Source organism: Lathamus discolor, chromosome 3 (assembly GCF_037157495.1).
Source record: "Lathamus discolor isolate bLatDis1 chromosome 3, bLatDis1.hap1, whole genome shotgun sequence".
NCBI lineage: Eukaryota > Metazoa > Chordata > Aves > Psittaciformes > Psittacidae > Lathamus > Lathamus discolor.
In genome coordinates, this window is record NC_088886.1 from 117,145,510 (window position 1) to 117,211,674 (window position 66,165).

The window sequence follows — 66,165 nt, forward strand, 5'->3', positions numbered from 1 at the left end:
ATCTTCCGGTCACACTAGGTTTACAGCTTTGTCTCCCTATGAACAGAAGGATGATGTCTCCTATTCAGTCCAGCAGCATCAAATGAGATGATATTGACGATACCAGAAGATGCAATTTTAGACTCCTGTAACCATTGTAGACGAATTGCTTCCAGACTAGAACAGGGGAATCTTAGTCTGTTCCAGATCTCCCACAGGTACTGTAACATTTACTACTGCATTTCAATTTTCATGCAGTTATCCCCTGAACTGGATGGCAGAGTAAAATTGGACGCCAACACAGAACAAACTGCAGTGTGACATTATATAGAAAATGTTAATAGGTCATTCATAAATTATTGCTGCTGTCCTTATATAAGTCAGCTGGTATACCATTTTTAGACAGCTTGCCCTTATTGAGACAGGTTTTTCAGAGCAAAGTTAAATAGCACTGATGGGAATATATGGCAAACTCAATCGTAAACCCCCGGCTGTGCCCTGGACTTCTGGTCCAACAGTTTCTCCCAGTGAGGCCTCTTTTTCCACACATTTGTCTGAATTTCAAGCACCTGGTTTCCAGAGGTCACAGGTATTTTCAAACAAAACCCCACAAATGAAAAACAAAATGCAACAAAATAAACTAAATAAACTACCTTATTTCAGTGAGATTCCTTAGGCCCTCTGACTTATTCTAATGCTGAACAAACTGAGCAACTTTGCAGCAGGCTTTGCCAGTTCTCTTAAAATAACTGTGCTGGAAATCAAAGTCTGCCTTTCTTTCTCTTTTTATGCATATAGAGAAGTTGTTTCTCCAGAGCATCAAAACATAACTTCATCCAAAGTGCTTCCGTGGTTCTGGTCTGGATCCTAAACAAAAATAAGAGGTTTGGGTCTATTTTCCCTGCTTCTGAACTGCCCTTCTCAAAGTAATTCACTCCTCTGAATGAGCAGGCTGATGCTGCTTGCTCCAGGGGCTATAGTGCTTGAAAAAGAAGCAGATATTTGAAACACAGGAAAGGAACTATAGGAAAAATTAAAAAAAGAGGGATGCTGTTTTCAGTGCTGAAAAAAGGTGGTGTACACAATTACCTTCAGAGTGAAAAAAAAAATGTGAATTTAGATGTTTAGGATGTTAAATGGAGGGGGTTTTACCTTATTTAAGTCACAAAATTTTATACTGAATGTCAAAGGAAACTTTTATGAAGCAGGATGAAGATACATGTAGAAGTTTGAACTCACTGGGGAATGAGTAACTACAGGCTGCAATGGTCTACACCACCTATATCACACTTAACAACAGCAGGGCTCACATTACAGGCTGCAATTCTTTTATCTTGTAACTGTGGCAGGTAGTACAGGAAATCAGTGGAAGGAATTGTGCTTACTCTCCACCTCAGCTGTCTAATGACAAGCTTATAGAAGAGGGAAACACAAACTCTTTCCAAGTAGCATGACACAAGGAAAGCTTGAAAAATTCCCTGTTTCCCTCAGATATAAAAATGTTTTGTGAATATTTGCTTTGGCATTGTAGAAGATGATAAAGGAAACAAAGGATGCGTGTTAATTTTCAAAACCAACTGATTTGTGTACTTAGCCAAAGAGCTTGCATTATTTGTCAATCTGCTAGAATTGTTCTGATAATGTAATGCATGTTCTGGCTGGTTTATGAAGATCTTTATCTCATGAGGTACCAAAGGCCACTGGGACATGTGCTACAGTCTAGCTTGGTTAGATTCAGAATGAAAAGATAAAAAAAAAAAAAAAAAAGAAAAAGAGTAATACAATCTGACAATTGCTGATAATGGGAAAACAGACGCAGAGCGTCCCCACCCCTGCCTAAGTGTGGAACGTTATAAATAAAGATATACCCATTTGGCCAATTTGGTCAGAAAAATGATCTTTTTAAAAAACACATGGGACCTCTTTAAGGAAGACAAAGATACGTTTATCTCCATTTTTTAAAAAGTTCACTTGGGCATGTTATCTCTTTAAGCTATTTATATCCCTGACTTGCCAAAACTCTAAAAAACATGAAAAGTATTATTTTTGTGTTCTCATTTAGAACTAGGCATAATTCACCTTGATACTTAGTAATTGTGAATGTTCTATATAGATATTTTCTTATCACTCCTCATGCAAAAGTTGACAGTAAAAAAATTGCATCTTTTTATATAAGAGATTATGACTTAGAAATGAAAGTGAAGTGGATTTGGAAGCGCTCACTGAACATTTTTTCCCCCAATACTAAATGAATGCAGTAACAAATTCTAATCTCTCCAGTCACAGTCATCATTTTAGCACAACTGTGACTTTTTTTTTTTTGTTCATAATATTACACTGGAATTTTTTTTAGCAGAATTACACAGCAAGTATTTTTTTCATAATGCAGATTTGCTTCTTTTGTTTCCTGGATCAAACATTATCCACAAGTACAGGTGTGCTGATATGGTTTATTCATATTCTAGGGGGAAAACAGGAAAAAAATTAAAATCCCTCAAAAAAATCTTCAAATAGAAAACAATTATAGAACTTAGAACCTTAGAGCTAAAGTAAGCAGAGTAGCCAACACATACATGAATCTCACACAAGGGTCCATTCTAAATGATCAACTATTCCTTTGCAAGAAATTAACCGATAAAATACTATATCCATCTATGAGGAAGAAAATGTACTAAAAATTCTGAAAGTGAGAAAAAAGAACACCTGAGAGTATTAATTCAGGGACATTCTGCCCTTAAATGCTATGATTGCTCTATGTAAATATTTAGTATTGCAATAACGCTAGCTAGTATGACTTGTAAACCAAATTTTGTTTCATAGCTCTTGTTACTCAGTTACAGATAACTCATTCTTCTTCAAAGCAGAATTTTCCTCATTACTTTTTTTCATTGTATCTTCCAAAATCTTTTCCATGTTCTTGTTTTGACATGTTTAGCCATAGTTTTTAAATTTTGGAAGTTTAACTATTCTACTAAATCATAATACATCTAGATTTTAAAATAAAAAACACTAAGAATTTAAGCAAGTTTAACTTTCTACCAAGTGTAAAGCACTGCCATAAATCAGAATTAATCTATGCCTAGAGTATCCCCAACACTTTGACATAGAAGCATGTAAAAATATTGTGAGGAATACAGCATATTAAGTAGGCAATTTGCTTCATCTGACGCCGTTACTCATATGGCTCCAGTTCAAGAAAATTTCTCTGCTGAAGATGTTTATAGATGACTAAAGTCAATGAAGTTGGGCAGATGCAGAAACGCTTTCCTGAAAAGGACTTCAATGCAGGCTGCAGCACTTCCCTGAATGGGAACTACTCATCATCAAAAAAACCCCATTTGATTCACAAAACAAAATAAATAAATAATTGCATCATTAAAATAAAGCAAAAACACACCACACAACATACATTACTTGTGACTATTACAGCTGGAATTATGCAAATTTTTCCTCCCATGATAAAATATTATTATTAATGGGAATAGATGCAATCATAAGAAAACCTCAAAAATAAACACTACTGGAATGTTAAGTTTGGTCTAGTCTTTGTAAAAGCAGGCACATCGGACACCAAATGACTTTCTAGGTTCTGTTGTATCAGTTTCTTCAGTATTTTGCCTGGCATTAGACTTTGATAATTGCTGATTCACCAATGTCAATTTTTATTTATTAATTCATACTCATAAAAATATTTAAAATGTATTGGTTACCACGACTGCACACCTCTCAGTTGTAATTAGTGACCTGCTCTCAACAATCCTCTTCCAGGGTCACCAGCATGTCTACTAAAAATTTTGCTTTATCAAAAGGTTGTATTTGTCCATAGAATTAGATCTGGATGTCCCTTTGTATCTACTCACAGATCTGGTACACTGTTATACTTTACTTGCTTGGATTTTTAAACTTCTGAATATATTTGAATTCTAGGAACTCAAAAGGAGCTAGTAAGTACTGGTGACTAATCTCTCTTTCAAATAGGTTTCAGGATCAAAAATCAAATTAAAGGTGGCATAGTTTAGTGTGAGGTGTCCCTGCCCATGGCAGGGGTTTGGAACTAGGTGATCTTAAGGTCCTTTCCAACCCTAACTATTCTATGATTCTGTAATACAGCAGTCCCTCATGGACTTCTAAAACCAAGGTTTAAATCTAAATTTGTAACAAACTTCTTTAAGGATCTGAACTGAAGTTTGTCAGTGCTACAGCACAGATTCACTACCTCAGTTAAAGCAGGAGTAGTAAAAAGCAATAGCAGACTATTATTCTCTGTTTGGAGAACACTACACTACAGAGAAACCCAGAATACTAGCTGCACTGAGGAAAAGACTGTGTGTAACTCTAATTAACTGATTTGATAGAAAATTCCAGTGGGAAGGCAATCTCCGTTTGAGCCAGAAAATGGGATAAATTTGTTTGGTTTTTGTTTGGGCTCGTTTTGGTGTGTTTATTTAATACAGAAAGGTACAGATTATTTCCAGGATAATGAATATTTCATTACCTGCCTTTGATTGGGTTGCTAATTTTCTAGGCAAATAAATAGAGTCATCTAGCAGGCCTTCAATCAAAACATGACTGGATGTCATGTGGGAAAAAATTAGATAGGCTGAAGAAGGTGATTAGGAAAAGGCTGTGAAGAGGGTAATGTATGGTTTAACAGGTTGCACTCAGGGTCTGGAAGGAAATAACTAATACAATTCACCAAAGACTGATCTTGGGACCACTACTATTAAATAAATTAATTCGCAATTCCAGCATAGATTTAGGACCTTGCTACTGAAATGTGCTGCTGACACACACACAATAGGCAGTCAGTAGTGTGAAGGATCTGGATAACATGTTGGAACAACCAGAACAATAAAGAGAAAATATAATTGTTACATATTCTTGAAAAGGGAAATACAGTAACACCATGTTTCAGAGAACATATTTCCAACAGAGATAGGTATTCATGATGTTCCACAAGACTACTAACATCTAAATTTGAACATGTACCCACATTCAAAATAGATTAATTCTAATGGGAAGAGATAAAATAGAAGCTTTACTAGACTAACACAGGAAATGCAGAGCTATTGCCTGAGAGAGACTGCCTCCTGGGGGAGGGGGATCTGTACCTTCTAAATTTTTGGGGCTACACATTGTCAGAAGGAGGAAGAAGAGCTCACCAAGATAAAGCAGTGACTATAAAAGAACAAGAGTGTATAAAACCACGTATCAAATACAGTAAATCTGGAAACTAGAAGTTAGAAGGTTTTCAAATGCCAGGAGTGAATTTTTGGAACGGCTTCCTTATGCAGCGTGGGATTCCCCCCACTCCTGACTAGCTAATTTAAAGACAGATCCTGACGAGTTTCCAAAAAGAACCAACACTTCACTGCCTGCACTCTAGAGAGACAGACTGAGTGACACCAGCTGCTCTTCCCAGTCCACCATTTCTAATATTTGGAAAGAGAGTGAAGAGTCCTGGGACTAAGAAAAGCAGAAGTTGATGTCAGTGTTTTAAGTTAACTCAGAGGAATGAGATTTGAGAATTAAATTGAGGTTGACTGACAGATGGGTTTGATTCTAGCTACAGGTTTTACTTGCCTGTGCTTCTAAATTCCTTGATAAAGGAATAAAAATTACTATTAACTTTATGCACAAGCATCAGAGATCATTATTAATCAGATATTTTTCTTTGTCTTGTAGCAGCAGAGATGGTTTAGTAGGACCCCGAGTTCCTAGTTTTTCCACAGCTGGCTCATGAATCCATTGCTAGAGAGATAAGTATTACTTCCTGCCATATACAACTGTTATTTCCTGAAATGAACCAACTATTTGCTACTGTGCCCTAAAATTAGACCAGAAAAATTTTCTTTCCCCATTTAAATGACATCTGAAGATCATGCTAACGTGCCAAAGCGGGGAAACACAAAGCTCAGGCCTTACATTCTGATCTTAACCAACCCTACCATCACTTTTCTGGGAAGTAATACAAATAACAATAATCACTTATTGTGCACAGTGCTTTTCATCTTCAAAGTGCTTAACAAATATTTCCTGATAGTTAATCTGGAAAAAGTATGGTTTAAGGCCAGCTTCTGATAGCTTGTGTGACAAAGTTAATGTCATTTAAATGGAGTCTGTTGGTATTTAATAGGATAGTACAGTATTTTAGTTTAAACACCATTGTTCCAATAAAAGCCAGTTATAGAAATTCGACCTTCCCTAAATTTATAGAGCACAGCTTTCCATTTGAAGAAAGATTTATCTAAGTACTTCATCCGAATTTAGTCTTCCTAATTCTAACTAATTGCATAACAGTCTTTTCACCCAGCTGTATAATGCAATTCGTCATGAGGAAATAAAATCTTCACTCTGCACTTGCAGGCAGTACCACCTGTGAGCAGTAGATAGCACTCAAGATGTTTCCATTTACTATGAGGATCCGAGACCCGACCACTATTGCCGTACGAGCCTGGCACAAGGTAAACTCATACCTACATGGCTCATCCCTGCACAGCGTGCTCAATATAACAGCTTTGGTCAGCTCAATAGAGTGCTTTCTTACAGTTAGACCAATAACTGGGTCACACATGCAAATACATAATTTCTGTACCATAGAAAATATATATATTTATTTATTTATTTTTTACACTAAGCATATGCTTGGTAGCATTTAACTATTTTCCATCCAGGATGTGAAGACATCTTTTAGATTTAAATTCTATGAGGAAAATCCTAATACATCTTATGATGATCATACTAAAAAAAAAAATCAAATGGTAGCATAACGGGTTGATGAACACTAAAATAAACACTTTTAAAAAAACTTTTTATGAACTTCTGACTCAGTGATTAACAGTTTCTGCTTTCCTCTGAATCTCTGAATCTGCTGCAAATGAGCCCATTTTAGAGTTGTTGAGTTTATATGTGTTTTCCTTTGCTATAGATCAAACATCTTTTCTGAACCCAAATGAGAGAACACAGTTTGTGGCTCAATCACATCCACACGATGTGTTTTTCAGGACACCTAGCAGCAGAGCTAGGACAGGAACCAGTGGGGTGTAACAGCTAAATAACCACAGTCACTATCTGGTAAAATCATGGCTGCTCACCAGCGCAGTGAAAGGTCTTACAAAGCTGTCTCCCCTGGCAAGGATTCTAGTGGTTGAAAATACAAAGGTAGCCAAAATGTAACCTGAACACAGACCTAGTAAAATGAGACAGAGAAACCAAGAATTAAGAGGAAACTAATCTGCAAATGAGATGCAGGGTTTGGAAACTGATGCCACTAAGTTCACTTGAGTGGCAGAGAGCTTGTGTATCACTTTCCATGCGCATTACCGACCAACAACCACCACCACTGCCAGACTAGATATAGGTATATCTGTTGCGGTGCTACCGCTCTGGCTCTAGGCATGTGTGCTTAACATGGCTGCTTTCCGTCAGGTCCTGGCCTCCTGCTCTCAGAACTCTATCTCCCCTTTCAAGGCTACTGCATTACAAAGTGGTCTCTCCTGCAGCATGACAGCACAGGAATGAAATCTTCAGGCTGCTTATGCCCATCTCAAAAGCAGGTCCACAATATGTTCACTAATTTATGTTATTAAATGGATATAACCCCAGAGCGACTTCTTTGAAGCCAGATCCTGAAGCCTTAGGGCTCCCAGCGCACTTGGATGCCATTTACCAGGTGCAGCATGCCCCTTGTCTCCAGCAGCCCTGCTCCAACCCACTGCCCTGCACAGCTCAAGCCCCGCACAAGGAGCCCACCTGAACTTGACACTGAACCTGGGACCTCTCAAGGGCACAGACATGTGGTGCCCCCGGGCAGGCCGAGGGGCGCATCCGGACCCCGCGCCCCCGTCCCACTAAGCCTCCTCCCTCACAGCTGGGGAGAAGAAACCCATTGAGTTTCCCTGTAAGGACCACAGCGTGCGGGTGCCGGGGGTGGGAGAGCAGACCGACCCTTGGGGAACAGAACGGCGACAGCAGTTTCCCTATAAAAGCACAACTGGGAAAGGGACACGTTAAGTCATATTCTTCACCTGTCTCTCCTTTCGTACCAGAGCATGAGACCGGCGGCAGGGCCGGGCAGCGACGGCTCCCTGAGGAGAGGGCAGCACCGGGAGCGCTTCACTGCCGTTAAAGCCGGGCTCTAACCCCGCAGGCCGCCATTGCCCTCTGGGCCGGCCGGCGGCTGCGGGCGGAGGAGGGGCCGCCACGCCTTTAAACTTTCCGTGAGGGGCGCCCCACCCGGGGCAAGAGGGTTTCCTCGGCGCCCGGCGGGGGTATTGCTTTCGCTCTGTATCCCCCGCTGTGGTTCGCCTCAGCTTCAGTTTGGCCGGGTGGCTACTTCCTCCCGGCAGCACCACGGCAGGCAGCAGGGCGGCGGGCTCGCGCCGCTGGCAGTCCGTCGCGCCGCCGATCCGCGCTGGGCTGTGAGGGGTTTCCCCTCCGCCCCGCAGGGGGTGCCGAGCAGCCCGGCTGGGCCGCGTCGCCGCCGCCGCCCCCCGCCTCCTTTTTGCCGCCTCCTGCCCGCTATGGCCGGCCGCGGAGCTGAGCGGCGCCGCGCGGAGCGGCGTAGCAGTGCCGGGGTCTCGCCGCTGCCTGCCAGCGCCCCGTGAGGGGGGACACGCGGGGCGGCGTGTCCCTGCGCTCAGCCCGGCCCCCCCGCTCCCCGCAGCGGAGATGTGCGAGACCCGTGCGGAGGGAGTCGCCTCTTAGACAGGCAGCCAGGATGGTGCACCTGCGGCCCCTGCCCCTCGTCGTGGTCCAGGGCGTCCTCCAGCTCGTAAGTGTCCTTCCCCGCGGTCTCTCTCCGGTGCCCGCCGCAGGACTTAGGGGGAAATGGCTCCTTTCCCGCTGGTGTGAGCGGCAGACGCGGTCTACTCTGAAGGCAAAGACAGAGCTGGCTCCGGGCAGCGCGCACCGCGCCAGCGGGCAGCCTCCCACAGCACGACACCTATTCTTATGGCTTTCTTTTAATATGGGTGTATATATACATACACGTATTAAGTGTTTGTCTCTCGGCGGGCTTGTTTGGGGTGGTGGGGCACGCAGGTAAAGAGCGGCTCCGGCAGGCGGGATGCGCCGGGCGCCAGCGCGAGGCTGGGCACGGCAGGCGGGCGGGTGCCGAGTACCGCCCGGAGCTGCTTGCTCCGGAAAAGTTTTCTGCTGGGCTCAGGTGTCTCTGCTCGTGGGGATGACAAAACGGGCTGCGGAGGTCGAGTCACCCGCGCTTCGGAAGCTGCCCTGTTAGCTTCGGCTTGCGGCGGCGCGGGCAGGGGGGGCTGCTAATTTTTACCCTGGACTGTAGCACACGCCTGTATTGCGCTACATGTTCCGTGCGGCGGGGCATTTGGGACTGACGCGGGGGTGAAATGTAAAGTTGGGACCCCGGCGCTGTGTAGGGGAGGGAAGGACAGCGAGGTGCGCGGCTGGAGTCGGGAACGCGGAGGCCAGCTTCTCCCTGAGCCAGAAACTGCTGGGTTGTGGAGTGTCAGTGGTAGAAAAATGGTCCTAGTGCTCGTGGTAGCGCGCTGGGAGAGGTTTAGAAAGACGAGAACCTGTGTTTGCAAACAGGTTCGGCAATCTTCACTTTAAGGAGTGTTTTTAAAATGTTACCTCTAAGTTACCTAAGGGCGGAGGGAAGCTTTGTTTTCTGTCCCCTCCGCTTCGTGCTGCGAAAGTTGTGCCTCTCTTTCCCGTCTGAAAGTATCTGAAAGTTTGTCACTGTAGTCAGTAGGGAGTGTGTAATAAACCTTGACGGGATTAAACAGCCTCCTTAAGAACTGGAGTCTAATATTACAGTGTGAGTTGATTGATTAGTTTTTGAGGAAGCTTATGTCAAATTCTAATCCGGTTTCGGATTGTGCTTGTCGTGTAATGTTTTTTGCTTCAGCGCTTTATCACAGCAATGAAGTAGCGAGCTGCAGTCCTGCGATAAGGCACCCATTGCTTTCACACTCCTATCCTTTTGGACAATAAAAGGCTGTTTACACTCTCCACATTCTTGCAGCCCAGTTTCCAGCTAAGCAACGCGGAGGGGTGAGAGATGGGAAAGGAAAGCAGCAAATGGATTACGAAGTTGTTGAGCAAAAGGAACTAAATAAACCCTCTTTTCCTCGCACCTACAACCTCTCTCACACTCCCCTTTTTACTTACTTTAAACAGATATCAAAGGGATTGATTGAATCCGTCAACAGGAATCGGGTTTGTTACATGATGTTTTATTGATGATGTTGGGAAGTTGCTTGCTGTGGTTTTACACACCTTGAGTGAAGGCAGACCAAAGAAGCAAAGTTGCTGTCTTGAATTAAAATAATCATGCATAGTCAGTCCAGTTTTTCAGGTGGATGTGGCACTCAGCTCACTCGGGTATTCCTATTTTCTGTGTTCCTTGTATACAAACTGGTAAAGTTTTAGAGTCAAGTAGTTTTATGGCTTATATAAATTAGTTGAAATTATAAATTAAAGCAATGTGAGAATGGATGGAATGTTGGAAGCATTTTAGATATACCTTTTAGTAATAGATTAGTATTAAAAACTTGAGTAAATGCATTTTGGCATACTGTTATCAGGATACCTGGTTAACATCCGGTTAAAGTTACAGCTTATTAGAAATTGAGTTGAGAAATACTTGATGCTGGTGGTAACACATTGAATACAAGTCTGTGCTAGTCTTTGTTCTCTGGCCAGTATTTGGAAGGACTGGTGACTTCCTGGAATCTCATTAGCAGTTTTAGCAGGCAGGCATTGGTGGTACTAAATCTCAATTAATTTTTTGTTTTGGCTTGTTTTGCTTGCTTAGTTGTTTTGCCTTTTTTTTTTTTTTTTTGTTTAACTGAAGATTGAAGTTGTTAAAATTAAGGCAACACTAAAGGCTCAGCGTTTCAGCCTAGAAAGAAAACAAGCATGGGTCTCAGTGTTGCAGTGCAGAAATCAAACCCTTCCTGATGGTGTAATCTTAAGTTTTTATGAAACTGGAGATTTTGGAATGCAAAATGCTTTGGCACTGTATTTTAGTGAAGGTGGAAGTCCTTGCATTTTGGTTTTTGTGTGTGAGGTTTTTCTGTTTGGTTTTTTTTTTTTTTTGTACTAGATTTAACTTCAAACGTGTGCTTGGCTTTCAAATACCAGTGTGCTATCTGCTTTCCTGTTTCTTAAAGATGCATAAATACAGGATAAAACCCATCTGAAACTTAACAAATTTGAGGAGATGCTGAGGGTTATGTCAGACAGTCTTACTAAATTTCAGAATGCAGTGTTAGTTAGATGATTGTTTATGTGCTGTATCTAATACTGACCAATCAGAAGTTCATGTTTAGTACTTAAACAGTGTGGATGTATTTCTGTAGCATGTTCCTGGATTATTATTTTGATTAGCAGGTGGTGTACTGGTATACATGCAGCATAAGCGCATACACATTTCTTACACTACTCCGCATATTTGCGTATATTAAACAGCAAAAAAACTTGCTGTTGAGTCAGGTTAAGGTGCTAACTTGCTTCTGTAAAAAATGCATTAATATTCAAAGTCATGGTTACATTATATTGTCCATATAGATGGAAACAATAATTTACAATGTATAGGCAGTACTTGTCTGGGCTGTTAGCGATAAGAAGTCCAAAAATTGTTGTATTGTGTCATCGTTAGTAAGTACTCGTGCTTTACTATTACTTTTTGGTAAGCTTTTTCAGTTGTCACATAATTGCTGAATATCCTGTTACTTAGCTCTTTATAAATAATGGAGTTCAACATGTTGGGAATTGAAAAGACTGAAGTATTAGAATTATATGGTTTATAATATGCCTGCTAGTGTTTAGGTTAGCTTTATGTGCCTTAAAGGGAGGGGGGCTTCTGCTACTTCCATGGGAATGTTACTTGCCCTTTTAAAGAAATCTTGGTTTAAAAAAAAAAAAAAAACAAACCCCAAAAAACAAAATGCCCAAACAAAACAAAACCAACCAAAACCCATAACAGAAAAAGGCCTCCGCTATCAGTATCCATTATTTTCTTTTCGTGCTATTAATTTGCACCTTTTAAAATGTCATATTTCATAACATTGTTTAAAATAGTTCATATGGGATCTTCAAAATGTGTGGAATTTCTCCCTCGAAGAAAGAAGGGGGCTGGGGGGGAAAGATCTATTTATAGGTTTTCAGTCAAGAAGCAGAATTCGCTTTTGCTAGAGACAGCTGCTATAGCCGCTACTTTCCCTTTGTCTTTGCAAGGTATAGTTACAAAGCTGACAGGCGGGACCTGTGGTTCTGTAGGATAACCAGGCATCTTAACTGTTAGTTTATTCTTGCACCTCAATTTCAGATTGCAAAGATGCATTTTCTTGCACCTACAGTTGTATCAGCATTCCCACCAAGAAACTCTTTTCAAATGTTATCGATTGGGCAGAGCTGTCACCATGTTAGAAAACCAGGAATCAGTTGTTTTACAAACCCTTAAAAACAGTTATGTTCTTCCCCAGTATTGTTTCTATAGATGACAAATAATTCGGGAGGGTGGGGGGACTAAAACCCAAACAAACCATGTTATATTAAGATTTTTCTCCACCAAGACTGAAGTATAGCATTTGACATGAGTGAAATTCAATGACAGATTTGTTTGTTGTGGGTTTTTCAAGAGCTGAAATTTTTAACACAAAACAATTTGTCACACAAGCCAAAATTTTTAAGAGGGTTTTTGTTTTGGTTGGGTTTTTTAACAGAATTTGAGGTTCTTAACAACTTGAGCTGAAAAGAATATTCATAACTTGCTAAAGTATATGACATTGCTTCATAAGCAGAAATGGCTTGAAAACTGAGATAAAGCTGCATTTCCATATAAAACATGTATACCATGCGAGGCATAGAAACGCAGAGGTATATTCCTCCTGGCTACTTTAATTTTGTCTCCATAGCCTTGCAAACGTGGTCTGAGTAACATGCCCTTGCAGTGAGAATTGGAAATAGGCACCGTGCAAAACTCTCAACTCTGTTTTGGAAAGGTAAATGCTTCCCTCTAGTCATCTTGAACCATGCAGATGAAATTCCATCTCCCTTAATTCCAGGGTGAACTTTGACATGAAATATATTGGGCCCAAGATTTCATTTGGCTTATTTTGGTATTTTTCTAGGTGCTGTAGGCATTGTAAACCCACATCTTGTTCTAGAATAATAAAGTAATATAAGTAACCCAAGGAATGCAGGCAGTTTGAAGTTGACAGCTCAACAAACACTGGTTTCAGCAGTTCAAGAATTTATTATCCTGAATAAGGAGTTATGTCTTAAGGTGGATGGGGCTTGGTTTAGTTTACGTAGGGGGCTCACATGCGACTTGGCTTGTCCTTGCATCATATCTTTTGACCTAATTCTATTGAATTGTTGACTGATACTTTTCAGTTTATTTGTAGCTTGACTGGGGGCATAGAAATGTTATAGACCCCATTTAAAATTTGTACAGCAAGTCTGTTTGACTGATGTCCAGTAGACCACAAAGTATCCCAGGCTTCCTTAGCACAGGGCACATAAAATTCAAGTCTCACTTTTTCCATCTGTAACATGGAAGGTACCATTGTAAAGCACATTGGAAGCTACATGTCAGAGATGAGCTGTATGTACTTCTTTTTACTGGTAGTGCAGTGTAAATGATGGGGAAGTGAAACAGAAAGATCAGTGGAGCCTGAAACTAAATTGGGGTGCACTGATTGGTCCCAGCTTTCTGTTTTGAGCCTTGGTTTCTGCAAGAAGGGAATTAAGGTATGTGAGTTGAAAGGGGGCAACAGAAACCACTCACTTGTCTTGACATTCAGAGCATCAGAGAGGTACAGCTCTGCTCTGGGTGCCCCAAATTCCTCCTATGCTGTTAAAAATCGACACTTCAAAAGCATATGAGGAGAAGCAAGAGCTACTTGGCATGGCATGGGAAATAAGCAATGGGCAGTAACCCTCACCAGTAGTAGCTGGCAGTAAACAGCACTTAGCCTATGGTTAGTGGGTGAGGTGTTAAGCTGTGTTTGGCTCAAGTATGGAATAAAACGTGGTAATTCTTGGCAAATAGCTGCAATAAGGAAAGATCAGTGCTAGTCTGTGCTTAATGGTCTTAAGACAAAAGCTGTAATTCCTTAGGTTTAGGTTCCATCCTCTGGGTTAAATCTTCATCAGAAAGACCAGAACTGTTCTGATGCTTAAGGAAGCTTTGAGTCTTTCACCACATATTTGTCAATGTATCAAAACCAAATGCAAGGAAAAGGGAAGAATTTTTGCCTTTATTACAAAATTGCTATGATAAGTGACTATTTAAAAGCATGTGTACTTCAAGGGACAGTGCATTTGCTCTGTTAATCTGCCTTCTAGTCCTGATTTTTGCCCACCTCTAACTACTTCACTATACCCATTGTAAAACGGAAATACTGGCCTTGAAATTTTTACTAGATCAAATCTTGCAGAACTGGATCACATCTAGCAGAACTGGAAAAAAGAGAGAAAGTTCATTTTCACATAACTCTCATAAATTCATCTTGAACTTGATTTCCAAACATCCTACTCTGAGGCAGCTTTGGCCTTCCACTTCAAATCTTAAGTATGCTTGCATATGTTTCTTCAACCCCATTCATTGTTACCATTCTCTTTTCATTCCCTCAATTTCCCACCGTGTTTGTGGTTGTAGTTTATGCTGTTTGTTTAGTTAGTTAAAGAAACAGAGTTAAAGAAAACGATGGGTGAACCTGCTGGGTTAGGTTCTATTTTCAGCAGAGCATCACTCATCCATGACAATCATGTTTCACACTCTTAGAGTCCCTTTCCCCCAGTATAGTACTTTCAGACTTGTGGGTTTACTCATACTCATATCTATATTCATCCTGTTTATCAGCTGTTTCCTTGTTCATACTTCATGTGCTATTACTGTACTGTTGTAGCACTGAAAATGTGCTAAGGTATGTGCAGGGTCATGCAACACCATTGTGCCTGCACATGGGGTCATACACTGGGAATACTCCTTGAGTAAAATGAACCGATGGAGGACCCTCAACATAAGGCTGCAGTCCAGGAGACCATGTGTTGCAGTGGGACTCCTCCCAGCATGGAGCATGGACTGGAGCTCTGATGTTCGCCTGCTCCCAAGCTCTGCATACCAGGCACTTGGGATAATGGAAAAGCTCTGGGTCCTGTGCAGAAATACGGGAGATGTCAGCACTCTGCCAGGTGAGCAAGAGATGAGACGGAGGGTGGATGAGTTTCTGGATGAATCTCACACAAAACCTATGAGGTCTGTAGGTCAAGACTTTGAAAACAGTGTTCATTTGTTTCCTGTAGGGAATTTCCTTGTGGGTTGGTGTCCTATGTCAGCTATAAGCTCTGTCTCAGTTAACAAAGAGGTTCAAGGAAACAAATCAAGAGTGAGGAGGAAATAAGGGGCTGTGAAGATGGGTCCACAGTTAAGACTAAGTAGTTTTGTCCTTGCGACAGGGATTTCATTGCTGGTATGATGCTCTCCTCTCCCTGGAATGGTAGCACTACTGTAAATACAGAATTTGAACGACTTGGCTGTAATTTAGGGTAGAATTAAAGAGCTGTAAGAGCTGTAGTTCTTGAGATAGGTTTTCTCTTTGTTCCAAAGGATTGGTAGTAATAGAAGATATTATTAGCAGGAAAGTGAAAATGAAAGAATAGGGAGAAATAAAAATCTAAGAATCTAATATTTCTAAAATGAGTTTTTATGTGCACTGGGACCAGTTATGGTTATTGTGTCATTACCGTGCAGAGTTGAGGCTACTTCAAATGTCCTAATTCTGATTTTCCAGATCCAGCATGTTTGGTTTATATTTATGGTAAGTTGAGAATTCCTGACTTTGTTCTTTTTGGTGATGACCAGGTATTTCTAATACCATGTGTCACCAGTGTAACACACGACCTTAACTTCACCTTGCTGTACCCATTACCTTGGAAAATAAAGCACTGTGCATAAAAATGCTTCTATGTTCTGTTATTATGTAGATTTAAGGGATTTTTATGGTTCTGATGGAGAAGGAGCTGCTTGTGCTTGAGGCTGACCTGAGGAAAAAGAAGAACTTGAAGCTTGATGTGGGAATAGGAGGTGAATGTGAGAGGAGGGGGGAGATAGTGGGAATAAAACAGCCCACTGTGCAGGCGGAACGAGCCTGAGCAGTTACTGCAGGAGAGAGACAGACAGACCAATAGTGACAGGGAATATTTCTACAGTTACACCAGTTTGTGCATTTGAGAGGCTGTGGTGGATTCTTTCTGCTGTAGAGAATTTTCTTGTAGAAAATCCGTCTTCCTTCCTGTCATCCCATTGGAGACAATTTGAAAGTGGGATTTTTTTCAACAAGTTCCTTTGAGGAGGAAAGCATAAAATGCCTCCTTGAATATCTTTACAATATATTTTAAGAAATTTTCAGGACAAAGTGTAATAAGATATTTATTTCAGATACTACAGGGTGGAGGTTGCATTATGAGGCTGTGGTCTATATGGGCACATAGAAACTCCAGTGTATTCCCTTTGCTCATGGATTTCAACCTGGTCTGGAAGTCAAATAAGGTAGCACAAGTCCGTGCCACTAAATCTTTTTAAGATTGGCAAGATTTAAACCTAAATATATCTAAACAGCCTCCACATTTAAATGCAGGAGAAGCTGTACAACTGCTCATTGTAGGCCATGTAGATGTGTATTCCCACGTGCCAGGAACTGTGTATTGCATGTGCAAAACTAAATTTATTTCACAGATTTTGGTGTTTAATTTCGGGATAATTACAGAATCCTCCTCTTGTACTTCATTCTGTTGTGGATTTGTAAAATGTGCTTTTAATTTAGATCCTCCTCGGTTTAAAAGCAAATAAAAATCTCTAAGATATTCAGAACTAATAAAGAAGTTGGGAAGCAATATCTTGAGTTAAAGGTGAAACCAGTCTTCTAAATTTTTTATTTTTTTTTTTAATTTTTAACATAAAGCACTGTTGCTGCTTAAAACAGCTGCTAAATTTGATATTAATTGGTCAGTGACTGGGACGTTTTCAGAGTGACATAATGTGGAGCAAGGGAGGAGTGAAGCCCAGTCCTTCAGTTTCTTGAGCAGCAATGTGCAGGGGAGAAGCATAAAGCCTGTGTTATTTTCCACTCATTAAACTAACAAAATGGTAATCAGCTTTGTGGAAAGATGTGTAGTAGATAATGTTACTTCTGTTGCTGTAGCACCACTGAAGAGTTGTCAGGTGTGTTAGCCTGGACCACTTTAAATTAGATGATTGAAACATTTCTATGGACAATCACTGAATTACACCTCGCTTCCTTTTAAAACAGATTAAATTTTGTCCATTGCTAATTACAATTCTGTCACCATTCAAGGCAAGAAAAAGACGTGTCAAACTTCTCATTAGGCTGGGACAAATCCTACGATGCAGCTGCAGTTGTATACCAGATTCTCCTCTATGTGTCTGCTGACCCAGTCATTGGCTTAGTCTTTCAGTACTGGAAACATCAATTTTTGAGTTAATTTTGAAACAAAGTGCACCATCTTCTGTGCTGAATGACAAATCCACAAGTCATCTTTGCTTTCCCCTGGCTTGAGTCTCCTCTCTGCCGTAAGGAAGTTTCTGTCCCTCCAGGGAGCTTTTCTAAGCTGCAGTCTGCCATGATCTGCCTGCTTGCCACCTCTTTTTCTCTCTCCCTCCCTGACCCATCCTCCTGAAGTTTTTTCCAAGCAAAGGATGCTCAGTTCCTCTGGGAAAAGCAGCAGCTTACTTGCTTGCTTCTCCTCCTGGAGATGATCACATAATCCAAAGTACAGTAGCCAGGAGCAGGTAAAAAGAAGAAAAGAAGAGTAATTGTGGTGGGTGACTCCCTTCTGAGGGGAACAGAAGGGCCCATTTGTCGACCGGATCCACCCCACAGGGAGGTCTGCTGCCTGCCTGGGGCTCGGATTAGAGATGTTAAAAAGAAGCTCTCTGAACTGGTGCAGCCGTCTGACTACTACCCACTGCTGGTTTTTCAGGTTGGCAGTGACGAAATTATTACGAGGAACGTAAGGGCGATGAAGAGAGACTACAGGGCCCTGGGACGGCTGGTTAAAGGGTCTGGAGCGCAAGTGGTGTTTGCCTCCGTACCTGTTGCAAGCGAGGGTGAAGGGATATATAAGAAGACTCTGCAGGTTAATGTATGGCTACGTGACTGGTGCCAAAGGCAGGGGTTTGGGTTTTTCAGTCACGGGCTGCTGTATGGGACACCTGGTTTGCTGGTGACAGGCGGGATACACCAGTCCCAGAGAAGAAAAAGGGTTTTGGGGCAGGAGTTAGCAGGGCTTATTGACAGGGCTTTAAACTAGTTATGAAGGGGGGAGGGGATTTAACAGGGCCTGTTGGGGACAAGCCCAAGAGGAACATGCTAGGGATTGAAGGATGGCGGGCTAAGGAGGACTATCAATCTCTTGTTTCACTTGTGGGAAAGGATAGCTTTTTAGACCCTGTCCCGCAGGGGAAAAAGGGTACTAGGACTGGCTCCCTGAAATGCCTGTACACCAATGCACGCAGCATGGGGAATAAACAGGAGGAGTTAGAAGTCTGTGTGCGGGCTAAAGGTTATGATCTAGTGGCGATTACAGAGACATGGTGGGACAGTTCACATGACTGGAATGTGGTCATGGATGGCTATGTCCTTTTTAGGAAAGATAGGTCAGCAAAGCGAGGTGGTGGAGTGGCTCTTTACGTGAGAGAGCAACTAGAATGTATTGAGTTCTGTCCGGGGTCGGATGAGGAGCAAGTGGAATGTCTGTGGGTACGAATCAAGGGGCTGACTGGCACGGGTGATACAGTTGTGGGGGTCTATTACAGACCTCCTGATCAGGACGAAGGAGTTGATGAGGCTTTCTACAGGCAACTGGAAGTAGCCTCGCGACTACATGCCTTAGTCGTCGTGGGGGACTTTAATTACCCCGATATTTGCTGGAAAACTCACACAGCCAGTCATTCACAGTCTAGGAGGTTCCTCGAGTGCATTGATGATAATTTCTTAATGCAAATGGTGGACGTACCAACTAGGGGAGCAGCGCTGCTAGATTTAGTACTCGCCAACAAGGAGGGTTTGGTCGAAGTGGTGACGGTCAATGGCAGCCTTGGCTGCAGTGACCATGAGATGGTGGAGTTTAGGATCCTGTGTGGGAGGAATAGAATACCTAGCAAAGCCACAGTTCTGGATTTCCGAAGGGCCAACTTTGGCCTCTTCAGTCAACTGCTAAGGGAAGTCTCATGGGAAAGTGTACTAGGCGGTAAAGGGGCTCAAGATAGTTGGTTAGCATTCAAGGACCGCTTCTTCCAAGCTCAGGATCGGAGCGTCCCAATAAGTAGGAAGTCAAGTAAGGGATCTAGGAGACCGGCGTGGTTAAACAAGGAGCTGCTGGGCAAACTCAAGTGGAAAAGGAGAATCTATGGATTATGGAAGGAGGGGCTGGCCGCTTGGGAGGAATATAGGACAGTTGTTAGAGGATGTAGGGAGGCAATTAGGACAGCTAAGGCCTCCTTGGAACTCAATCTTGCTAGTCGGGTTAAAGACAATAGAAAGGGCTTCTTCAAATACATAGCAAATAAAACTAACACAAGAGGCAATATAGGCCCACTGCTGAACGAAGTGGGTACCCTGGAGACAGAGAATATAAAGAAGGCAGAGGTGCTGAATGCCTTCTTTGCCTCTGTCTTTACTCCTGCAGACTCTCCCCGAGGGCCCCGGATTTCTATAGCCCCAGAAGGAGTCAGGACAAAGGAGGAGTTTGCTTTGGTAGATGAGGATTGGGTTAGGGATCAGCTATGCAATCTGGACATCTGTAAATCGATGGGTCCGGATGGAATGCACCCACGGGTGCTGAGGGAGCTGGCGGAGGTCATTGCTAGGCCACTTTCCATCATCTTTGGAAAGTCGTGGGAAACGGGCGAGGTGCCTGAGGATTGGCGGATGGCAAAGGTCACACCAATCTATAAGAAGGGCAAGAAGGAGGACCCGGGTAATTATAGACCGGTCAGCCTTACCTCCATCCCTGGAAAGGTGATGGAACAACTTATTCTTGACTCCATCACTAGGCATATCAAGGATGAGGGGGTCATTAAGAACAGCCAACATGGTTTTATGAGGGGGAAGTCATGTATGACCAACCTTATAGCCTTCTATGAGGAAGTGACTAGGTGGAGGGATGATGGTAGAGCGGTAGATGTAGTTTTTCTTGATTTCAGTAAGGCATTTGATACTGTCTCCCACAGCATCCTCATAGATAAGCTAAGGAAGTGTGGGCTTGACGATCAAGTAGTGAGGTGGATCGAGAACTGGTTGAAAGGAAGAAGGCAGAGAGTTGTGGTCAATGGCGCAGAATCTAGCTGGAGGTCTGTGACTAGTGGAGTTCCTCAGGGGTCGGTGCTGGGACCGGTGCTGTTTAATATTTTCATCAATGACCTGGATGAGGGAACTGAGTGCACCCTCAGCAAGTTTGCTGATGACACAAAACTGGGAGGAGTGGCTGACACACCAGAGGACTGTGCTGCCATTCAGCGAGACCTGGACAGGCTGGAGAGTTGGGCGGGGAGAAACTTGATGAAATTTAACAAGGGCAAGTGTAGAGTCTTGCATCTGGGGAAGAACAACCCCATGTACCAGTACAGGTTGGGGGTTGACCTGCTGGAAAGTAGTGAACGGGAAAGGGACCTGGGGGTCCTGGTGGATAGGAGGATGACCATGAGCCAGCAATGTGCTCTTGTGGCCAAGAAGGCAAATGGCATCTTAGGGTGCATTAGAAAGGGAGTGGTTAGTAGGTCAAGAGAGGTTCTCCTCCCCCTCTACTCAGCCTTGGTGAGGCCGCATCTGGAATATTGTGTCCAGTTCTGGGCCCCTCAATTCAAGAAGGACAGGGAATTGCTTGAAGGAGTCCAGCGCAGAGCCACAAAGATGATTAAGGGAGTGGAACATCTCCCTTATGAGGAGAGGCTGAGGGAGCTGGGTCTCTTTAGCTTGGAGAAGAGGAGACTGAGGGGTGACCTCATCAATGTTTACAAATATGTAAAGGGTAGGTGTCAGGATGATGGAGCTAGGCTTTTTTCAGTGATATCCAGTGATAGGACAAGGGGCAATGGGTGTAAACTGGAGCATAGGAAGTTCCACGTTAACATCAGGAAGAACTTCTTTACTGTAAGAGTGACAGAGCACTGGAACAGGTTGCCCAGGGGGGTTGTGGAGTCTCCTACACTGGAGATATTCAAGGCCCGCCTGGACAAGTTCCTGTGTGATGTACTGTAGGTTACCCTGCTCTTGCAGGGGGGTTGGACTAGATGATCTTTTTAGGTCCCTTCCAACCCTTGGGATTCTGTGATTCTGTGATTCTGTGAAAAGATTTTCTTTCTACTGCCCCGGATTTACTTATTTGGGTTTTTTGTTTGGTTTTGATTATTTGTTTTTGTTTTGTTTATAGTTTAAAACAAAATGCTCTGTATTTGTACAGGAAACAAATCTGGGATAGATAATTCCAGAATCTATTAGTGATTGTAAGTTCACCCCTTGCTGATAGGTACCTGTCCAAGCTCTCTAGTAGCAGGTCATTTCAAAGGCTTTATCATCTTTGAGTCCTAGGTTATATGACATACTTCTAGAGTGTTTCTATTTAAAGTTGTCCGGTTTCAACTCATTTGTAACACAGCGAAATCTGAGTGGATAGCCATTATTACAGCAAAAGGCTAGAACATGATGTGGGGACTGTCATATTTTTATTGTTAAAAAGCAAGTTTTACAGAACAGCAGATTCTATAGACAGTGCACTAGTTCTCTTATAAACCATGTATTTCCCTTCTGACATCCTCTACCTATCAAAGTCTTGCTGTTGCAGTGAGCTCAGGTGTGTAAAATTTAGATCAAGACCGAGAAATACAACAAGCTGTGCTTCTACCACATTAGCATTCTTGGGCCGCAGAAGGGTTTTTTGTTTTTATGCTTTCCCTCCTTCCCCCTAGAGCCCAAATCCCATATTTCTTTTTCTGCAGCAGTTCTGGTGAAACCACAGCTGATGTTTTTCCTTAAAGTTCTAAAAAAAGTGGGGGAGCCATTCTCATCCAGCTCACTCTTCAAGCCTCCTCTTTTCATCTCAGTAAAACTCTGTATCCAGTCCTGGCACCTAACCGAAGCTAGCATAAAGTAATACCAAGGTAGTTGAGTGTCTGACAGGAGAATAAATTCATTGTTGAGTTAGGATCTATTTGATTTAAAGCAAATGAAATGCCTGTAAATGTAAGAATGAAAAAACTTGACATACCTCATACTCGGATCCATTTTACGGTATTCACCCCATAATCCTTTTATTCAGATATGCATGATCTAGGTATTATCAGCAGTGGACAGCCTAGCACTGCTGTGACTAGGGAATTCAAACTCCTCATTTTGTTTAACAAAACCTCTTTATAGCTGTTGGATAGGTTCTGTTACTCCACTTGCTTGGATTGAAGGTTCAGTGTCACTGGTTTTTGTACTTAATGTTGAACACTGTGGGAAAGGAATTCATTTAAAATCGCTAACTTTGTATTTGTGATGACTTTCTGCAGAGATTTGCCTTCTGGTGAGTTTGCAGTATTCTTTGAATAAACAGCACAGCTATATTTTTGGTGGGATAACAGGATTAATACGTTGAAAAATACAGATTTAATAGGTGTTGTATCCTTCTTGTGTTTTGATGAATTGCACTGTCTTGTCCAGTTCAGATTAACTACTAGGTATAGTTTGTAATTGATGTCCATAAAGCTGGAAACTGTGAAGGAGATCAAACTGTATATTCTATTTAGATATTAAAAATGTAGTCCTCATAACACAAACCAGTAGTCACTTAAGTGACTTGTCTATACCAGCGATACTTATCTCCTGTGCATTGAGGGAATATAGAGGTAAACTCGTCTGTGAGCAGGTATTACTAAAACCTCCTCTACTATGAGTATGTGCCCTATGCCCCAGTTTCTGTCTTACCCACTGCAGTTATTTAATAGAAATCTAATTATCCTTGAGATCACCAGCTCTGTCAGATCCAATTGAACTGCACAGAATGTTTGAACAGGTACTTGAGTAGTACTGACATACAGCTGACTGGCAACATTGTCATAGGAAGCCTGATTTTCTTAGGGAAAGAGCTAAAATAATATTTGAAACAGAAATGAGTCTGAAAGCCCAAAATGCCTGCATCCCAATCAGAAGTTCACCAGGACCTCCTGGGGTAATCCCATTTCAGGGTTTTGGTGATTGTTGTACCAAAATGTAGAGGCTGTGAAAGAAATCTGAATCTTCCCTTACTGTGTAATTCATTTAGTTCAGGCTCCTCTTCAAAATTTTCAACTGGAAAAGTTGTAGTTATCACTATTAGTGGGGCAAGAAAACCTATGCAAATAAAGGTCTTTTGGGGTTTGGCTTTGTTTAATTTTTGTGGGTTTGTTTGGTTTTGGTTCGTTTGGTTTGGTTTGGTTGGTTTGGTTTCTTTTGTGTTTGGGTTTTTTGTTTCTAATTTCTTCAGTTTGAGATTAACAACTAAATATGGTCAGGATTTTTCCTGTGTTTCTGGAAAATTCAAAGTCATTAAAAGCTTAGTACAGAAGTGATTTATGTCACAGCTTCGAATTAAACACCTGCAGTTTGCATATGGTGCCTGAAAATGATGTTAAGCAAGCTCCCCACACAGAAGGAGGGAAGATACCTAGCATGGCCCTGAGAAGAAAGCAGCAGTAGTTTAAAATGCAGACTTTTTAGGAACTTCAAAGCCTTCCTTTGGCTTGCAGGACACCTTCTTTCACTTAGACTCATGGGCTTTTTAAGGGAAACAGGTTAGCCTAAGGTAGAACAGCTTTTAATAGGCAATAATAATAATATCTCCATTCTCTCTGTGCAAGTAAGTCAGCACTTACCCCCTAATTAGGGTAGCAGAAGGGAGGGCTAGGATGTGTCTCTCAGGACAGTATCATATTTATCAAGATAGAGAGTGTTGGGCAGGAGGGTGCTCAGTCCCTGCCCCAAAGGGACTGAAAGCTGCTTGGATCTACCTTTTTGGAGGAAGAGAGAGATTAAGTACAAAATTGGTTTGGGTTTTGGCGTGATTTTGTTTTATTGGGGTTTTTTGGTTGATTTTTTTTTTTGTTGTTGTTTTGGTTGGGTTTTGTTGGGTTTTTTTTTGGGGGGGGGGTTGGGTTGGTTGGTTTTGTTGGTTTTGGTTTTTTGTGTGGGTTTTTTTCAGGGTGTTTTTTTTGAGGGGGAGTGGGGTGTGTGCTTGGGGTTATTTTGGCAGGAGGTGGGATAGGTATGTTCAAAGTTTGTGAAAGTAAGAAACTGACACTCTTGTGCACCTACCAGAAGATGTGGTTGCTCCTGTAAGGAGACAGACTAAAAATCCCCTAAAAACTAAACTAAACAAAAAAGTGGCGGAAGCACCGTTGCAAGCATTTATTCCTCTTCCTGTGACCTTAGTCAAAGGTATGAAAAACACTTCCTAGATTGGATCCTTCAACAAAAATTATTGAAGGAATGTCTAGATTTGTATCCCGAGAGAGCCATACATGGATTAGGATCTTGTGTGCTCAGAGAGGCATGCTTGAAAACAATCTAAAGGCAGTTTGTCTTCTTACAATGTAAGGGCTGCTCGGGTCATGTGTCTTACAGTATGGTTTTAGAGGTTATAGACTTAGCACCTAAGCATCTGTTATGAACCTGTGGAAAAATTATACTTTCTGTGTCTCAAGCTCTCCCTGTTCTTTTGTTTTTTTTTTTTTGACAGATGGACACCAGGAAAAGCTACCCTATCTTCCTGTGATGTAGTATTGCTCATATTGAGCACTTTCTAGTATTCTTTCTTAGGTTCCTATGATAATGCCTAGGAAGTTTCACAGCTGACAGTATCATATTGTGTATAATATTAGGAAAAACTTACTAAACAAAGTTTTCCTAATTCCTTCCTGTTATGCATAGCTATCTTTTATCACTCTTGAGACAGCTTGCTTTAGGTTGCGTTATTTACCTGTTCCTGGGGACCTTTTGCTCAAAGAACCACAATGTCAGTGTTGTGAGTCAAGGCATGTTTTGCCTCTTTATTGATCTTTTTCTGCTGGTCATGCATGTTTGGAGTAACTTGCATCCATTGCCATTCCTGACACCCCTTTCCCCTCCATCCGCCATTGGTTTTCAGAGACCATCATAATGAAAAGATATTCACAGTGAAGACCCCTATAATTAGGGTTACAACATACCAACTAAGCATAGAGGTCTCTTGCAGAATTTGGCAATTTTGCACATGAAGAAAATGAGCTAGATTCAGTAGACACATACTATATTCTGAATAATTCTCTTTGAAGTATTTTTTTCTACTTCAAACTGCAATGCTTTCAGTACCAGATTCTTTTATATATCTCTGGGCAGCTTATCTAGATATCTTGGTTTTTTTAATGGACATCAGCAGTCAGCCCCTGAGGATGAGATTATGTGGATGCTTGTGTGTGTTCTGAAGGTGTCGACTACATGACTATATTAGCATTATGCACAAGTTAATGAGTACAACACCAAAAAGATGAGTACAGTTAAAAGGTTTTGATCAGCTCAAAAGCTCAGACAGAACATTCTTATATGTAGCTAGAAACATTACCAATCTCTCTGACATATTACTTCCATTAAAGCTCTTTCAGCGTACCTTCTGCTTTGCGTACAGAGCCGAGCACACATCAGTGCCCTGAGTAAATACCGTAGTGGCTGTAGAGAAAAATAGCAGGAATTACACATAAACAGATTGTATACCAAAATATTTTGTTCAGTTCCTAATTTCTGATTAAAGAAAAAAATCCTAAGTGATTTGTTTCTTTGCAAACAGTGATGACCTTTGTAGCCGTCAGTGTGTAAGAAAAGCTGCTGCTGAAAAATGCTATTCCGTGTTCTGTTGCTATAAACCTGGTACTGCTTCATATTTCTTATTCCTGAAAGAAATACGTTTAGGGTAGTCTGTAAAATAGTGCTTTTACCTGGAACCACCACCTTCTTCTCATTCAAGTTACCATCTTTAATAGATAAATTTTCCCTTAAGAGCTAGACAAGGTGCTGTTTTTTCATGCAGTAGCCAGAAATAAGAACAATAAACGTGTGGGAGAAATTCATCAATTTGGTTAGAAACATCAAGGTGCATGCGTATCTGAAGTACAGACAAATCGGTTCAGAGAAGGCTCCAAGTATAGAATTATTGACCCTGGAGGATAAGATACAGAATAACCTTCCTAGGCTGTACTTTGTCCATTTTAAGTAGTGTTTGCAAGGCGAGTAGTTTAACAGTCTCCTCTCCTCATGAGCAAAATTTAGCAGTAGATGCATCAGAGCTTTTCCTAAATTTTTTTCCTTTTTATAAATTACATTGCTGTAAAAGTGTATTAATGTTCTATTAATTTACTTAATGTTCTGCAAGACAGTATAAATAAGTACAACTGATTGATGTAACTCCTAAAAAGAGAGGCACATTTATGTACTCCTGATCTAGTGGTTCATTTTCTGATTGCGGTCTCAATTGCGGTGACACACCATAGAGTTGAGCCCTCCCTATGATCTATCACATTCCTGGAAGCAATGGGGGGTCTGCAGTACTACATCCATGTGCAAGGTGAAAGATTCAGTCAGTAGATCACAATCTTTGGGGTTTTTTTTTTTTTCTTTAATCATTGTAAATACAAATACAATTCTTAAAAGTTAAATTTGAGATAAATTCTTGTTTTGCATGATGTTAACCATATGTCTGCACTGGAATATCTTTAAGTCTTTCAGGCAAAAAAAAACCCCAAACCTGGTTTCTTAATGTTTTTGAGCCATTTATGCAGGAAGTGTGCTGTTTTCCAGACAACTCAAATAGGAATCAGTCCGTGTCTAGCTATATTACCAAGCAAAGAAGAACATCTCGTCCTGTGGCACAATCAATGGGAAGTTAGCAGGTGAAAGCTGTCCTTTAAGTCTGCTACACAACACAAATACGACTTTTGTTTCAAGGAATATGTACATTTGAAACAAGGAAAAAGTATTGCCAAATTCATTTATATGCTTCCATTCACAGTCTGTAATTCAGATAACTTTGAGTCATCATGTTTAAAAAATAAGGCTGCTAGGAAATATTATTTCAAGTGGATCATATAGAGCATTTTAGCACAATAATTCCTCTGAAGGAAAGACAGTGTACTGGAACAGCGAGAGAAGGGTGGTGATAGTGCCTTTTTGGGTACCCATGCTTGTTTAACCTGGTGAAGGAAGTCCACCCTCTCAGTGATGTTGCATAAATATGGGCCTTGAGGGGGAAAAAGTACACTACTAATATTGACAGGAAAACACTAACTTAAATACTCGGCACCCATCAGCATCTGCTGAAGAAAAGTTATATTTTCATTAATATGGAAATTCTGCATGTTTAATAACACCCTTCCATTGGGGTCTCCAAACCCAACAGCAACACCTTTCAACAATATATTTTGAAAATAACTTTATAATAGAATTTGAAGCAAATAAGATTGTTGTAATCATCTTCTTTGGGAAGATTAGTTCTCAGGCATTTTATTTTGTTTATACTGTGTTTTCCAGCAAACTACGTCAAAATTTTTCAGTAATGACAGTGATTATGAAAATTTAAGCTTAGAAAATCCCTCTGTGAATTCAGGGTAGAATCTTACAGAAGAATGGGACTCCATTTGTTACTGACCTCCAGTTGGAGTACAGCATGTGAATTGCTACCCTCTGAGCCTGAGTCCAGCTGCTTTTTCATAGTACACTCATCAAGGCAGTTAATGTCCCAGCTTGGACACAGAAATGCTTGGGAGACCGTGTCAAAAACCTTGGTAAAGTAGATGACATTCCTCTGCTCTCTCCTCCTCTGCAGATCCAGTCTTTTAATGAACACTTGGCTATCAGTTTAGTCAAGCATGGTAAATTTAGTAAATCCATGGTAAATCTATGCTGGCTATTCCCAGTCACGTGCCCAGATATGACTTGAGGAAGGATTTGCTCCATGATTTCCCCAGGGTCTGCCGTGAGTTTGAGCAGCTGGTAACCTTCTGGTTGTTCTCAGCCTTTTTTGAGAATAGTCACTGTATTTGGGTTTTTCCTCCCTCAGTCTCCAGAACCTTTCAAACTTGATAGTGAACAGCCTCATAATAACATCAGCCAGCTCTTTCAGCACACTTGAATGATATCAATCCGTCCTTGTGGACAACGTATCGTTCAGTCTGTTCAGGGGATCACTGACTTGAGTTATCTTCTGTGACTGATAGTAAGAACCATGCAGGGAATAGAGTCAAAACTTCAGTGGTCCTGAATTAGTTGTACTTAGTTGTGCAAGAGTCAAATGCATCCCTTGGAGTTCAGTGTTATCTCACTGAGATAGGCACCACTGGTTTTGTTTAGTGATGGATCCTAAATGATCATTAGACCAAAATGTAAGTAATCATCTGCAAAGGAAGAGTTATCATTCACATATTTTTCCTCTGAATTAACTCTAGAAGAATGTGATGGCTCACTTCAAGTCTCTTAAGGAGATCTAACTTTACTTACAAGGGTAGGTCTTGAGTTTGGTCTTCCATTATTGGAACAGAGAATGGCTTTGTAGAAGCAGAAAGAAATGTTCCTTGTGAGTGACGATGCTCCTGGGGGAAGCACCAGTGTCCGCTCTCCCACTGACTCTGGAACACCAGTCCTGTATGAAATGATTCATTCTCCCATCTTTCTTTATTCCGATACAGTTTGGACAGAGTATACTTTTTCCAGAAGTTTACATCATCAGCACGTAAGATTCAGCAAAAATTTCAAGAACAGTGTTAATGTGTGTTAGCCTCATTTTTGGAGTAAAACCTCATGACCAGCTTGCTTAAAATACTGATTATTATATTCTTTGATGTGTTGTATTTTATCAATACCCACAGATGTAGAAATAATATCTGCTTAAGGCAGACACAGGAAGATGATTTGTAATTCTTTGTAAATCTCCTCTTCCTGAATTCAGTCAGTGTTTTATGGTTCGCAAGCATAGAGGTAGAACTGCCAGTCTGTGCTTCGAGTCAGATTATCAACTTTTACTCCTGCAAAAACAGTTTGCATTTTTAATCATCTGTTAGTTTGTGTCCTACATATTAAGGGCTTGTAGATAAATTATTAAATTGCAAAAATCTAGATAGGCAAATGAACCTCAAAGCAATTATAACACCTGCAAATTTATCAAGTGCAGTGATATTTTTCAGCTAGGGGAAGAAATTATTGTTAACCATTGTCAAGCACTTGCAGTTTTCTGCCATACGGGAACTTCATTCTCCCCTCAGATTGTTAGCTGATGTAGTGACAAGCTGTGGAGAGATGACAGATTTAGCTAAGGATTTGGAGTCTGAACACCTGTGCAGTGTCATGCATTTAAAAATAGAACGTGACAGCAAAACGTATCAACCCTCTAATGTCCAAATGGAAACCCACAGGGGTTTTTCTTTCAGCTTTTATGCAGAGAAGTAGCTTTCAGCCATCACTGTCCAAGGAAAAATACAAAGCAAAAGCTGTTTTGTTGAGGACCAAAATAAATGGGAACAAATTGGAGTGGTAGGTGCAGGTGCACCAAACATAGTAACCACTACTGCTTTCTTCTCAGTCATGTTCTGAATGTTCTTTGAGGGGTGCAGATTGTCAATGTTTAGTAGCCATTTCTTCAGGAAGCACTTCATGACTGGAGCACCTCCCGTATGAAGACAGGCTGAGGAAGTTGGGGCTTTTCAGCCTGGAGAAGAGAAGGCTGCGTGGAGACCTCATAGCAGCCTTCCAGTATCTGAAGGGGGCCTATAGGGTTGCTGGTGAGGGACTCTTTGTCAGGGACTGTAGTGACAGGACAAGGGGTAACAGGTTAAAACTTAAACAGGGGAGGTTTAGATTGGATATAAGGAGGAAATTCTTTCCTGTTAGGGTGGTGAGACGCTGGAATGGGTTGCCCAGGGAGGTTGTGAGTGCTCCATCCCTGGCGGTGCTCAAGGCCAGGTTGGATGAAGCCTTGTGTTGGATGGTTTAGTGAGAGGTGTCCCTGTCCATGGCAGGGGGGTTGGAACTAGATGATCTTGAGGTCCTTTCCAACCCGAACTATTCTATGATTCTATGATTATGATGGGTTGGAAGAGGACTGCCGAGTACTTTGCATTCCTTGACTTCATGTGACTCATTCAGCCCTCCAGTAAAGCTATCAAAAAACAACTGAAACATTTTTTTTTGTTTTCCATAGTCTTCTTTATGGGAGAAAAAAAGCATAAACCAAGGGCAAAAAGATAAAAATAGTCTTGCTTGATTACTGGGCTTGATGTATGCATTATCCTGTCCTCTGGAGGAGCTTACGCCATTGACAGTATTTGAAGGGAACATCTCTACTTGCCATCTCCTTTAATAGTATCCTTGAAACATTAAGACTAAATCAGTTAATCTTGGGGTTTTTTTACAGAGGGAACTAAGTTTCCCTGTGTGTCTGAGCCCAGGTCTGCTGCAATCCCTGCCGGCTGCTGGTATGGCTCTGCTTTCCTCCAGGGTTGAGCACGATTACTGGGCAGCACTTTGGGCTGCAGTGAACCCAGTTCATCCCCCTTTTCCCATTACAAGCGGTAACCTTCCAGTGTGTGTTCTTTCTTCAGCAAAACCTTTGTTTTCAAAGGTTTTTCTTCCTATTGAGTGCTGTAGTTTTGAGAGGGGGTTTTGGCCTCTTCCGTTACGATCCTATTAACTGTCTTAAAAAGGACATTTATTCAGTGGTTAGAGATGACAGTTCTATGTGATTGTGTGATGGGGAAATAAGGAAGGTTCATACTTAGTTTTTATATGCTCATTTATGTATGAGAAAGAAATCTACTTTAAACTCAGATAAGAATTAGCAGTGTGGATGATAAAAGCTATCACACATGAATGAGTTGCTTCTTAAACTCAATGAAATAAATTAGACTCCCTGTTTAAGAGCATCTGGCACCCTTAGAACCTAGTTCATAAAATGACATCTCTGTTTATTAAAAAGAATTATGTAACAATATGGTTGATTTATTTCAAGATGATTGGCTTAGCAACTTAATTGGACTATGCAGTATGCCAGAGAAAGGGAAAAAAATCTTTAATTAGCTCACTCATTTGTGGATGACTGGAAGCATTGCACATCATGCTTTGCTGTTGTGAAGATGTGCAGCAGTTGAATCCTGCAAGGAACCTACACTTTTTAACTTCCACAGAAACAGTCTTCACACCTCTGGGGCCATCAGCACCAAGCTGATGTTTAGGCACTGGGCCCCAGTGGAAGCCCACAGAAACCAGCAAGGAGTTTCCTTTGAATCCAAAGAGCACTCAGTGATTCCTTGCAGGCAAAGGGGCCTTCCTGGAGAAACAGCAAGACAAAAATGCAGCTTGACAATTAAAGCTCATTTTCCCTCACTGCGATCTCCCTTTTCCCTTGCTGAAACTCCCACCTTCCAACTCCCAAATACTATTAACATACCAGAAAATTAGCGTGCTGCATCCAAGTTTTGCACTCATCCTGGTGCAAAGCTTTATTTCTTCTGTTTCCAGGATGACTACTTATATATGGAAAGCATGCTCTTGCAACACTGACTGCTTTATGAGGTTACCACCTCTCAGCTGAGACACAGCAGTATTTTTATATATATATATATATTTTACTAGGATTTTTATTGGTGAACTTATTAGTAACATGAAAGTAATGGACTTATTTATTGAAATGTGTTCAAATTACTTAACATACAAACAGTATTTTCAGAATAGCATTTGACAGTGGTTCAAGTAACTTTCAAGATCTTTCCAATTTTTTTCAGTTCCATATGCAGCTTGATGTGTCAGCCAAGAGTCTTGCGGGCAAATTACACTTAAGTGGAGTTAATCACATCAGCACAAATTGTTTCTGTACTGTAGTTTTACACCAGTTTAAATGAAGTTAGAGGTTTAGATGTTGATTTCTCTTGTGCTGTTAACTTAAGATGTTCTGAGTCCTAGATAATTTATTTTTCCGTTCCTGTAATTGATTGCCAACTCCCCACATCTTTCCCACCCCTCAAAGCACACAGAAAACAAGACAAAAACCTAAATTAAAATCAGAGTAAGGATTTGACTTAAACATAAAATAAGAAATAGGGCTGAAATTCCATACTTATTGCACCCTGTTGTACCTAGATACTGCTGCACATCTGGTATGTGAGATAATGCACTGTTTAGAGACTGTATTACTAACACAAAAAATAGGAAATGAGCTTCAAGTCTTAACACTACGTTCCTTCACTACTGGGAGCAAGTAAGGTCCTTTACCCCTTTTGTAGGTTGTGTGATTTGATTCCCTCTGTTTGCTCTGTAAAGAATATTGACATGGAGGAAACGAGAAAAAGAATGGTTCTGTAGGAATTATTCTGTGTAGCACATCTGGGAAGGGATTGGGTTTTTATCAAATCCCAGCCTGTGTACCAAGGTTTAATTGTAATATTAGCCACAGCAAACAGTAAGAGATACTTGGTTTGAGCCACAGGTAGAGCAATAAAAGCCACATGTATCTTGTCCATTCATTTATCATGTAATAAAAATAATTAAAACTAAAGGCAGTTGTTAGCTGTTCTTATCCTGCAGTGGTGTATCTTCTGTCAGGACTACCTGGTGTTATAATTTGCTTTTGTCAGGATCATACATGTCAGTTATTTGCATGAGGCTAGCCTGTAGCTATGGGACAGGAGAAGCTGAATCTGCAACCAACATGCTTTCCAGTTACTTTGTGCTGAAACTCATGGATGGCTGCATAGGTCTAATTTCTGGTAGGGAATGTTTTCCTCATAGAGTCATGCAAAATGCAAGATGTTTATTACAAGAAATGACATGAGTATAGTATCTTTAGCTCTGGACTTAACATACAGGAAATCGAAGGTCTCTAAATGTAGAACATCAGACTATATTTGGCCTTTAAGTGTTTACATTCTTCCAAATTGAATGCTTTCTCTTTAATTTTGCGTGTGCATACCTGAATGCCTGTTCACCAACAGGGGGGAAGAAGAGGGTTTCTATGATAAGCCAGGACACACAAGAGGAGACTGGCTGTCCTTAAAGCAAAGCCTGGTATTAGTGACGTGCTCCCAGTGTACAGCACCAGGTGGGATGGCAGCGAGGAGGAATACAGCAAGCGGGGAATCTTTGGTGTTCAGCCAACCCCCTGTTCCCAAATGCAGACCTGAGCAGGAGCAGCTCTCATACCTTGAAAATAGAGGAACAGTGGTGGGAACATCACAGTCTGGCTATGAGTCCAAGAAGCATCCCAAACCAGAGAGAAGAGCAAACCAGCAGTGTAGCAACTTTGCTTTCTCCCTCCAGTCTGTGCTACATTTATCCTAAATAGTGACCATGAAGATGAAAGCAGAAAAAGCAGCTAAGTGAAGCATGCTGTTGGCACCCTGGAGAAAGCATCTCTTCCTGAGTATTGAGCAAAATGAAGCGCACTTCAAAATTGTTTAGACATTTTGATCCATATTCAGCTGTTGGATTTTTTTTTTTCTGAAATTCAGCTGAGCCCTAGGCAAAGTTGAACATGAGCCACATACATCTATCTACACTAATGAGGTGTTGCCCTTTGCTGGCTGGACAGAGATCTGCCAAGATATTTGTGGAGCATGATTTGGGAATAGCAGCTCTGTTCAGTGAAGTAGTGTATTCAAGATTCTTGTTCTCTGAATGTAGGTGTTAACAATTCTTGTTTCTCACTGTGAGTCCAGCCATCCTGCTTTCCTCTGTACGTGGCTTGTGGATGGAAGAAACTGCTGTACCTCAAATAGGAGCTGGAAGGTTCCCTGCTCCAACCCCAGCCAAGAAGAACAGATTAACCTGATTTACTTACAAATTTCTGAACTGAAATCCATAGCAAACTACTGTGCATATACTCTGGCTAATTTGGTGGTTATGATTTGTCCAGGTTAAGTTTGTACTGGTGGGTGATCCATACAAGGATCTGGCATGGGGCTGTGCTGCCTTAATCCTTATCCCTGCAGCATTGTGGGCAGGTAGGACAGACAAGCTCTGCCTGAAATGGTTCTTCACAAGCAACTGGCACTTTCATAGGTATCATTAGTTGTAATGTTATTTGGTGTAACACAGTTTATTGGCCTCAGAGATGGATAAAATCACATTCTTATTACGGATTCATTCATGCACATACGTATTTATAGACTTCAGAAAGTCTCTGAAATCGATCACATAGGGCAACACATTCAATTTTAATACAAGGGGTTATTTCCTGTTTCTGTAGAACCACCTTTTGTATCTACAGGAGGCAGTTTAAAATATTTACAACAGAGCTAATTTTTTGTCTGTCGTATTCTTATTACAGACTTTGGTCTAGGCAGCAGATACATTTTGGTTTGCTTTCTTTGATCTACACATTCTGTATGAAATTAGAAACAAGCCGGAATGAATGGCTTCTTAAGCCTGACTTCACCTACACATCACCAGTTCTTGAACCTTCTGCTTATCAGCTCACATCTCATATCCGCTGCTTTAACAGCCCGTTCTTCCTAACCCCATTTTGTTTGGAATTAGAGATTTTTCATGCCACTTGTTAACATTCCGTCCCAGACCCATTCATAAATTTTGGTTAGGTTTCTTACGCAAACTCAGAATTTGGCTACTTAATGGAAAAGACCTTATTTTGTACTAAACCTTTTCAGACAGTACATGATCTATGCAGTGACCTGTAAGTCTTACTTGCAATTATGATTCTTCTGAACTGGTTTGTTCTGGTTTTTAAAAAGTGGCGAGAACTGATTACCATAGAGTGGCTTTTTTCAGAGTAAATATTAAATTAGCAAACTCCATTTTGGAAGCAAATTCATTATGCGATAGGGAGGGCAAGACTATGGTCAACTGAAAAAGAAAAGGTCCCCAAAGAAATTTGAACCCTGAGGTGCAAAAGGAGCACTTTGGTTTTGTTATCATGCATGGTCAAGTCCAGGAGTAGGGAAGAGAATGAAAGGCAGAGAGGAATGGGGATAATGTAGATGTTACCTAAACTTGATGGGGAAAAAAGTATGTGTGCTTTGAGAAAGACAAGTCAATAGAGCTGAGATTTCTCGTTGGATACTTACGTAAACTGACCTCATCGTGTTCAGGCCTTCCCAGGTTTTGCAGCCGGAGGTGTGGGATCCAGTTGGCTATTACAGCACATGTATTCCCTGATATTTGCATTCCAATTTGCATTATTCATGCTAACAAAGCAAAAACTTTGTACAGTTATGCTTTTATACGGCCTTTCCTCTGGAACACCTTTAGTAAACATCCAAAGAGATATTTTGTTTCTAGGATTGTACCTTTTCTAGGGTATACATTTTGGACATGTGTGCCTTAAAAGCTATATGCAAGAGTCCCATTTCCCCTGCCCCCAGTTTTCCTGTGTGTAATTTGTGTGCCTTTGGTGCTTGTTTCACCAGCTGCAAGCACCCTGCTAGTACAGTTCTTTCATACACCCTGAAAATGTTATTCTTTATATGCCAGTTGAAATGCATCAAATGCGTGGTGGGATAAGACCAAATTAATACTTGGGGTTATGTGCACAGTAATTCACAGTGAAAGAAAGATTGAAAGATACAAAGATGTGTTGAATGTATTCCCTTTTTTGTTTGATACAGATAAGGCATATGTGGTGCAAATAGGCCGGAGAGTATATTTTATACGCAAATGACAGCAATTTGTATTAACTCCTATTGTGCTAGAATGTAACATTTTCATCTGATGTAATTCTTCAGATCCTCTTTCTGTTCTTACAGTGCATGTACAAAGATCTTAGATACTAAATATCTCAGTAAATTATGGAAAGTGAACAAGCCAGGCACGTGTTGTGACATTCTTCCAGTCAAACTAGGTATCAAACTCATCTCTTCTCCTTTTTTGAAACCCAAGTCATGGATTTATTATATCAGGACAGATGACTTGCCAGCTTATAATTAAGACCTGTTAAAACTTATGCAGTGACTGGATTTCAAATTTGTACCTTGTCATTTTTAGAGTGTGTCAAACCTATAATTTCATTTTGGAAGTAACATTTATGTATACCTACCACTGGCCTAGAATATGACTAATTCTGATTTATTTGGCTGTTTTAAGAATCAATCAAAAAAGCCAAGGTTTTCTGTTTAAAAACAATGCTAAGGAAAATGCTTCTGTTTTAGAAAGCTTTTAATTTAGAAAACATTTGAGCAAGTAATCTCAAACTGTTCCCCAAATCTTCAAAGCACGAACAAATTCAGGCTGAAAGGAATTCTGTTTTTCCTCTTCTCAGGGACATAAAAGATGGCTGAATAAATTAAAAGTGATTAAAATTGGGTTTCAGTAGGACCTTACAGTATGAAGTCGCTGTTACTATACCGTTATGCAGTGCACAATGGCTGTAGGCGTGGCTGGCTGCTGCCAGGCAAAGGCTAATATTGTTTCACCTTAAAACTTAATAAGAAGGCAGCTTCAGTCAATGATTTTCTCTTCTTTAAGAGGGTAATTCATTTAGGAAAGCAGCATGCATGCATGTGTGTAGGCAGCAATAAAAAGTCTCGAAGTGCCCCAGTGTGCAACCTCATGCTAAGTGGTTTGAAAAGAAAAGAGATTTTAATTTAATTTAGGGAACTGCAGTGGTCTGCTACACATACTGCGGGGAGGAGGGACGCTGTGAGCCAGCGTGCCACTGCTCCTATGGCAGGGGCGAGGGCAGGCAGCTTCCAGCTCCCACACCCAGCTGCGTGGTGGGGAGGAAGACAAACCGCAACCCTGCCTTCCTCCCGAATCAGTGCAACGGCATTATCTCTGCCAGAGCAGGTGGGCAAAGGCAGCGAGAAGGGGGTGCCCGGCACCCCCAGCAAGGGATGGCTGTTCTGCACGGTCCTGGGAAGGTGCTCACCCCAGCGCTAGCCAGGCTTTTCCCAGAGGGCCTCCACTACGCTGAAGAGATGTAGGTGGAGGAGCTTCTCCCCAGCGTGTGATCCTCACCTCTCCCTGCCGCTCTTCTGCAGCAGCCTCATCCCCAGCGTTTGTACCCCTGCCCTCACCCCGCAGCACGTAGCATTTCTTGTGGAGTGGGAGGTCACCTTTTCCTGTGTATCAGTTGCAGTCTGGCATGCTCTTGTAATTCCCATGTGTTTCTATCACAGAGCTTTTAAGCAGAAATATTTTTCTTGGGGACATACTACAAACATGGCTTGAGGCTGACTGTCCCCTTTCTGGTGCACTAACAAAAGTGCAAGTGGGGTGTAGGATGTCCAAGAAAGAACATCATACTTGAAGTAAATGATGGAACGTGTTTTCAGGGAGAAAGGTTTGAACTTGAGATGATTAGTCAGGCCCCCTTATCCCTGCTGATGGACTCTTGGGTACATCCACACATGTTCTTCAAATACTGGGAGGGTTCAAGAGGCATCATGAAGAGTCCCTGAATAACCCCAGTTAACAGAATCTTTAGCAGAAGGGTATTGCCCAGGGACTTGGGGTGGCCACAGCTTTCCCAGGCTGTCAGCTCAGAAAAGCACTTGTGGCAGCTCTTTTCAGCCAGGAGCTTTGCACGCTGAACTCCGTGGTATTCCTAAGCTGTGGTTAAACTGCAGTGTGACAGTGATGTGAATTGGGCTTAGCCAGGGACATGGCAGCTCAGCTTGGCCCTGCACAGCACTGCAGCCACACAGCGTGTCCTGCCATTGCTCCCTTGGGTCCCTGTCTGAGCCAGGCACATGCCAGGAAAAAAAGCTGCATTTTTTTATTCTTTAAAGCGAGCATTTCCTCCCTGACCCAGCAGAATCCTGCACCCTCTGACAAGATGCACTTAACTGAGAAAGCTGAGATAAAACCCAGAAACTTGGAATTTGTTCAGCTCGTTCTCCTGTTGCTACAGTCATCTCCGATTAAAGGCAGAAGGTATCTTCCAGGAATGGGCGCTTCATCTCTATCACGTTAGTGACAGGTTGTTAGGGGATTCAGCCTGCAGTGAAGCAACACAAAGATCTTATGCCTTATTTAAATAATGGTGTTCATTGCCTATGAAAATGTAACTTCTTGCTTTAAAGTAGGATTAATTAGAATGTACAAGAATGCAATTCAGTTACATTTTATGCTTCAAGCCAGTGCATACTTTTCATAACTCATTCCCAGGAGTAATATGAAGGGCAGCACAGCATTCTCAGTTCTGCCATTAAAAGCACAAATGACTGTAAACCCCATTCTTTTCAGAAACTTGGCTCAAGTATCACCATTGTTAGATTTTTCATAACGTATTACTTTGGTCATTACTGTTTTGCAAGATAATTGTTTCAGTGATCTAACTTTTGACAGTATCCAAAGTGTTTGAAAACAGTTTGCTGCAGCACCTTTGTCTTTTAAAGGCCATTTGGGGCTTGTTATTTTAATCCTTGTGCAGCCTGATCTATCACTTCAAACATCTGTCAGCTGTGCTTTGTCTTGGAATTGATAGTGATGGTGTTACTGATTTTTCAACAGCAGCTGTTAGAGGTTCATTAGTTAGACTCTCAAAGGGAGTAGATAACTGTAATATTTTTCTTTGTTAATCATCTCTTACGCATTGTAATAATACAGAGCTTGAAATCTGCTAGAAATACGCAGTTTCTCTCTAACTTGCCAGAAGCATCCTTTTATTCCTTTAATCTGGCTCGATTATTAAAACTCTCTTCTTCATAATGCAGTAAAAAATTGAATAATGGCACATGAGTAGGAAGATAGAAAAATCAGCTTTTGCTGTGTCGTATTTAGTGCGGAGGGAGGTCACTAAGAGTCTTGGAGTTCACATCCAAAAATGAATCGGCTCCATAGAGGAGCTTAAGAGCTGTTCAGTAATTGATTTTTAATTTAAAATTTACAAGGCATTCAAAACTTTGATGACAACTTCAGTAAAACCAGGTTCATTTCTAACAGGTACAGCAGTTATCTGTTAATGCATTTTCCCTACCACATAAAATAGTCTTAGTGGTTAAATATGATTCTTAAAACATTAACCTCCCCAAAAATCCTTGCAAGCTGGCTTGTAGCAGCGTGACTCCTGCTAGGAGCTTCAAGGGACCTGAGCATCTGTGAACTCTCCTGCAGACTGAGAGCATATCAGTGCTACTGCTGGTTCAACCGGCAATGCTCACCAACAGATAATTACAGTGTAAAATTAGTATTTTAATGACCTGATCTCAGCAAATGTAAAGTGAAATCTCCCAGGCATTAAAGAAATAAGCAGGAGGGAAAATTATTAACTGTAAAGTTCAACAGACGGGTGGTCAGCAGGTGCTGCCTTGGCAAAGGAGTTGAGCGTTCCCGTTTCAATTTTTGGTAAGAGGAGGCTTGTTCAGGTCTTGGTCCTGCAAGCTGTCGCTGTTCCGAGGGATGTGGTTTAGTGGGACTTGATAGCGTCATGTTTACAGTTGGACTTGATCTTAAAAGGTCTTTTCCAAACAAAATGATTCCACGAGCAGTGTCTGCAAGTGGCACGGTGACTTCAGTGGAGATTGAAAACATCTGGGGCATCTCACAAGCTTTTCAGGTGAACAGGAATGTCTTCTAAAAATAAGTAACTGCCAGATTTTCATCCTAACAGCAGAAGTCTCAGTCCTAGAAGAGAATACATGTGTCCATATAGCACCAGTGAAGATCAGTGCAAAACAGACTGCAAGAGTGCCACCTGAATTTCAAGGAAAGGGAGAGGGTTGTGTAGAGAGGAGAACCAAACAGTTAGAGGTACCTACTTGAAGACCTCTGCCAAAAGCCATTTCAACCCCACCACAGCCTTGAGATGCACTTGGATAGCCAGAAGACACAGGCCGCCACAGAATCACAGAATGGTTTGGGTTGGAAGGGACATTAAAAACCATCTAGTTTCAACCACCTGCCATGAGCGGGGACACCTTCCACTAGACAGGTTGCTCAAAGCCCCGTCCAGCCTGGCCTTGGACACCGCCAGGGATGGGGCAGCCACAGCTTCTCTGGGCAACCTCTGCCAGTGCCTCACCGCCCTCACAGGGAAGAACTTCTTTCTAATATCTAATCTAAATCTCTCCTCCTTCAGTTTAAAGCCATTCCCCCTTGTCCTCGTCTTACTTTCTTACTTTGTCCAAAGGCCCTCTCCGGATTTCTTTTAGGCCTCTTTAGGTACTGGAAGCTGCTCAAAGGTCTCCCCAGAGCCTTCTCTTCTCCAGACTGAACTACCCCAGCTCTCTCAGCCTGTCTCTGTAGGAGAGGTGCTCCAGCCCTCAGAGTATCTTCATGGCCTCCTCTGGACTTGCTCCATCAGGAACCCACATGATCAGCTTAGGTTTCATCTTCTCCCTTCCAGTTACCAAGGTTCGAAACTACTCTTGAAATAAAGGCACACTGATTTTTGAAGTCAGATTTCAGCTTTTAGCCATCTGTCAGCAGAAGTCCTTCAGAAGTCCCACCTAGCTAGGTTATTCCAGTACTGTCACAGACTCAACGATCTCTTTAGTTTATTTGCTGAAGGATGGTTGATCTCTTAACACAGTTCAAGACACCATGTAGTCAGTCAGGTGGATCACCAACCCACTCCTTGGCAGCATTTCCTTGTCTGTCCTGTTATGAACCAAAAATTCTTCTTGAACATTTAATGTATTTATAAAGTCTGAGCTTTCTGTATCTGTCATAACTGAATTGTATGTTTTTTATACAAGACATTTTGTCTTCAGGCCATTCACAGAACGGTTTACATTTGTGTTACCTCTTCACCCTTCAAGAAGAGCTGGAATCATCGCATATAGCAAAGAGGAAAACTACGTAGTAGTTTCAGACAAAATTGTAAGAGTCATTCCTCTACAGACATACAACTGGGTGACCTATTTTTTATCTCAAAGATCTCCATTTCAGAGTTAGGGGACAAAACCCGAACAAGTAGAAAGAGGTGAAGTCTTCAAGAATGGCTGTGGCGCACATTTTTTGGCAAGAAGCGTTTCTCATAATGAATTTTCTGTTCCAGCAAAAAGGTAGATCAGTTCAATGCGTGGATAAAATTTAAAAGCTAGCTGTGTTCTAAGCAATTTATCCAGTTGAGGCTGGAGGGAACAGCTCAGATATAACTTAAAACTACTCATCAGGGTTGTGCGAACAGGCAGCACATACGTACTTTCCACAAATACATTCGTGAAAAAGGAAATCTTTGCAGGCTTTACTTTCAATTTTTACTCCTTCTTCCTCCCAGTTTTGTTTCTTTGCTGAAGTGCTGTATTTGTCAAATATTATTTTGCTTTCTCACACAAATTGGAGGATTTTAAAGTGATTTTTATCTTTCTGTAAAATACAGTCCTGACTTTGAAGTATCTGTTTTGTTTAAAACTGTGCAATGAAATCGCATCCCGAGTTGAAACTTCTCCCCAAATACCCCTTCATTTTCGATTTGTATTTTTGTCTGTGGGTTATTTGGATGTTATCATCTCCCATCCTCATTAAAGTCAAGATTTCTACCTGTTGCCTTCTCTAGCCCTTAGTTGTGTACAGATGTAGACAGAAATCTTTCTCTGTCAGATCTTTTGAGGAAAAACGGCAAAGCGCCTTTCAGCAGTGTGCCAGGAGCCACACTTCATTAGCTTCCTGCATGCCTGCCGTGAGAGCAGAAGAGCAACTTGCCACGTTATAGGGAGGAAAAATAGTGCTGAGTCGCACATTGGCTTTCATGTTTCCAATTTATGTTTTCTGACTTACCTTCTGTGACAGTCTGAAACTCCTGAAAGGCAAAAGGCTAAAAAGTGAGAGAAAGCTTCAGGCATACCCTTATTGTTGTGTCTGTTTCAGGTATTTAAGTGTGTACTTGTGTTTAGCAGTATTAGCTGACTTTCAGACAAGTATTAACATTCACAATTAATAGATTGACGCAATTTCAGCCTGCCATTCCTCATTTTCTTTCTGTCACTTCCCTGTCACGCCACTTGGACCCTTTTCCCCGTGATGCTGAAAAGCAGTGGCTATGGAGGAAGCCCTATCACTAGTCACTGATAGCAGGATGTGGTAGAGCAAAGATCACCTCCCTTCTGTTGGTGGGGATGCTAATACAGCATCCCTCTGCAGGGGGGAATTTCTCTGTAGGATTCATTTACAAGCAGAAAACTTAATGGGCTGCAAGGTTCAATCATGAGGCTTTTTTTTTTCTGCTGAAGCAGCTTGTCATTTTAGTTTTAGCTGTAGGAGACAGGACAAGATTGTTAAAGCAGTCCAGTTTTATTAGCTATTGAACAGGGGATTTCTGTCCACCTTTCCTGAGCGAAAGACTGTAGCAATAGCTGTATGAGCCTTTAAAACTTTCCAAATTGCAGCATCCCTGACACGACTGGGAGATTTTCAAGAGTCTGTGCTCTGCTGTCGTCCAGCTATGCCGATCTGCGCCTGTGACAGTCCACGCCCTGCTCTATTTCCCCCATGTAAAGGGTATCTTTGCTGAAATCAGGGTGCTGATCCCCCTAGTCCCTCTTTATAATCCACTCTAAAATGAGAGAGGAATCAAGCAGGTGAACTCTGAATTTATGACTTACTTACCTAATTTTATCTTTGCACCAGAGCGTTTCAAAGAGTCTGTCATCGCCCACGGGAGGGAGGAAGCCAGTCACAACAACTTGCTGGTGTTTATTTATTTACAGTTTAGCAAGGGAGAGGCTGTACGAGTGTAGAAAAGTGTTTTGGGTGCCTGGAGAGCAAGGGCATCCTCAGTTACAACATTCAGCCTCCTCTGAGTATTCACATCCCACCACCAGCATGGTGACAGCGATTTCTGTAGAGTCTCTTCATTTACACGGAGAAATAATTAATTCCCGGCTTTTGACAAATGCGTAACGAAACTGGGGTTGCTTAACCAATAAAGCTGACAGCAGGACCTTCCGCAATATTCAGGCCCCGCTTCTGCCGGTGCGCTTCTTGCACCCCTGCTTTCTCCCAGGCTGCAAACCGCAGACACTGCTTCCAGAGCCACATGGAGCACAGAGACCCCGCTCTCAACCACCAGCCGCCTTCCGTCATTTCTTTTGTTTCTGAAAACTGACAAAAGGAAATCCCTGCTCACGCGATCCCTTCCCACCAGCTCAGTGCTCGGTGGTTTGAATGCCACACGATGGCTCATGGGCTCCCCATGGGTCAGACCGGCTGCCACGTAGGTAGTGAGCATCGACAGGAGTGGGGGAGCACCATCAGCAGGTACTCACGTACACTTCGTAACTTAGAAAACCAATTTCTAATAAGCAGCTTCTATCAGCTCCTCTGTACTCAGGCAATTTAAAATACCCCTTCTGAGAAGAAGCGCAAACTGCAGTCTGTGGCAGGACGTTACATGCTGAGTACAAAGCAGAGTACGCACTCAGTTTTCACTTGATGCAGCTTTCTGTTGGCAACATGAACTAGCCCTTCACATTGGCACAGGCGTAGTTGTATTGGAACCGCAGCAGATTGTGAAGTCAGGAGGAGGAGAAAGCAGTGCAAATTCCAGAAGCTGTCTGGAAATAAAAGATTTGTGATTCAGTGCAGAGCAAAATCTTGTTTCCTGGGACGAGCTGACCTGTGCAGCTTTGTTTTCTCAAGGGGAATCCAAAATCTTCCCAGCAGAATATGTGGGAGAAGGGATTAAAAGTCAGAAATTCACAAGCAGAAACCTGAGCATGTGTTTAGGCAGCTGAAGGTGGAGGCATCCTTAAGGATGTTTCTGCGTGGCAGCTTAAGTTGTTAATTCACAGCTTTCATTCCTAGCAAAAGCTGTGATGATAAATGCAGGCTAATCCACCTGACAATTATGAAAGCACACAGGCTTATACCATCCTGAAAAATAAGTCTGTGACTAGATGGAACAAACGTGGCTCTTCTGTACAGTCTTGTTGAAAGAAGATGCTTAATTCCCGAATTCCTTGAAGCATTCCTGACAGCGACCACATCTGCTGCCATAAAACCCATCATGGCCTCTGCCTTTGGGAAGAACGTATTTAATAATCAGTAAAGTTCAAGCTCAGCTTGTTGTGATGAATTATTAGAACTCATCAGCATCTTCTTGCCAAAAAAAAAAAGAAAAGGCTATAATGGAACATAATTTTGTGGTTTTCCATTTAATTGATGATGGGCTGAGTTTTTATTAATCTTTCTGGGCTCCAGTGTAAGATGCTGAAAAAGCTAATATGAGATCATTGTATCTATCTATCTGGTTAATGTGTGTGCTTTGCAAAATTGGTAAGGCCTGTCAAGACATAAATTATTTCAAATATGATAAATGTGTTGAAATCGTTGAATTTTCAACCAGATAAAGCAGAACTATTTCTCTTCCCTCCCCACCCCCTTCAAACCGAGGTTTTGTGCAGCCACGCAATGATGCTGCGTTATGGCGGCCAGGGAGGGTCTGAGATGACACGAGGAAGCCTGAGAGGCGCCCTGTGCTGCTGCAGCAGTGACAGGAATATGAACCATGAGCTACAGCCTGAGGGATGGAAGCAGCTGAGTGAGGGGATCCCTGGAAGCCTCCCTCATTGTGGGTTTTTCACGGGTGAAAGTGGGGCTGGGAGGAGGTTACTGAGTACCACCTCCTTCCTACCACCCTTTCCGTCAGTGGGATAAAACACCAGTGAGCGGCCGAGAGGTGCTTCAGAGCCAGTTATCCCAACAGACCTGTTTATTTTAGCTAATTACCAAGAGTTTTTAAATGATTCCTGGCAGGGTGAAACTACAGAAATGATCGTGGTGATTGATGAATAACCTGGGTAAAATTCCCAAAGCATCAAATTGATGAACTCCTGCACACCTGCTTTGCCCAGCAAGTTCCAGGCAGCCCCAAATTTATCTGGGCAAATAGGAGAAACTGCAGCATTTACTGATACCAGTGTCACATCAACACAGGCTCATTTCTCAGAAACAGTTGACAGGGAACGTTATTTAACCCTGTGCTGCTCTGCCATGGTCAGGATCATTCACAGAGAGAGAGTTTTATGAAGAGCATCTTTCAGAGGAGCGCACAGGGAAAAACAAGTGACTTGAAGTTTAAAACTCCATGAATATAAAGCACATCATGCTTTGGTTTCAGCTGCTGTCGTGGTTAACATAGCAAAAGGAAACAGCAAGCCATGCTGTGTATTCTGTGCAGCTCGGCTGGTCCAAGATTATGTTTCTTACTGGAAGATATCTACAGTCTAATGGAAATTTTAGGGCAACCAGGTGACATGTTACAGCCTGTGTAATACGGAAAAAGATTAGGTGTTTTCTTCTGTTTGGAAATTGATGGTTTGGAGGGAATGGGAAGTGCAGGTGCAGCAGAGAACTGCAGCAATAGCCATCTATTTAAATGTATATGCTAACTTCCCTAAGCTAGTATTTTTTCAAATACCCTACAGCAATATTTTGCACTATAGGGAAGCATTATAGTGAAATGGGAAGATGCTGAGGAAGCAGTTTTTTCCAGTATGCTCTGCATTCTTTCAATAAGGTTTTTTTTTATTGCCCAGAAATTGCTAACCAATGTGAATAAACAGCTGAACAAAGAGCATCGGCCCATCCATGCTAACAGCAAAAACCTGCCGTCAAGCGAAGGAAGGGCCTTTGTAATGTATAGAGGAAAATTAAGCATTAAGAGTTTGGTTCTCTTATAGTGCAGAAAGCTTTATTCAGAATAGGAAAAAACCCCAAATTCCTGCACATGCACAAAAGAGGTTTTACATTAAAATAGCACAAATACTATTCACATTTCTGAACAATGCCCCCTCATTCCTGCTCCTGCGCTGGGCACTGAGCAGAACCAGGAGGGCCTTTGTAAGACACCTTCGTACTGAACATTTGCAAAACACAACAAATGTGCCACCCTGCCCAGTCCCCTTCCCTGCGGCCCATGGAGCTGACAGCTCTGTCAGCCTCTGAATCTGCTTCCGATACTGAAATCGGTGAAACAAAAAGTCGGATGAAGTAAGAGTTAATGCTGAGCGAGATTGGAGGATTCTCCAGTCTACAAACTATTTCAAAGAGGAGGAAGAAAAAAATTACTCAGGTCAAGTGTCAGGTACATCTCTCAGCAGTAACTAGTGATTGCTGTCTAGGTGTTAAAGTCAAATATTACATCCTTATAATTGAATATATTAATGACTTCATGTTCCTATATTATGAAAGCTGTTTTGTTGCCACATGAAATAGTCCACGTTGCTGTAGCTCTGTTTCATTATCTTATGATTACATCTCATTCAGTGTAACACATAAATAATTAAAAGTAGTACAGTGTGATGCAACTCTGCAATTCCACCATCACGGTTTTGAAATAATTGTGCCACATTATCAATGTGACAAACCCGCCTAGTTTTAGCATACATTAGTATTTCCCACCCTTCAGCCATCCCAAACCTTACACCTACATATTTCTTCTTTTTATATCAGAGCCTTCTGGAAAAAGCAGTTCAAAAAGCAATACTCCGCTATCTCATTTGGAGTGAAAGCCCCCTGAAGAGACATACATTGAGTATTACCAGCAGCACACGACTCAATGCCCTCTAGATCACTTCATAAAAGGAGAAAGAAGAAATACCAAAGAGCCATTGCATGGATTTCAGTAAACATTGCAGAGGTAGCCCAGAAGGATGTGTGTGTCCCTGTGCCCTTGCCAGAGGACAGTCAGAACTGGGTGCGGACGCCAGCAGCGTTAGAACCTCCTGTGAACCCAAGTGGCTTCATTGCTATGTATTCCTACTTAAAATTTCCAGTGGCAGTTCCCTCCAGCTCAGTTGCTAACAGCAGCACCAACCACCCGTGCCCACAGTTTTGGGCGGTCATTAGCATTTTAAGTAGCAGATGCTTTAGCCATGCAAACACAGAGAAAAGTTTCTGGTATTTCAGCACTGCCAGGCCCCTGGTTCCAGCTGCAGTCTAGAAAGACAGCAGCAAAGCCTCTTCCATGCTTCTAAAGGCCTCAGGTCAGTTTTGGGGTGAAGGATGGGCGAACACATGCATCAGTTCTTGTTTCATCTGAACAGGGTCACTTCTCTGTGGCAGGGGAGTTATTTCGCTGGCGGTGGTGATGGCCAGCTGTTCTCAGCATCACCCCACTGATTCTGAGACTGCAAGCAGGCTTAGAAGTGGCTGAAGACCCACATGTAAACATGACATTACTTCACCAGCTTTCCATCGCAGTGGAAATGATGCTTCCCCAGCATCATTATGACAGCGCTATTTGTGCTGGTACAGATAAGCATCTGTCACTGTTCCATTAGAATCTCCTATTTTCCTGGGTTCATAGCTCGGCCATAAAAAATGCAGCATAGAGGTAGAAAGTTGACATACAGGGTCTCAGGCTGAGAGTGATCGCTGTTGTCTGTTCTTCCCCCCTTCCTAATCTAAAGGAGAAAATACCATACCTCTGCAGAAACGCACCTGCCCGCTGCATTTCGATCCAGCTGTAGATTTATTTAGCAACAGTAATGGCGATGGCCACCTTTCTCAGCGTTCGAGTTGTGAACATTCCTGCAATGGCCGCCTTTCAACATCCAGTCTCAATTACTGGGTTAGGGATGATGAAGAAGGACAACATGGCAAGTGGGTTTGGGTGCTGGAGTAGAGCCTATTGCTAGAGAATAGGCCCCAGTGAGGAGTTAGCACTTCAGAGCTTCTGATCTTTGCCAGATGTTGAAACTAAAAATTAAAGATTATAGCAACAGAATATCCTAGAAGCTGAACACTGCTAGGAACTAAAGGCGTAAAAGACCCCTTTGGATGAGTAGAAGAGGGAAAAGCAAGCCCAGCATTGGAGTTTTCCTAGTGAGACAGGCAGCACATCCCACCCAGTATCAGCACTCAATGTTTTGATTGCTTTAGGCAAGCTTCCACCCTGTAATCCTGCTGTGGTTGCCTGCCGGATAGTGAAAACTCCATCCTGTGTAGCAGTGATGCTGGAAGCCCTATCCGGATCCTGGCACTGCAAGATGGATGATGAAGTGAGAGCAGCATTTGGCCAGGAGGAAGAGGCAGCAGCAATTTCTCACTGGGGATGAGGGCAGTTCGTTCTTCTTTCCATTTTAAGTGCCTTTTCCTTCTGTTCACACGTTTTGTAAGCATATTGCAGCTGAAAAAGTCTTTCTCTATACATTAGGATGATAGCGTAAGGCAGTCCTGAAGAGTGCAAATCCTGAAAAGCCATTATCCGAAACTTACAGTCAACCCTTAAAGGAATTAAACAGGAAAAGTTACATGGTCATTTCTAGCCTGATGAAATACGAATTCTGCTTCTGACCTCCCGAGCATTCTGCATTTTCAACAGGACTCCCACCGCATGCAGGAAGAACGTACACAAGCAGTGTCTCTACCTTCAGTTGGAAGTCTGCTGTTTACTTTCAGTGTTTCACTCTGAAATCTAACACTGTTCTGTTGCTACCAGAAGTAATTACTTGCTTTCCGATTACAGACAATTTTGCATCAGACTTAGCTTGGTCTCATCACATTTCTGAATAGTGAGATGTGTGATATGGCTGGGATTGCTCTGAGCTTCTTGAAGGCTGGGCCTGGCTAAGTGCAGGCAGCTTAGCAACTGAAGCCAAGATACCAAATATATAGCTACCTTTGTTGTCCGTCTCAAATTAAAAGCACAAATGGGCATGCTAAGTTGGGAAAAATGGAAGAGGCAACACCAGGAAAGGTAAGAGTACAATAAACAGTTTAGTACACAAATGCAACACCAGAAGCAGCTGAGCAAGGCAGAATTTTAAGCTTAAACCAGTTGACAGGTTAAGAAAAGACAAAAAGAAAAGGGGAATGGGAAATGCTGCTGTTCTGTTTCACTCCCGTCTCTCAGCAGAGGTGCCACTTTGCTTTCAGATTTTCCAGCTTCCGTGGGCATCTTTCTTTTTAACAAATCTGCAAGCAGAGGGTGTCTGCTCCTGCACATCACAGCCCTCAGCCTCTCCAGAGATTTATCCATTTGTGCCAGTGGACAGCTCCCACTGAGCTTTTTGCATCTTCTGTCAGCTATTTTGAGTAAAATTCTTGAGTTTTCAAGGGGCAGAAGATGGTGCTGGACTGGTTCAGATGCTACTGGGGTAAAAATAAGTATTAATGGCTCCTCTTGTATCTTGATAGTTTCATACAACTCTTTCTTTCTGCTTTCAAACAGGTATTTTGTGACACTAATCGAGTCGTACAAGCCACAGACGTGCTGGACTGGGAAGACAAGGATGCTGCAGAGACACTCGTTGACAACGTGGTCCATTCCAGGATCATCAATCCTTTACGCCTGTTTGTTAAGCCATCTCCGGTACTGAAACACGGCCAGGTGTCCTACTCGGACAGTATAGAAAACTTTTGGGATTGGTTGTCCAACATCACGGAGGTTCAGGAATCTCTCACACGAACTAAACGCAGACCTATAGTAAAAACTGGGAAATTCAAGAAAATGTTCGGATGGGGCGACTTCCACTCTAACATCAAAACTGTTAAACTGAACCTCCTCATCACAGGGAAAATCGTCGATCACGGCAATGGGACCTTCAGTGTTTATTTCCGACATAACTCCACAGGTTTAGGAAACGTTTCTGTAAGCCTGGTGCCACCTTCCAAGGTGGTTGAGTTTGAATCGTCTCCACAGTCAACCCTGGAGACCAAGGAATCCAAGTCCTTCAACTGCCGAATCGAGTATGAAAAAACAGACCGCGCTAAAAAAACTGCCTTGTGCAATTTTGATCCTTCAAAGATCTGCTACCAAGAGCAGACTCAAAGCCATGTCTCCTGGTTGTGTTCCAAACCCTTTAAAGTTATCTGCATCTACATTGCTTTCTATAGCGTAGATTACAAACTGGTGCAAAAGGTCTGTCCCGATTATAATTACCATAGTGAGACTCCGTACTTGTCCTCTGGCTGATGCGATCGTGGGTAACTAGAGATACAGCATCACTCAACAATACGCATTCCCATTCACCTTTTGGAGAAGAACATGTTTTCCTAACAGGTTAAAAAAATCCTTAAAAACTGTAGTGGTGTTTGTGCTGTATCGTAGATAATCAGACTGTTTAGGTAACTATCATTTTCCTTTGAGACTGTTGCATTTTAGCTCTCATCATTAATAAGGGAACTACCAAGCAGACCCATGACAGAATTCAAACAGAATTCTGTCTGTCGTGAGCATCGATCTTGAAAACCAGTTCTGTAAACTAGACTTGATGGTAGAGATGTCTTTTATTTGCATTGGATCCTGTTTCTCACTGGGGATGTCAGATGATGACATAAAGAACAAATGATGAAACAGACTCTCACATGCTTATATAAAATCCAAATAAACAGATCTCCCACTAATTTAATAAAGAATGTTACACAGGGCTCAAGGAATCAAGTCCAAATACTAAGAGCAAGTGCTATTTCTGAGACAAAAAAAGGAAAAGAATCTGCATTTTTATGAGTTGTAGTAGTTGTACGTATTCATTGAAGTGAGGAGTGGGTAGTTCTTCCTTCAGCCTTCTTACCTGTGGATATGCAATGATGTAATTAGACACTGATGAGCTTTAGTTTATTAGACCCACCAGGTGTGCAGGTTTGGTGTACATCACCTCTGGTTTCGATTCTTCTTCACTGTTTACATTCACACCAGAACAAGTTTTACAGTGGGAGAGAATACACTTACCTAGGAAAAAGAGAATCTCTGTTTAAGTCTGAAAATTATGGCAGGGGCTGGCTTCCATGTCCAGGAAGCCATTATTTTGCTGTCTGGCCCTCTTAGCACTGTGTTGCAGCAAGGATAATACATCACAGCATAAGGACAATAGCCAAACAACAACAAGCTTTCTGCTTAATGGCATCCAGTTGCCTTCCTTAGCGTTGCATTGCAATTAAATCAAAATGCAAGCAGTGACAAGTAAACAGAACAACAATCTATGCACCTTCACCTCATAAAGCACATTTCCAACAATTACTGTCAATATAAAAATACTCAGTATTACGTACAGCTGAAGGACTATTAAAATACTCTGTCTAAGTGGTGCACACCCAGAAATGCCTGTGACAGCTTGGGAGGACTCACTTGTGAGATTAACTCTTATTTCCTTGGTAAAGACTCATACAAATTAATTAATTAATTAATTAATTACTATTAAAAATAGATGAGTAACTGGCTAATTTGTTTTTAGGTGACAAAATCTAAATGTGTGGTTTAGTTTGATCAATAATCTAAATGTTTTCCCTCATTTCATACAGAGTCTCTCTTGGTCTAAATGATGTTTTTTAGTTTGTCTGTTACTATCAATTCCTACATGATGGTCTACTTTGTATTCTGTATAGCGTGTCCTCATCCTGGCTGTATATAAGCTTGGATTTATTGCAATGAGTTCAGTGGTTGGTGCTTTTGTAATTTAGCTGTAAGCCATGGTTTTATTGCCATCTATTTTTACTCAGAACTGTAGGCAATTAAAAGAAAACCCTACATGCTATTTATTGTAGAGAATGTGGAAATTATGTATGTATATACACTTAAATATGTGTACATATACAGAATATATGTGTACATGTATTTGTATGTAAATAAATAGAGTTTGCTAAATCTGGCACTTGCTGGTGGCATACTTGATTTTTAATGTTTTTTCTTAAATGCTGTGTGTGTATATATATATGCACCCACATATCTATATATTAAAGACACAAAGTAAAACTTAAGGCACTGGAACATTTTTCCCCATTTGTTTTTCTAGGAGATGAAGTTAAAAGTATGCGCTACAGTGAACTGTGCTACAAGCCTAGGCAGAGTAGGTGCAATAGCATTTCATATTTGACAAATTAAGTGCATGTTTTGACAAAGTCAACTGTTCAGTAATTGTGCAGGGTGCATTAGAAGTGAAGGGGTCAGTCTAAATTAGGAAACACTGGGAGAGGCGGCAGCACGCTGCTGATTCAGCCCATGCTCCAAGTTGTCATCCTCCAGCACAGACACATCCCAGGTTGAGCTTTCCAGACCTCAGGAAGACAAACCAGGGCCTTGAGCAAACACAAATCACTCTGTAAACATCCAGAGAGCCTGGGCTACCTGGGGATCCACATGGAAAGGCTATTAGGGATCAAGGGCCAAGTATTTTAACAGGTTTAATACTGAGCTTCTTGAACAGGAAAACAACATGCATCCAACTGGCAGCTTTTGACTTAAAACGACTCTCAGGCTGGTGCCACACCATTGGAGCAGTGTTGGGTATGGGCAGCAGCAGAGAAACAGCCCTCTACAGCAGGAGATGGTGACCCTGGACCCATCTTCCAGCAGAGCACCGGGAAGAGCTGTCATCTTTCGCATCTAAGTCCCACAAAGGAGTTTTCCTGCTCCCAAACCTCGTGACAGAGGAGCCGCCACCAAACATGCTTGGGTCCCTGCGCACCCAGCAGACCCGGAACAGTTCAGCAAAAGCTGAGGTTTGCTGAGGTTACAAAGGCAACGGCGCACAGGAAGGAGGGGCTGCCTTTGGAGACTTACTGGGTGCTTTAGCATAGTCCCAGTGTTTTCCCAGGGAGAACTTAACCTCGGCAGCAGCATCTGACCAGTTCTGCAGCACTGGGAGCGGGGCAATGGGAGAAGCTTGCACCTTGCTCCAAGCCCCAGCACAAGGCAGGGACTAGGCAGCTACAGCAGGAGGGGTTTGGTACCAAGGCTTGCTCCTTCTCCTCCTCACCACCACACTTTTTCCTATCAAAATACCTTAAACTTAAAAAAAAAAAACCCAACCTGTAATGCTTTTTTCTGATCAATTTTAAGAAGAAAACTGCAAAATAACCACAATCTTAACTGCAGTCAAAATCAGATTAAAAGAAGTTACTTGCACCTAAGCAAAATACAATGTAATGAATAGAAGGGACAGACTTCATAAGCTCAAATTTCACACTGCCCATGTAAACAGAATTAAATTTGATTTAATTTCACACAGAATAGGCCATTAAAAAAAAAAAAAAAACCCCAAACCAAAAACCAAACCAAAACCAACGGAACAGAACCCCCACCATTTTCCTGTGGAACGGGTGACTATTTTAGACAAGTTTCAGGGATTCTTCCTCTCATGACTCCTACTCAAAGGATTTTAAACTAAAATGTGGAAGATTAAATACCATTTTCTGGAAGGGTCCCAAGTGGACAATAATGACTTATAAGCACAGCAACTTAATCTGAAAGTTTTCAATATACATATTTCAGTTTAATATACATCTTCAATTTCATCCAAATCTCAACAGTATAGTTGTGCATGCACGCATAGCAATGCAAATATGCATTTAAACTCCTTACTAAATACACTTCCTATTGCTTTTCCCATCCCATGGATATACGTATAAAAAGTCCCAATAAAAAGCTAATTCATGATACCACATCAGCGTCGGCACTCACGCTTGAGGCAGCACACCGCACAGCGCTGCAGGAACCACACGCACACGAGTGCTTGCTTTTCTGATCATTTCAACCGGCACAGGGAACTGACTTCGTCTGGGGGGTTCTTTCCCTTTTCCCCTCAAGAATTTCATGCCTTGGATCGGGAGCCTTTTCATCGCATTGTAACCCTCACCTGTGGTCGGATCCTGCCGCAAGCTCCTCGGCCTCTCCCATCATTGCAGTGCTGCGATATTGCGCTGGGAGCCAGGGCACTTCCCCGGCCTTGCCGCCTGCGTGGCAATTCCCAGGCTCTGACATGAAGCAGATGCTACAGCAGTGAGCAAGGCAGGAAAGAGGCAAAAAGCCGAGCACTGTTTGCTGTGAGCTCCCCAGGGTCGCTACATTTTCTTTTCAGGGAGGATTTACAAGGCAGTGCTAAAAGACCAAACCCCTGAATAACCCCGATGCCAATGGAAAAACTCATAGCAGCTAGGCGAAGGTGTGCAGTGCACATCAGCATCCTCTGCTGCTTTCTGTTAATTCAAGGACATTAGAATTTGCTATTTGTTTTATGCTCTGCTGACCAGCCTAATCTGGATAATGTTTTATTTATAGTGTAATAATGATCCATCATTACCACTGTCCCTATTCAAATATGCACAGTTGAAAAGACTAAACCAAGTCACAATATACAAAGTAGCTCGATGAAACACATGGCAGTCAAGTAGATTTTTAGCTGTTGAGTGTCATGTTGAAAACTAGGCTTTACCAGTCCCATCTCTTTTGTCAACACCTCTTGCACACATCCGTCAGAAGCAGCCTCCTTCTTTGTTTGAAAACTAAGAAACAAAGTGACATACTGGCAACTGGCACCAAACTGTACTGAGAGCGTATTGCCCATGCTGTGCTAGACAAAACACTGCAGTTAGTGTCATCCCCTCAACAGGCTTCTAAAGAAATCACAGGTCCACATCACATCCGTGCTGGATTCAGGTCTCTGGAGTTAGTGACGAGAAGTTAAACCACAGCTCAGCAGGCAGCTCCCCATTGCCTGTGTAGGCCTGCTTGCTGCATGCAAAGGAACACACCGGCTCCACGAAAGAGGGATCCAAGGGACTGGTTTTGCAGAAGAAGGGTTGAATTGTCATGAATTGCCCCTGCTTCAGGCAAACCACACCTCACCTGGGGCGGCTGCTGAGCAAGGGTCAGCCAGACCTCAGCAGATGGGGAATCGGAAGGGCTGAAAGCTGACTGGAGTCTGCTGGATGCTGCCGGCAGCACAGCACAGCAGCATCTTTCTGCAGAGGCTGCTGTGACCACCCCCAGCAGGCCACTCTCCAGCCCGTAATACCTGTGAGCTTTCAGTCAGGAGCAAGCCTGCAGTTGCTGGTGCTCTCCAGCAAGAACCCCAGTCATCTACACTGAATCCTGAAGGGAAAGAAAAGAGGCACCAGAAAATGCTTTTCCAAGGACACAATTCAGTCTTTAACTCAGCTCAAACCCAGCTCGAGCTTCACCCCATTAAAAAGCCATTATGTCCATGGGAAAACAGGGTTTTTTCAGGAAAAGAAAAAAAAAGCTACCTACATAGACAGTGGTGGGACTCTAAAACAAGACTGCAAAAGAAACACCAGCACCTTCCTACTCAACAGCAGTGAAACAGCCAGCCAGGTCTGACAGGATTGCTTGCACTGCTCGCTGGTTTTGTCAGGTCAGAACAGGGAAGGAAAAAATCCATTAGTTCAGGGTCTTTTGAATGCATTCTCTTCATTGTAGGAAAAATGCACGTCTGTGATTCCTCACCCAGACAAGGGAAGCTGAATTATACTGAGGGAGAAGAGATGTGGAGTGTTCCTCTGCTTATGTCAAGAGGCTCAACTACCTTTCCTAACCAGCTTTAAAAAGGGAATGGCTTTAAACTGAAAGAGGGCAGATTTAGATTAGCTATAAGGAAGAAGTTCTTCCCTGTGAGGGTGTGTGAGGAGCTGGCACAGGGTGCCCAGAGAAGCTGTGGCTGCCCCATCCCTGTCAGTGTTTAAGGCCAGGTTGGGCAGGGCCTTGAGCAACCTGGTCTGGTGAAAGGTGTCCTTGCCCAAGGCAGGGGGGTTGGAACCGGATGATCTTTAAGGTTGCTTCCAACCCAAACCGTTCTGCAGTTCTCTGGAACGACTAACATGGGAAACAGGGCTGGCACACAGCTAGACCGTGGCCTCTTCTGGCAGGACCTGGGGCTCTCGCTCAGGGCTGAGCCCTCAGAGCAGGGGACAGAGCTGCAGCTGAGTGTGGCCACAGAGGGGCAACTGTGCAAAAGCTGCATCTGAAACATGTTCTTAGACATCCCACCACTCACCTTGCCCCTCCAACTTTAACTCTTGCTGGGAAACAAGACAGTTTTATTACCAGCTTGAGCCCAGACTGCCATCTCCATCATTACCCTGCACATCTGCCCTGGCAGCAATACGTTTCAGCCCTTTGGATGCAAATCCCATTTCTCTGTTCTCTTGCCTCGTTCCCAGACAGTTCGTGGCTCCTTCATCATTATGCAGTCAATTAAGCTTTGGCTACCTTATCTTAACAGCTCCAAATAAGCTGGTGATCTTCCTGAAAGGTGATACATTATAATTGGTTCCAAATTGGCAAGAAAGAGAATAGCGAAATATGAGACTTGGAGGTTATTTGAACTAGCCCTGGAGTTTAAAATGGCCCCCAAATCCACCTAGAATTATCAGGATGTTTGCTTAGCTCTCCTAGTATTGATCAAGTTTGTATCCTCTGTTAAAGCTGGTGTTACTTCCCAGGAAACAAGACTTCTGATCTTTTGTTCTAGAGATCCTACAGATACCAGCGGTGCTGCAGCTTCCAAACACAGGTGATGAAATAGATGCGCTGTGCTCACTAGCACTGAGCCACATCAGGGGAGAGAGTGAAGGGTGCAGAAGCCTGACACAGACACATTCCATGTGCCCAGACTCTGTAGGTGTTCCTGATACATGTCAGCCATTTGTCAGAGCCCACAGTTCAGACAGGCAAGCTCAAAGCAGCTCCCTTCCTTCCAGCTGGGGCTTGGGGACATCATGGCAGATTCCTTGCATTGCTGTGAACCTTGCTTTCATCCCTGCGATTAAAGCGATGAACACCTCAGCAGCCAGGAGAGCACAGTCTCAATAAACACCCCAGGTATGAGGTTTTTACATGATGGGCAGCAGTCACCCTGCCCTTCCGTCCCCATCCCAAAAAACCCCGATGAAAAGCCAATAGAACTTACACTCTTCCACCACCTTTTCTTTGAAGGAGTCCCCGAAGCACACACGGCAGTAGCAGGTGATGCTTAGCAGACTTGCACCATTAACCTGGGATCTCAGCACAGAATATTTAACACAGATTTCTGAGCAGGTAAACCAAAGGATTAAAAGTATTACAAGTTACCATATTGAATATGAGAAGCATGCTTATTTATTATGTAGTACTTCAGACTACTTAATTCCAATCCACTTCTCATGTCAGATGTATTTAACCATAACATTTCTGGCTTCAATCACCGAAGATCTGGATTAGCTCAAGCACTCAAGGGAAAACAGGATGCCTGCTCACCCAAGCCTCCTGGAGGTGATACCATACAGGGAGATTGCTCTGTCCTGAGCGAACACTCTCCCCCTCTTCCACTTCCTTCTCCTGGTTTTAAAGTAAATATACCATAAATACTAGACCCGCAGGGCTTTGCCACAGCCAAACACAACCTGACTGCTCAAAGTAAAAACAAGCACCACAGAGGAACAGTGTGGAGGGCAAAGCAGTCCACACCCGTTGGGCGAGCCAAGCTCATGGGTGTATCAAGACATTAAGGGGTACTTACGTTGCTTGGTAAAAGGAGCGGAGAGAGAAACGTGCATTTTGATTCACCATACCAGTAATCTTTAAACCAAGCACAGCCCCTTACTGAAAAAATGAGTACTGAATTGTGTCGCCAGAAGCAGATTAATCGCAGCTTCCAGGAAAAACTCTAAGCTTATTTCACATTGACTTTTATTCCCACTTGAATTAAGTTCCTTATGTTTCACCGACTCATTTGAATTTTTTGAATTGGTTTTGCATAGTATCATTTACTGATGTACTATCTTTAATTACATAACACACACACGCTCTCCAAATGCATTATTAATGAAAGTGTTTTTAATTAAATGGCTCTCAGCATAATATTCAGCCATTAATTTCACATGCTCAGGATGTGGAGAGATTCTATTCCGATGGCCTGGGAAAACTTTGTACTTTAGATGAGGGATACTTCCAAAGTGATAGTTTTAGAGTGAAGTTGAAAATCATTATGAGCACTGAATTACCCTCTCAGCAGCTGGTACCGCAGTTCTGCTCCACTGGGTATTATCTATTCTTCAGCTCAAGTGCTCCTTTTGCTCTGCCATGCTTCACCACTGGTAATTTTAAAATGCCCCTCACTGGATTCACATATATTCCACAGTGAATAATACCAGAGTTATCTTTTAGGAACAACTTAGACAATGGCACTAAAGCTGAATGCTCTACAATAAAAAGCTCTGCAAACTCCTTTCTAATTATATATCACCCACCTGCCTCCACTCTTAAACTTTTAGTGCTCTTTGAAGTGACAAAAAGCCTTAGAAGTTACAAAGAGCATTCACATTCTTGGGGATTGGGCTTTCATGGTCCCAGACTTTTGTTTTTGAGTAACAAAGTTCATCCACAAAAGCTCTCATTAATTTCTTATGTTTAAAAGCCTTCTCGGCAGTGGTAAGGACATGAGGAGTGGAGTGGCTCTAGCCCATCCCATTCTCCTGCAAGCACACAACATCCTGGATCATGTCTTACCCACTGGTTCCTCTCTCTGCTTCAGCTCAGTTTCCTGATGTAAAGCTCACACTTCTGGATTCCTCTCTCTCTCTTTCTCCCTCTCTCTCTCTCTCTGCTGTGCTGCCCTACAGCTGCTGTCCTCTTTGAGCTTGAGATCGGCCTTCCAGCTCAGCTCCTGTAGCCTAACGGCACTGCGATACTGGTCTCCACTTCAGCCAAGCAACAAAAACCTTGTGAAGACGACAGGCAGGGAGGGTATACATTAGAATAAATGCTCAGAAACCTTCAATCAGTAAGATTAAATCAATCCCTTACGTCCTTGGGAACAAAAAAGACAGAGAGAGGACTTTAGCTAGTAAGTAAGTTCAAAACCTCATTAAAAATCATAGTGACTTTATCTCAGAGTCATCACGTTTTAGCATGCTGACTAGAAAAAAACATAGGGTAAACCACAGCTAGCTATGGGCTAGCTGTGGCAGAATCTGTACTTACAAAGCCTCCCCATTAAAGATGATTGCTTTGCAGGGTTTTTAATGGAAGGGGGAACATAGAGAAATATTATAAAAACCTACTATGTCACAAAGATGCTATACATGGACCTCCACTGCATTTAAAACGAATTTTAAAGTAGTAACTAATATTTTGATATGACTAATGACAATATATGCCCACATTCCCAGCATTTCATGTCTAGATAAAACATTGCTCCATAATGAAGATAATTGAAAGTATGATTTTCATCAATATTTAATTAGCATTTAGTGCTAACTCATTATTGCTGTACAATTAATTTGACATCTTGCTGTACGGCCTACACAGGCTTCCTTCTACAGGGTTCTTTTTTTGGTGGGACATCAGTAACATTAGACACATGTACCTTCCCCTCAGGCTTCTAGAGGACTATGAAATATGGAGAACATGACTGAAGTTTTAATCTACTGCAGAATACAAAAGATTAATATCGAAGCTCAAAATATGCCCATTTGGCTAGTGCAGTTTTGTAATGAGGGAAGTATTCCACTAAACTAATGTTTTCAGAAACAAATTGTACCATCATCACACACATCTTTTCCCCCCCCAAATCCCCTGGCTTATGTACCCAGTGATAACTGAGTAAACCAAAACAGCATTGCCTTATGTTACCAATTTAAAATTGTCACAGAAGTTAAGATGATTCCGTGCAAGTGTGTAGAAACCTGTACAAAAACATGGCTCTTCAGATGATCACAGACTATGAGATGACTCCTGATGACTGGGGTATACTTTACATGAGCGGATTGACAAAGGACAAAAGATGCTTCACAGTCATGCTGTCAGACCGAGATCTTAGTAGGAAACAGGATGATAAACTGCAGTTTTCTTTCTACGTCTTTGGAGCAGTGCTACCGACTCAGAGGATGCTACACACAGTTGGCAATTGGGGTATCACCACCATGAAGGAAGAGATGCAAGGAAGTACGTAGGCTAACAGTATTGACTGAAGAACATTGAGAATGCACTGCTTGTATTCCCAGATGTTAAATGAAGTTCTTGCAGGAATTTTCTGAACTACCTTGATTCAAGGGTGAAACCGTTCCCAGAAATGGAAAGCAGCCATATGCATGCTTCGTTAACACCTAATCTAGCATTTCCAAACACAGGGACCACAGTCTGCAAAACTGTATGATAGGATTTCAGAACTACTGCAACATGTTCAGATTTGTCACTTACTGGAAGTTTGATCAGTTTACAGCATCTGGAAAGTTCTCCACACTTCCAAAATTTGAGATTACCCAAACCACTATTGCTTAGATCATTATCTCACTCCAGATATTTGAATGAAATGTTTAACAAAGCTTTAATGAGTGCTACAAATTATGAGCTGCTACTAAGAGCTGCAGGTGGGAAGTTGCAAGACCTGCTTTAAGAGCCACTTTCCTTCATTTTGCACATACTCACTTTTGTCATGTTAAAAAGAAAATCCCCTCTGACTGATCAAGTTTCAGAGTTGTTCTCACTTCTGCATTTTCAAACATGTACTACTTGTAAATTTAAAGGAAAAAAATGCTTCATTCTTAATGATTTTCAAATGAAGGCAAATCTAAATTAACAGATTCTATGGCTTTGTTAGCTTATTCATGCCTAGTATGCTAATATAGCAACATATTTAAAGACCAAGTAATCACTAACATTGAAAGTGTTTCCCAGCCAGCTTGGCAGAAAAAGAACTGATATGACAGCTGAAGAAGCTGAAGACTAGACAGATACAAGGTGTGTATACTTGCTGTGAAAATAACCAGAGTGATCCAGACTCTGGTACAGTTTTTACTGCTCTATGCTAGTTCCTAATGCCCTGCTGGAGCACTGGTATGGACAACACAAATGCCCTCCTTCACTTCACCCTCATTATTTAAGCTAAAATTGCTGAATAAATAGCTTTGACACCCACGTACAAGTATATTAACTGTTAATGTTACCCAGCCAGCCATGCCCTTAGGCAGCACAGTTCCTCTGGGGAACTGGCACTTCCCTTATAGATGTTTAAACCCTGTTTTTCTACAGGAATAGAAGCAAGTTTTGACAAAGTTCAGCCTTACAGGAAGCAAGTAAAGATTACAAAACTGCCAGCACTACTGATGGTTCTGTGATAGGAGTCTACATACAGCTAAATAAGCTGCTTATTTTTATTATTGATGCAGTCTCAGTAGCACTGAACATGGCTGGGCCAGCCCCAGGCTTTGTGGTTGCTTTTAAAGAATGAAGCAAGAGGAACATTCATGCCCATAAAAACTTCCTTACATTTTTGTCATTCATGTGAAAACACAAACAAAGATTATAGTTAAGCACAGTCTCAGTGCAACAGCACCTTCCTTTACACGTTTTTATCTGGAGGAATTAGGAACAAATGTTTGTCTGCTGCCTGCAAACCAGCAATAAGGGAAGATCATGGGCTTGCTGATAGTACTGACTTAAAGTAAATACAATGAACTAGAGTAAATTTGACTGCTCACAGAATGGCTATGACCAGGAGTGCAGAGATGATTATTATCACACAAAACTAGCCCAGCTTAGAAATGCTCTTGGGTTTATACCACATGGAGTATCCTCAACAACTGATGTTACATACATAATCATTTTTATTCCCCGAATATTTATGTTGCCTGGCCCCATGTTCTCCCAGATGCAGAAGAATGCCAAAACGATCTAGAACTAAGTGGTAGTTTGGGCAAGATCGAAAGCTGAATACAAACGTATCATTTCACCTGACCTTCCTTGCATGATACCCGTTTATAAATCAGTCATGCCGACTTCATATGTTTGCAAGGTTCCATCTTGCACAGTGCTCATTATAGCCTCAAGGTATTTTTCTGCACTAGTAGCTTTAAAGCATCTCCTTTGCACAAAATCTGTTTCGCTGATTATCCTGCCAAATATTAAGTTCTATTTATCCAAGCTGAATCCTTTTTTCCTGTCGATCTATTCTGAAGTTTTGTCCTACTGTCCTTTCTTCCCCCCAACTACTGAGAAAATACTTTGCTTGATCTCAGTTCTTCCCTGTGGACGAGCACTTCTACCAGAAGAGGCAGGACTAATTGAGCAGAAACCAACATTTTATTTGGGGTTTTTTGAGACTCAGTGGTTGGATACCTGCAGAGCAGCATGGAAAGCTTAAGCTCCTATGCAGACAAAAGAAAACCACAATGGCTTTTCACAACCTCGTGCTGCTGATCTTAAGCACAAAATTAATATGATGACATATCTGGATAAATCCCCCTATGTGTGCATATTAGGAGTAAGACAAAACCAAATAAAGGACAACATGAAGGAGGCACATAGCGACTCTAAAATAAAGCCAAACCCTCTGAAGAGTAAATGCCCTACAGGATTCACCTGTTTTGCCATCTTGCAGATCTATATGTTTTCCAAAGCTGAATTAGACTCCAGGACGAGTTAAGGCTCCCAACGACAGCTGTGCATCCCTACATTCCCCCGACCTACTAAAGAGTAGCTGGGAAGAAACTGCTTTTACAGAAAAGAGCCAGGATCTGGGTTGTGCCCAAAACATTTCTTATGGAAAAAAGTGTACTGAACTACCTAATGCATCTACCAGACTCTCCCTGAAAACTGAAATTCCGAACACCCCAAAGAAGAAACAGCCAAACCTGGTTTGCCCACGTATACAAATTGCATTTTTTTTAGAAACACTGGAGCTCGAATATGCAAATTATAAGAATGCATTAATTATCATTAATCATTCCTTCACAAAGACTAAACTAACTGGAGAACTAATTTGAGAAAATTGAAGTACATGACAGAAAGCATTAAGATTCATTAAGTTTCAATTCTCTGGTCTGTCAGCTTGTCAAGAGTAGATGCCTGCTATGCTAGCATTAAGAAAATGCAAAGTGTTTTACCAGTAATCTAGTATACAGTTTAACCCCTCCTCTTTGTTTAGAGATTTACTACACCTGATATGATACATTTTTTGTTAGCACAGTTACAAAGAAATTTCTGTGTCCGTTTCTCTCAATCAGGGAAACTGAACTTGCTGAAATGTCATTATAAAGCTTTTGCAGGTTCACTAGTTATTTTGCATTTAAATTATTTAAGAAGTGCAAGCACACATTCTGAAAAACAAACCGGAAAAACAAGAAGTCATTTGAAGAAAAAGTTCCATTCAAAAAGATATCCACACTGCTCCATACCTACACCTCAAATTCATGTTGACCAGAAAAGCCAGTAAGTACGCAACAAGTAGCGGGCATTACTTGTCCCACTGGTTACAGCCAAGACCATATAAACACCTATGAAATAATAGCAGAGGGAGCTTAGAAGCTCGTCCATAACATAAGATGCCTCAGCAACCTGTAGCAAACACCTTAGGTTAACTTCAGCTGCACTTTCAGGAACCAACTTGGCAGCTAGCCTTAGTGAGCACACCCTCGGCGTGCTTCCCTGCGTGCCAGTCCTTACCACAGCAGCAGGAAAAGAGGCAAACAAATTTTAGTCCTTCTGTTGCCCTGGGATAATGCTCCCCAGGTAAAATGGCATAGGCTTTTGTGATCCAGCGTAACAACACACAGTCCTGCTCTAAGGGAGAAATTAAGCCTTGCTAGTGGAAGAACTCCCACATGCGTGTGTCCAAAAGGGGCAGCCATCTGCAAGATCTGACAGGGACAAGATGCAAAATTTAATAGTTTGGCTTTTTGGTGTGGTTTTTTTTTTTTTTCCTCCTTTTAAAACATATGGTGTGGGTTTATGGAGAACATCACAGCTCTTAATCTAGGGATGGCAGAACTACCCTAGCAAGATTTACTCTTTGCTGGCCACAGCAGGTAAATATTTTAGTTTCATTCTTCAGTAACATGTAGATAGTTTAAGATGTCAAGACTTGATAACCTTGACACAGCTGGGTTAGAAAACTGTGTGTGTAATACACAGGATTTTAAAGCTCATAGAAAGTTACCAATTTAAAAATAGAAATCTTAGTTTACTTGGCAATTGAGGTTAAAATAGGCTACCCTGCACTTACAGCTTTACGCTTTCAGAAGTCACCCTATCAGAATTTTGGTTTTGCATATGCTTCAAAATTTACCTTTATTAACCAAAATGGCTCAGTCAACTATGCAGTGAGAAATGCAGGAAGTCAAAACCCATAGCTGCTTAAAATGCAGAACAAATTGCCTCCGCCTTGATCAGTGGCGCAAAATTTGACATAGTGAAGTTTATTTCCTACATGACTATCACTGCCAAGGCATGAAACATGCATGAGTTCGGCAGAGCGCAGATTTTCACTCATCGTATACATACCATTGATTGAAAACCAGCACCTGCACAAAAATACTGTTATGCTCCAAACTGTACTAAGAACATAAGACAAAAATGTTAGTGTCAGGTAATGCTTTCAAAGGAAGCCAAATCCACACTGCTTTACAGGATGATCACCAGGATTGCGACATATCTAAGTGTCCTTCAAAATACTTTAACTGAGAACTCAAACTATTCTTGGTAGTTTCTCTATAAGCCAAGGCCAGACAACAAAATTATTTTTCCCTCCTGAGCATCGAATCACAAGCTCATTTCTGTTATTTATACTTAATGCATGAGAAACTCAATTTTACAATTAAAGCATCAACTTCACATACTGTTTAAAATATAACTTGTTAGACAACCACTGGCATGCCACCTCTATTCCAAAGCACTAGTGAATTGTCACAGCTGAGTCTGGTTTTTGGTGGGTATTCTTTTCCTAGATGCAGTGCTTGTAGTGGAAAATGCCAAGTCCTTCAACATCACACATTTGCAATGCTCCAGCTTCTGCACTTATATTTCTTCCAGCTTTCTCCAAAATAACAAAGAAGGAATCTTCAAAATCAACAACAATAAAAACATGTTCCTCTAGGGGAAAATTACCAGGAAGTATGCAGAAAGATAAGCTGTTCAAACCTACTCTAATTTTAACAGCATTTCCTCCATTACCATACCATCACAATGTTAAGTTCAAAGTTACTTGTGTATAATGGAAGTAGTTTGATCATAAATATAATTTACTTAATAAATATGGCAAGTAAAATTTGCAGTGGAACAGGTTACACTTTAACAAATACTAATTGTAACAGAAGTCATCTGAAACAGACATTAAAAGGTTATATTCTTTCATACAGATCATAGCTAAACTTACTGAATCCTTTACTAAACAAAACAAAGCAAAAACCACTCCAACTTTTAAGTTAGGTAAGATTCTAGAATATATCAGAATTGCTGATAAAGTTAAGATGCAAGTTGTTGCGATTAGTCGGTAACTACTAAGTTTGGCAAAGCAGCACAAAGACATGTTTTAATCAGTACTTCTCAGCTGTGACTGAAAAATCTCTTGTAGTAGCTGTAATGGGGACTGCTAAAGCTGGCATTACTCGTAGGATATCAAACTGCCTGCAGCATATGGCAGGGCTGGCACTCTGGTACACAAGAGTTGCTTTTTGTTCTAATAACATATCTTACCAATCAAGATTCATTATTTCAGCTTTCCCCTTTTAAAGAAAGAAAAGGGCATACACTGTACTTACAATGAGAATTCCCAGAAACCTGCCAGAGTTACTAGTAGTATTTTAGTTAAACCAAGATTCGGATAAACTGATGCCATAAAATACTTTAAGACAGAAGCATTCAACTAAAAGGAGGAAAAGCTTTATTTGCACCCAAAAGACCATCAGAATTTTAGAAGGAAAATTGGTGCTTTTTTCATCAATGCCAACTGAATCCATTCTGCTGAATAACGAAGAAAACTTTTGAATGAGAAGATATACATCAAGAAAAATACTTCAGAAAGACCAAGGATAAAAACACAGCTTTCTAAAATGAAAGCAATAAAGTTTGATATTCTTTACCCAGAAGTTGAAGCTCAGTTCAAAAATTTGGACTTGCACAAATAACTGATTGCCATTCACAGGGGTAACTAGTCATGTTTTCCTTGGAAGTTACTGAAACTGCCTGTGAAGGTGCAAGTTACACCACTGTTGCTGTTAGCCCCATGAGTAACTTCAAGCTCAATCACTGCAAAGTAATTTAAGCGATTTACGTTTTAAGCAAACGTGGAGAACTTTGCGTGTACCTACACACAGAACAGCAATGCGCTATGCTCAGACAGCCACAGGAGCCTTGTGATGACAGTTCTGTACCCTTATTTGTTACCCAAGTCATCTTAGGAAGACCTGCAATGGTCAACTGTACTGTTTTCGGCGTAGCCTAGATAACACAAAACAAGTAATTACGTTTGTTCAAACAGCCTGCAACATTTTTTATAAAGTGACTTACCTTGACATTACTGTTTTCTTGAGTTCAGCACGTCCAAAGTCAAACACATGGAGCAGCATATCAACAGTCCTACAGATCTTTGCAAAAATATCTATAAACACATTAAATCTCATAAACTACCCATAGAGATTATTCCTGCATACCACTTCTCCCATAACAAATGCAAGCAACATTCCTGTTGTATGTAGTCATATGAGCCTATACTCCTTGACAAAAAACAAACCAAGCAGTTTTTGATAGCAGGTGGAAAAA

At 41.8% G+C, this 66,165-nt stretch overlaps 1 protein-coding gene across 1 annotated transcript; it reads left to right on the forward strand.

Annotated features, from left to right (window-relative positions):
* The first annotated feature begins 8,409 nt into the window (after positions 1-8,409).
* On the forward strand, positions 8,410-51,411 carry NXPH2 (neurexophilin 2). Its single transcript, XM_065672844.1, has 2 exons — positions 8,410-8,752; positions 49,087-51,411. The coding sequence occupies exons 1-2, from the start codon at positions 8,699-8,701 to the stop codon at positions 49,828-49,830; spliced, it is 798 nt and encodes a 265-aa protein (XP_065528916.1). The 5' UTR covers positions 8,410-8,698; the 3' UTR covers positions 49,831-51,411.
* The last annotated feature ends 14,754 nt before the right edge of the window (positions 51,412-66,165 follow it).

What these genes read in the sequence shown, in the direction of transcription:
- NXPH2 (XM_065672844.1), top strand. Translation starts at nt 8,699, where the DNA reads ATGGTGCACCTGCGGCCCCTGCCCCTCGTCGTGGTCCAGGGCGTCCTC. An exon ending in TCCAGGGCGTCCTCCAGCTC is followed by an intron (nt 8,753 to 49,086) that starts GTAAGTGTCCTT and finishes GCTTTCAAACAG; the next exon opens with GTATTTTGTGACACTAATCG.